The following is a 72089-nucleotide window of genomic DNA, read 5'->3' on the forward strand; positions in this document are numbered from 1 at the left end:
AGCCAAACTTCTTTATAAGTTGCCAAGTTGTCAAGTCTTTGGTATTCTGTTACAGCAGCAGAAAACAGACTAAAACAGTTGGATTTGAATGTATTTATTCCTGTATTTATTTATTTGTTTGTTCATTCATTCATTCATTCGTTCATTCATTTAGAGTTGGAGTCTCACTCTATTGCCCAGAGTGAGTACACTGGAATAATCATCGCTTACCACAACCTTGACTTCTCATGCAATTCTGCCTCCCAAGTAGCTGTAGGTGTGCACCACCATGCCCAGTTAATTTTTTAATATTTTTGTAAAGATGAAGTCTTGCTGTGTTGCCCAGGCTGGTCTTGAATTTCTGGGCTGAAGCCATTCTCCTGCCTCAGCCTCCCAAAGTGCTGGAATTACAGGTGTGAGCCACTATACCTGGCCTGAGTGTTGTTAATTCTATAGTCACCTTCAGTGTATCACTTTTCTTACAACAATAGGCTCCAGTGTCTTTGTGGTTATTATGGAGAATGGGTTGTCTAAAAGTTTTTAATCATTGTTTTCTCTGCTATTAGCTTTCAGCAATTTTTGTACTAATAGGTCACAAAAGGACTCTTTCTTTATGCTCTTTCTTCTCTCTTGTTACTCAGTTCTAGGCCAAGAGTGTGGGTGGGTATATTCTCAATTTTGCGAGACAGGCTTCAGCCTCAAGCAGCATTGTCTGTGTTATTGGTCTCTGAGGTTGGAGCTTTATCACTATCAGCATTTGTGACGCAACCTCCCATGGCCACTAAATTTTGTATCTATGGGCTGGATCTTAGGCAAGAAAAAGTTTCTGACTTCTCCATCAGTATTAGATCTCTACTGTGTATTGGTGTAAGCTCCTAGGACTATGTAGCATTTCTGCTGCCTCCTTCAGGGAAGGTGGTTTTTGCCTCTATCCCTCATCCAGGAAGAGTAGACATGAGGAAGTTTTTCTAACCCTTCCCCAAAGTTAAATAGGTTTCATTTTTACCCCTTGAGGAGAAACAATCTGAGGGCAAAAGACTTCCTTATTCTTTTCCATATGACTTAAGGCTTTTGCTTCATATGTGAGAAAGATCCAGGAAAGTGGGCCTGTTTTTATATCTATTCATTAATGACAGCCAATCCTCACTGGCCCAGCAAGGAGGGCTCGCTCTGCTTCTCCTGACTTGCCCCTGGTCTTTTTTATGAGCACTTGATGGAGGCCTGTGGTAAAGAGCTCACAAGTGAGGACAGGCTTCCCTTGTGTTAGAGACATTTCGTGTTTTCTAAGCTGTCTCGCTAACTATGCTCCGCCCTTAAGTTCATTAAATTTTGCCTAATTCTTATGTGCTTTAATGGCAGCCACTTCTCTTCTTTGCCAAAAACAAAATAGTGTATGTGTCTAATCTCTTCACAAAGAGGCCTATCACTTTTCAGAAACCAGCTTACTTGGTTGATTTGTTGCCTTCATTTGCTGATGAGCTCAGTTAAAGTTACGATTTGGCTTGTTCTTACTGTTAGACAGTAGTCATATTCTCTTATAGCTTTCTAAATCCTATGCAGAAGCAGAACTTGTTGAAACTTTGGAGATGTATATGTCTCTGTGTGTGTGTCTTCTGAGTCTAGATGTAAAAATGTATTTCTTTACATAGTTTAAGGTTAAAATTCTTAAAAAGCTAACTTTTTTAGGGGATGGTTGGCAACTGATTACTTTTTGTGTGTGTGTGTGATCCAAAATGATTTTCTTGTGAGTTTTATTGCCTTTCAGGATAGCTGCCTTTTTAGACTTCCTTTATTGTTCTTTTGGTTTATTGATGTGACTTTTCTTTAGAAAACACTTTAATGTTCTTACTTCCTAACAAAATTTCGTATATCAAGAAATGGATTGGTAGAAAGAGTATTAGGATTTATTAAACATCTGCTCTGAACAACTGTAATTTAAGGCATTACTGCAATAGTTAGTCTCTATAATCCCTATTAGCCCAAAGCAATTAATTACTTTCAGAAAGTTCTACTTGTAGAAAATAATTGATTTAGATAATTTGACTGAATATACTCAATTTTTCTAATACTTTTTATACCATTTACACTTTTATTTAGAGTTTTGGAGGCTGGAAAGGCAAGTGTTATTTTATCGAAAAGTTCACCAAATGGAATAACTCATATCATTGCCAGTAATGCAAGAATCAAGGCTGAGAAAGAGAAAGATAACTTTAAGGCTCCATTTTATCCAATTCAGTATCTAGGAGATTTTCTTTTAGAGGTAAGTGAAATAAACAGTAAAATGTGTGTTTTATAACCTAACAAATATAGTAAAATATATTTTTTAATTATGTTCCAAATTTTTTAAATATACTGATTGGAAATAATTATAACACATTTTAAAGGCTTTTTCCCTGAATTACTTAAATATTCAGGAATACTTCTTTTATAGATTTAAAAGAAACTTGCTAAGTTTAAAATTTATCTTATTCTCTACCTTTTTTTCAGTGCTTTAGTGACATACACCACAAAGTAATTTTAAGCATTTTAATGTCAGAATATAAATAAAAGAGTGAAATATATAATATTGAATAGTACTATATAAAATTTTGAGTTATTTTCCCTTTGGAAAAGAGAGGTCTATTTTTAAGGTTTTGGAAATAATTGTCTGTCCTGTTCCCCTAGATCACCCTCTCTACTTGGTGCAAATAGTGCTCCTTGAATTGTTTGAATAGGGATCAAACTCTAGAAGAAACCTTCCAGGAAATAAGGAAAGAAGATTTTATGAGACACTCGGGGTAGAAGAGAAACCTTAGTATGTCTAAGAACAACCTCCATCTAGGAAAAGTCATCTTCTTCAGTGCTTCTCATCTCAATAGATACCATTATATTTTATCTGATAATTTATGTCACAGATTTGGGAATCATCCTTGAAATTTTTCTTTCCCTTACAACACATCTAACAACTACCAAGTCCTATTGATTTTATCTCAAATAACTCTTTAGTCAAAATGCTTCTCTTCTTCTGTACTAACATTGAGTTTATCGTTTGTCCTCTTTGCTCCTGGATTAGACTCCTAATTACTCTTCCTGTTACTTTACCTTTTTACTCTTATTAATTTCCTAATTTACTCTTCCTTCTTCCTTTTCTAGTATATTTTAGTTTATTCAGAAGGAGCAGTCAAAATGCTCTTTCTAGAACAGTTCTGGGCCGGGCTCGGTGGCTCAGCATGTACTCCCAGTACTTTGGGAGGCCGAGGCTAGTGGATTGCTGAACCCGTGGGTTCGAGACCCACCCGGGCAACTTGGTGAGACTTCATCGCTACAATAAATCAAAAATTAAATGGGTGTGGTAGCGCACGCCTGTAAGGTCTGGCTTCTTGGAAGGCTGAGGCGGAAGGATCACCGGAACCCAGCAGGTTGAGGCTGTGGTGGCCAGGAGCGTGCCACTACACTCCAGTCTGGGCGACAGAGTGAGACTTTAACTCAAAAAAAGTAAAAAAATAAAACATCTCTGATCCCATCACTTTCCTGCATAAGGTCCTTCAGTGGCTTCCCATTGCCCTTTGAACAAAGTCCTAAATCTCTGATATGGCCTACAAGTTTCCAAGTTACTTTTACTCCTCCCTCTTCAACCGTATCCTGTTCCACCGTGCCATATCAAAACTGCCTTCCCCCAGTTTCTTAAACAAGCTTAGCTTCTTTGTACCTCAGTGTCTTTTCGAGATATTTTCTCTACCTGAAATGGTCTCCCCACTGTTCCTTCACCATCTGAGCCTTTCTGCCTTCTGCTCATCATTCAGGTGCCTCTTTAGTGTTGCTTTTCAAGAAAACCTCCCTGAGCCCCTTATTGGTGAAGTTCACCTATAATGTGTTCTCATAGCATTATTTTGCTTAATAGTACTCAGTGCAATTACAGTTAAATAATTGGCTGATTATTTGGTTAATGTCTGTTTCACCATCTAAACCAAAAGCTCTTTGTCATCAGAGATCATGTCTGTCTTTTCAATAGTTATAGCCCATTCACCTCACATAGAACCTGTTACATGGGTTCTCATACTTGTTAGACTAATCGAGAATTTATGAAATGCCTTTGAGTCTTCTAAAAGTAGATGTAACATATTATTATATAATTACCTTTCCCTAATGAGTAGCAGCACTATTGATTGGAAATTTGACCTTAGTTCAAAAAATGGATCTACTTGGACTATGGAGATTCATTTTCCCTGACAATGTTTGACTAGGAATGAACATGTGAACCAATCCTGATCAATGAGTCATGAAGAGAGATGTGTAAGAGTTTCTTGGAAGTTTTTCTCATTCTGAGAGCCCTTGGCAGGCTAACTCCTCCTAGATGTGAACATGGAAGTTTGTAACCTGAATTACTACTAGCAGCTGGTCTTCAACCATGAGAAGAACTAGCCTTAGGATGAGCCCAGCCATATAATGACAGCAGAGTGTAGAGACAGCATCTGGATCTTGCTGAGGACCCAGCTTGAGTTGCTGCATTAGCCAACCCTGAAACCTGTCCTAGCAGGGGAACACATTGCTGTTTTTTGAAGTAATACATTCTTGTGTTGTTTAAGTTAGTTTTCTGTTATTTGCAACCAAAAACACCCTATCCGATAGACCTCCCTGAACAGTTTAAATGTGGTATTAACTGTTAACAGAATAAAAATCATTCTTAACTAGGTTAGTAAAATCATTCCCTTTTTTTTGGAAAGAAATGGTTAATGTGGAACGTATAATAGGCATTATTCACATTTTTTTTTCTGAGTCAAAGTCATACTCTGTCACCGAGGCTGGAGTGTGGTAGTAGCTCTCATAGCCACTGCAGCCTCAAACTTCTGGGCTCAGGCAAGTCTTCTGCCTCAGCCTTCCAAGTAGCTAGAACTACAGGCGCGTGCCACCATGCCCAGCTAATTTTTTGATTTATTGTAGAGACAAGGTCTTGCCAAGTTATCCAAGCTGGTCTCGTACCCCTAGGCTCAGGCAGTCCTCTTGCCTTGACCTCCCAGAGTGCTAGGATTACAAGTGTGAGCCACCACCCCTGACCCATTATACACAGTCTTATTTTGCAGTAATCTAACAATATCATATTCAGCTTCAGCTGCTGAAAAAGTAGAAGGCAGCAATCTGTGTCAACCAAATAAAAAGATAATCTCTAACTTATATTTGGTTTTAGAATAAATTGTTTTAGAAGTTCTGGCTCAAACAGCTGGGAGTTCATAGCCAGTCCAAATAAGGAAAGCATATTGTGATGACTTCTGAAGAGAAATTAAAACATTAACTTTATTTCAGTGTCTTGCTTTTCTTCTATCACTTTGGTGTAGATCATATTATATTAGTCATTATATGGATTTTGAAGTATCATCTAAGAAGTATTACTATGACTGAGTTAAAAGTAACAATTAAACAATTATTTTTTAAAAATAGTGTTGTTTGGCTTGCTTATACTTTTTGAGTATCAGAATCAGGAATCTATTTTGTTCTGGTTTATAGATATTTATTGAAGACTTTTTGCTGTACTAAACATTATACAATGCACTAGGGATATGAAAATGAATAAGACCACATATCAAACTTTGAGGTTCTTACTATTTAGTGATTGGGAAAGAACATGGAAACAGTTACTCTTAGTTCAATGTGAATTGTGCGTTGATAAAACTATGTGCAAGGTAAAAGAATACAGAGGAACAAATGACTAACATATTTCAATTGTTTTTCCCAAAGAAAGCTTCACAAAAAAGGAGAAGATTCCTAGGAATATTTAAACTTTTTTTGACTACTTAAGAAAATAAAAAATAAAAAAACAGTCTTATGGGAATGTACAACGAATAACAGAAAAAGCATAGACTTTTGGAGTCAGGTCAACTAACTTGTTCCCCAGATTTATAATTTACTAATTCTGTGACCTTAGGCAAGTCATTTATCCTGTGCCTTAGTTTCTCCCTTTTTATATAGAACTTAATACTGTGTTGCTTTGGTTGTTATGAGAATTATTACAACTACTACCCTGAGCTAATATTGAGTGATTATGTGTCAGACACTATGCTAAGCATTTTACACACTTCATCTTATTTAAATCTTATATTCTTGCATGGCATGTGTTATGGCCTCATTTATTGTTGGTGATTTTGAGGTTAAATAACTTGCCCAAGATCCCACAGCTATCATGTGTCAGAGCAAAAATTTATAGCCAAGCACTCAATGAAATTTAAGGCTTCTTTCCTCAAATATTTCTTTCCTAGTCCTTTTTCTTCTCCCCATTTTAGGTATTAGATTTCCTTGATATTCACCTAGTCTCTTTCTAGGACATTAAAAAATACTTAATACTATAATCAATACCATGAACTAATAGTCACAGGATTATGAAATACTATTTAAGAATCAAGGTATAGGTATGAGTTAAGAACCAAGTAGCTCTTGGTTCTTTACTTGATTCTGGCTCCTCATCTTATGAATCCAGTCTTACGAATTCATTCAAGTTGTGTGACAAATGCCTTGGCTGAGTATTGGAATAAGACCTGAATATTAGAGCATATCAACTCTGCCTTGTATGAATCAAAAACCAACTCTTCATTGCCACAATTGTGCGGCCTTCTTCTAGATACAGAATGAATTGCTGATTAAATAAGCTTTTAGTCATCCTTTGATTAATACTATACTATATAAAATATACTAATCTTGGCCTTTTTTTCTTAGATTCCTATCTCCCAAGATAGACAAACACCTAACACAATGCCTAGTACACAGCTGGCACTAAAATATTTATAAAGTAAGGAATAAAAAATGAATATGTACAGTTAATAAGACAGTTTCTATATATCACATAAGAGTAGTCATTTAGAGAAACTATTAGAGACTTAGAGGAAAGTGTATGTTGATCATTTGTTTAGCTGTGTAGAAAATAGATTATTTTAAAAAGCCAGATGTGTATCAGATTATGGTTTTTAAATAGTTTACTTGTATAGGGCACTTGTATTATACATCCTAATTTAAACATTTGTATGTAGAATCTGAAATGGATACCTAAGTAAATATATTCAGGATTGAGAAATAGTATATTTCTTTCCGTATTACTAATGGTATGTTGTTAATGGTATGTTCCTTTACATTGCATATAACTAGAATTTATATGAGATTACATCATCCTGTATTTTAGACATTTTTTGAGGATTTGAGCCTATGGATTTATACTCCCATTGTCAACCATGTGAAATTTAAAGCCAGAAATGAACTTATTTTTCTCCTTGCAAGTTGTTCTTAACAGAAATTGTTGTTTGTACATTCAGAGTAATTCTTTCTTTGATGCTGGAAATAGGAAGGAAGAAAAGTCTTTCTTTTTCTTAGTTTTCAATTTCACTTTCTCAGTTGCTGAAAAAGAAATTCAATCAGCTGCTTTCAGGCTTGTTCTGTGGTTGCAGGATTACAGCCAGCTAAAAATGTCCTCATATTCACAGAGGAAGCCCAGTACAAGGGAAGGAGAACCAAGGATCAATCATAGACCTTACCACATTTTGGGTTTTATCATAGTTGTTTGCTAGGAATACTGTGATTCTCCAGTCTCTTAGGGTAAAGGTAATGAATCTTGAACACCCTTTCTTAAGTACATTGGGGAACTGTAATGAATGCACGTTTTTCCCAGCTCTTCATCTTACTAAACTATATGTACATATACAATAATTTTAAAATAATTATTGATAGGTCATTTATGAGTTCAGTTTGGATTTCTTGGCAAGAGAAATTTAATTGTTTGAAATAGAGTGAGATGAAGATAATTGTTTATTGCCTATTCAAGTAAAATAGGAGCTGTGAATTCATCTACTGCATAGCACATACTGTGTGTTTGGTATATATGCAAGTGAGAAGTCTTATTGGTAAAAAACTGCAAAACGACCTCTATAATCTGATTTTTTTAAATTTAGATTGGAACTTTAACTTGGGCAGGGACTAGATCAAATATCTTTGTTCTTGATTATCAATGAAAAGGATTCATTTGTTAGATCAACAAAGCATTAGCTTTTCTTGTACTACATAGAAATAACTTTATTATTCAGGATCTTTGCTGAAATGAATGTTTTCCTTGAAAGATTTTATCCCTGTTTAATAATTGTTGATTTAGAAGGGTACATTTTACCTGCTTATTTGACTAAGAATTATGCAATTATGGATAAAGGTGAATACCATAAGCAAATATACATGTTGAAATTGCTAGTTGATTGCCTAAACCATTTTACATGCATACAGAAAGAAATTCAGAATGATGAAGATTCCCAAACCCATTCTTTTTGGACCAAACATAGCAATCAAGAAGAAAAAAAAAAAGATTTTATGAAAGATATGGGATTTCTTGAAGTGAAAAATACTATAGGAGAGACCATGTATGGAACCCAGGTAAAATATATAGGCTGAAAGATGTGCATTTCTCATGTGTCTTATAGAATTGTTTGAGAAGCTATATATGATGAACATAGCATAGATTTGGGGATCAGAAAGCTGGTGTTTCAATCATAGTATTTGGTGTTTCAATCATAGATTTGGGGATCAGAAAGCTGGTGTTTCAATTATAGTCTCTGACTTGAGCATATTAAGAAATTGCGCTGCCTTTGCTTTGGGATTCTTGTTGAAGTAATGCATATGGAAACACACAGAGTTCCTAATACATAGTGTGTTCTCAACATGTGGTAATTACTTAAAATTCCTCTGTATGTTTAATGTAACATGTGTATCTCGTAAGGCATTTTTCTTAACTGTCAGATGTATATTCATAATTCATTATCCAAATTAAGTACTTAACTGCATGTAGAAAAAAATTCAAAAAATGCGTAACTCAGTTCTGTTTTGATTAACATGTAAAACAAAACACTGGAAGAAATTTGAAGTTGTAGCAATAAAATATACCTCAAGAAAGCATACATTTGACTGTAAAGTACAATTCTTCAAAAAGCACCAGCAACCAGAAAAGTACATTATTCTATTCTAAATGAGCTAATGTTCAATATGTTCAGTTTCAAATTGTGTTTTATAAAATAGTCTATTTGGTGAATTTATGAAATTATCATGAACTTAGTAATTATTATTAGTCTAGACTAAAATCTCTTTATGTGTAGGAAGAAATTAAAAATAAGTTGCGTTCATTGTATCTGTTAAGTATTTTTGAAAGAATTCTTGTCATTTAAAATTGCATAGTTTCTTAAGAAATTGTATATGACAAGATTAGCTAAAACTTTTTGTGCTTAAAATATTTTTGCATTTTTTCCTGTCTTTTCCAAAGTATGGTTGATATTTATGTGACTTATAATACTACTTTCTGTAGTTAACTACACGTGCATATTTTATTAAGAGGCTTTTCTGAGTTGATGCGCCTGTTGAAATATACATTGTAAACCACAGTATAAAGTATTTTTACATACAGAAAGAAAAGTATAGAGAGGAATGTAAAATAATAATGGAGTTAAATAAATTTAGTTTTGAGTAAACATGGGGAAAATAATAAAACAGATTTTATAAAAAATGAAAATTAATAAAATACATCTATAGTCACATGCAGTATAATGACACTTTTGTCAACAATGGGCCTCATATATGACAGCAGTCTCATAAGATGATAATACTGTGTTTTTACTGTACCTTTTCTATGTTTAGATATACAAATACTCAGCATTGTGTTGCAGTTGCCTACAGTATTTAGTACTGTAACATGCTGTAAAGGTTTGTAACCTAGGAGCAAAAACCTAGCCTGTATCATATAGCCTAGGTGTTTACTATGCTATACCATCTAGGTTTGTGTAAGTATATTCTATGATATTTGGATAATGATGAAGTTGCCTAATGATGTATTTCTCAGGATGAAGCCCCATCATTAAGCGATACATGACTGTGTATACATCCTATAGAGTTCCTTTTACAAGGAACTTAATGCTTTTTAGAACTCAGGAGTATATATCCATATAGAATATAGGTAGAGACTGGGCGTAATGACTCACACCTATAATCCCAGCACTTTGGGAGACAGAGGCGAGAAGATTGCCTAAGTGCAGGGGTTCGAGACCAGCCTGGGCAACTTGGCAGAACCTCGTGTCTACAATAAATCAAAAAAACAGCCGAGTGTGGTGGTGTGTGCTACTCAGAAGGCTGAGGTGGAAGGATCACCTGAGCCCAGGAGGTCAAGGCTGTAGTAGTGGTGATCATGCCACTGCACTCCAGCCTGGGCAGCAGCATGATACTCTGACCCAAAAAAGAAATTTTCCTTTTTTTGAAAGTAAATATTTTATTGTAATTAATAAATGATATGGTTTGTAATGCTACCTACTCTGAATAAAGCATATAGGTAAACTAAATTAAGCATATATATTTACATACTGTAAGTCTTATGAACTAAAAACATGTTCTTCTACTTTATCTTATATAGTTCACAATGTTCTTTACTATAGCTAACTTTGCATGTACATTTCACAAAACCTACATTCTTGGATAGGTTTTTCTTTTTGACTTACATTGGTTGTGTTGAGGCTATATTTAATCTACAATCTAACTTAAATTATTTTAACAAACATGCAGAAAGAAATGCAAAATCATGATGAAGATGTTAATGTTAGTTCTACTTTGACTGAACATCAAAAAAAAGAAAAATCCAGAGACTCCAGTAAAGATTTGGAATTTGTTGAAATGAGAAGTACCTCAGGAAGGCATATCTATGGAAATCAGGTAAAACTTTTCAAATCAAAAATAATGTATTTGTATTTTATAGCTCTTTTCTAACGTTACCAAATTTGTGATTTATGAAATACCTTCTGAAATACATATACAAAAGATTTTATAAAACATTTCTGAGCCGGGCTCAGTGGCTCAGCCTGTAATCCCGTGCCTTTGGGAGGCTGAGGTGAGTGGATTGCCCGAGCCTGCGGGTTTGAGACCTGTCTGGGCAGCGAGACCTCATCTCTACAGTAAATCAAAAAATCAGCCGGGCGTGGTAGTGCATGCCTGTAATTCCAGCTACTGGGAAGGCTGAGGCGGAAGGATCACCTGAGCCCAGCAGGTCGAGGCTGTGGTGGCCGGGAGCGGCCACTGCACTCCAGTCTGGGCGACAGAGTGAGACTCCAACTCAAAAAAAATAAATAAAAATAAAATAAAACATTTATGTACAGTTTTTTAAAACATATAAAAATGAGCCGAATGCAATGACTTGCGCCTATAATGCTAGCACTTTGGGAGGCAGAGGCAAGAGAATTGCCTGAGCTCAGGGATTCAAGATCAGCTTGAGCCACATGATGAGACCTTGTCTCTACGATAAATCATAAAATTAGCCAGGTGTGGTGCCACACACCTGTGGTTCCAGCTGCTTGGAAGGCTGAGATGGAAGGATCACCTGAGCTCAGCAGGTCGAGGCTGCGGTGGCCATGAGTGTGCCACTGCACTCCAGTCTGGGCAACAGAGTGAGAGTCCGACTCAAAAAAAAAAAAAAGAAAGACAGAGCATTACCGGTTTTTAAAGATCCAACTATGTCATTTTCTAACCCCATCTCCTTTTCTCTCTTATTCAGAAGTAACTTCCAAGAATTTGTGTTAATTATTTTCTTGTTATTGTAGTTTTAACAGCTATGTGTATCCCTAACTATATATTGTTTAGTTTTATCTGTTAATGAACCTTTTGTAGTTCATATTATTTATAGACTTTTTTTGCTGGTGTATAGGATGTTTCATTGACAATGCCTCTATTATCTCCTTTTTAAAAATTGGTTTAATTTTTATTTTAAAGATGTGGGGTACAATTCAGGATTAGGTATACAAATGGTCATCGTAGGTAAAGTTGGGGGCTCCCTTTGGTCCCCACTTTGCCTGGTTTGAGATCAGGTACCCTTAATAATGTTATATGCCCCCCTGTCCCCATCCTCTGGCAGATTCCAGCTACTGCCAATCCGTTTCTTATAGTATTATGGTAAATATTCAGGGTTTGCTTATGAGTGAGAACATATGATACTCAGTTCTTTGTGTCTGTGATAAATCACTGAGCATTGTAGACTCTAAATCCATCCAAGTTGTGAAGTTCGTATTTTTTTTCTTTGTATAGCTGTGTAATATTCCATTGTGTGAATGTACCACATTTTTTTTACCTAGCCCAGTTTCGATGGGCAGCACAGTTGGTTCCATGTTTTTGTGATTGTAAATAGTGCTGCAATGCACATGCATTTGCAGGTTTCTTTTTTGTAGAGTGATTTAAGTTCCTTCGGGTATATTCCTGGCCACTATTATCTCTTTTATCCATTTTGCTATTCACTATTTGAGTTTCTTTTGATTGGTTTGTGTGCTTGATTGATTGGTTTTCCAATTATGAACAATTCTGTCATGAACATTGTGAACTTTATCTTACAAAACTTTTGGTCTTTCTCTAGCTTGGGTAGTATTCCTAGGAGTGAAGTTGCTGGGTCTTAAGGCTGTGCATGTTTAGTTGTACTAGTAGTACCCATCTGTTTTTCAAAATGTTCTACTAATGTACATGTACTCCAATAGTGGATGAGATTTTCTGTCATATGTACCTCTTTGTTTTTTAATGTGATATATTTGTGTTATGAGTCACTCTTCTTGGAGTTACTTGGATTTTGTAACATATATCATTGATGCTTAGATTTGTTTAATTTTGGTCTAAATGAATGTAGAAGAAAATTAAGAAAAACGATGAAGATATTCAAAGGAGCTATACTTTGAGGAAAAAACGCAAAAAAGAAAAAGAACGTGCTTGCAAGAAAGACATTGACCATGACAAAATTAAAAGTACCTTAAGAAAGCATACATATTACAGAGATCAGGTAAGCTAAACTATAGCTTAAAATTTTTTTTGGTCTTCCCTATTATAATCTATAAATCTAATCTTATTTATATTACTCTTTGCTGTGTTAAACATAACCTGCATGTCTTTTGAAAAAATCTTGAGTCAGTCTGGTGTAATATTCATAGCTAATGTTACATTAACTCTGGTTCACAATAAAAGTATTTTTACATACATACACAAATTTGAGTTGATAGCCAAAATATTTAATGCGTTTTGTTTTGCCCAAATGTAACAAATAAGAAACTGAAAAGGAGGTTGTATTGCTTAGAATGGATAAAACTCTTAAAACTACATGTGCATGTAATTTGGGTAATTCATTCTAATGGTAAATTTTACTTTTTGCCTTGCTCTTCCCTGGTATAAGACAGACCGTTTTTTATTTTTGTTTTTTTAGAGACGAGGTTTCGCTATGTTGCTCAGGCTGGTCTCAAACTCCTGGGCTCAAACAGTCCTTTCACCTCAGTCTCACAAAGTGCTGAGATTAAAGGCATGAGCCTCTGTGCTCGGTAAGACAGACCATTTTTCTTAGGTAAATTTTTTCTAGAATTTAACTTTGTTTTGCAATAAAAACCAAAGCATGTTTATATGCATAAATTCAGAAGGACTTTCAGAAGAATGATAAAGGTAAGTAAGTAATGAATTTTATTTTGTGTGAACATGGGAACAACAAAAAAGAGGTTCCGGGAAAGATTTGGAACAGGTTAAAATGAAAAGTACCTTAAGAAAGTACATGTGTTAATATCAGTTAATGCTTTACAAACTGAAATGTGAGCCTTTTAAACTTCATTCATTGTGTAATCATAATATATGATTGTGAGGCTCTTCGGTGTGGTTAACAGTATATGAATATATTCTTGTATTTTGCTGTCCTTTGTGATATTGTCTGTGTTGACATGATCTTTAGTACCTTTTCTAAAGTTCTTTTACTTTGCTGTGTGCAGGAAGAAATGAAAAATTTTGATTTTGCTGATTATGCCAAAGAATCAAAAACTAAGGCTATCAGGACAGATGTGGATATTGTTGAAATTAAAAATGCCTTAAGGAAGCACATATATAGAGCTCAGGTAAAACATGACACTTAAAATTAGTATAATTTACTGTTCTTCTCTAGTGTGACCAAACCATAATTATGTGTGTGTATGTGTATGCACATATCCACACATAAATGATTTATTAGTGTGTTTAATGTCTTAAAATAATTAGTTTATTAGTATATTATGCATTAATGTATTTGGACGTTTGGTAAATATGCCAAATTCTGTACTATTTATACTTCAGTAATGCCACAGATAAACCATTTGTTTGAAGCCTTGGCCATAAAAACTTTGCCTAGAATAATTAATAGGGAAAGAAGTTTAGGTGTTTAATCCATTGAGTTCATTTTTTTATATGATGAGAGATAGCAGTCTACTTTCTTTTTTTTATTTTTTATTTTATTTTTTTTTGAGTTGGAGTCTCACTCTGTCGCCCAGACTGAAGTGCAGTGGCCGCTCCCAGCCACCTCAGCCTCGACCTGCCGGGCTCCGGCGATCCTCCCGCCTCAGCCTTCCAAGTAGCTGGAACTACAGACACGCGTTACCACACCCGGCTAATTTTTGATTTATTGTAGAGATGAGGTCTTGCCAAGTTGCCCATTCCTCTGCTTATGGTTACCTGGTTTTTCTAACACCATTTATTGAAGAGACTATCATTTCTCCACTGAGTACTCTTGGCACCTTGTAAAAAATCATTTAGTTTTAAATATGTGAACTTATTCTTGAATTCTCTATTATCTTCCACTGGTCTATACCAGTATCATCCTATTTTCATTACTAGAGCTTTACAGTATATTTTGAAGCCTGGTAGTATGATGCCTATGTAGCTTTGTTCTTTTTTTATTTTGTTCTGTTTTTTGAGTCAGGTTCTCACTCTGTCACTCAGACTGGAGTGCTTTGGCACAGTCACGGCTCACCACAGCCTCAAACTTCTAACATGCCCGACCTGTAGCTTTGTTCTTTTTGCCCAGGATTGCTTTATCTAGTTGTGGTTTTTTTGTGGTTCCATGTACATTTTAGGATTATTTTTTTCTATTTCTTAAAATAGAGTCATTGGAATTTTGATAGGGATACATTGAATCTTTAGATTGTTTTGGATAGTATGATCATGTTAACAATACTAATTCTTCCTATTTGTGAAAGTTGGATGTATTTCCATTTGTTTGTGTCCTCTTCAGTTTTTTTAATCAGTAGTTTGTATCTGTCCACGTACAGATCTTTTTACCTCCTTGTTAAATATAGTTCTAGGTATTTTATTTTGTATGGCTATTTTAAATAGGATTGCTTTCTTGATTTATTTACAGCTAGTTCATTATTGGTATGTAGAAACACAGCTGATTTTTGTGTGTTGATTTTGTATCTTGCAACTTTACAAAATTTGTTTATCAGTTTTAAGTGATTTGTGATAGAGTTTGTAGGTTTTTCTACACGTAGAATCATGTCATTTTCAAAGAGGGTCACTTAGATTTCTTCCTCTTTTTCAATTCCATGATGCCATTTTTCTCTTACCTGATTGCTCTGGCTAGGACAATTTTAGAAGAAAGGCTTTCAGGTTTTCCCCATTCCATATGAAGTAACTGTGGGTTTTTCAATAAAAGCAGTGGGCCTTTATTATGTTTCCTTGCCTTCTGCTCCCAATTTATTGAAAGTTTTTATCATGAAGCGTTGTTGGATTTTATTGTTTTTTCAGCTTCTCTTGAGATGATCACATGGTTTTTGTCCTTCACTTTGTTTTTATTACATTTATGGATTTGCATATGTTGACCCATATTTCCGTCCTTGAAATAAATCCCATTTAGTCATGGTGTTTTTATCTTTTTGATGTATTGTTGGATTCGTCACATTAATATTTGTGGAGGATTTTTAACATTTGTGTTCATCAGGGATATTGGTTTAGTTGTCTTTTTTGTTCGTAATAGTTTCTAGTTATCCTTTTTGTTTTTGTGGTATCAGTTTCAGTGTCTTTTTTTGCTGCTGATTTTATCTACTTGGGTCTTTCTCTCTTTCTCTCTCTCTCTCTCTCTCTCTCTTTCTTTCTCTCTCTCTCCCTCTCTCTCGTAGCTTGCAGTTTATTGATTTTTTTTAACCCTTTGCACTCAGATGTTGCTCTGAGGAGAAATTGTAAAACTAGCAGACCACTCAAGTGTCCCTTCTCAGGGTTCATAAAGAGATTGCTGGTGATTTTTTTTAACCCTTTGCACTCAGATGTTGCTCTGAGGGGAAATTGTAAAACTAGCAAACCATTCAGATGTCCCCTCTTAGGGGACATAAAGAGATTGCTGGTGATTACATAAGACAAACTTATACAAGCACACACTTTTAAGAAATGTATGTTTCCTTAAAGTTTTTCATTCACATTGTACAATAAAGCAAATAAAGAGATACACATGAAAAAATATCAACTGACATCAGGTAGTAAGAGAATGTGTGAAGTACTTTCACAGTGATGCAGATACTTCTTTGTAACAAAGATAGTGATAAATAGCATTTGTTTAAGAAAGGGAACTGCAGGTATACCCTTTGTATCATACGGCATTACTTGAAAAGATAGATAAGCAAGTTATCATAGCCTTAAAAGAAAGAAACTTTCAAAGTTGAAGGTAGATCATATTGAAGTAGAGCCTCACAGATTGAGTATATCTATCTGCACAAAGTCAGAAAAGTAAAATTGGAAAAGTAATATTCTTTTGATAAATTACATTTTGTGATTTTGTAATTTACAATTAGAAATTTTTTATCCATTTATTTAGTTTGTAGAACAATGGCAAAACGAAAAGACAACAAGTAGTGGCAAAGATGAATTAGATTTAGACTCATCTTCATGGTTTTGAGGTATCATGAGTGCATCCTTCTGCATCATCTTTGAACAACAGACAGGAGAATACGTGCCATATTATTAATGTGGGAGGAAGGAAATTAGACTGCACTGTCTGTTTGAATGGAAAAACACCAGGTGGAAGACGTCAAACAAATTACTATTACTCAACATGTATCAATGAACCTGCAATGCATGCGGTGTCTTTCACACATTATCACACGTTAGAAAAATATAAGATATAAATTTTTTATTTTTTGTCATAAATAAATTCCTCAATGTTTAAAATTCTATTATAAGCCACAAAAATAAATAATTGGTTTCAACATTATTTAATATGAAATGATTCGTATTATGAAGCAGTTTATTTTTCACTCTTTCATTAAAAAGTGTCGAGTTGCTGGTAGGTGATCCATAAGATGTCTCTGAGTGCAAAACGTTAAAACAACCAACTTATTTTGTTGATCCTTTGTATTGTTTCATTAGTCTCTATTTTATGTAACTCTGCTCTAGTCTTCATTATTTCTTTCCTTCACTAACTTTTAGGTTAGTGTGTCTTGCTGGTCAGTTTCCATGAGTTGCACTGTTACTTTGTTTATTTGAGATGTTTCTATTATCTTGATGTGGGTGTTTATTTCTATAAATTTTCCTTTTGACAGTGTTTTTGATGTTGAATGTTGTGTTTTCATTTTCATTTGTTTCAGTAAGCTTTTTATTTCATTCTTAATTTCTTCATCGACCTAGTGGTCATTCAAGAGCATATTATTTTCATGTATTTGTAGTTTCCAAAATTCTGTTGTTGATTTCTGTTCTTATTCCATTGTGATCTGAGAAGATAGATGATATGTCTTCAGATCTTTTTAAATTTCTTTAGCCTTGTTTTGTGGCCTAATGTATGGTCCATTCTGGAGAATGTACCATGTGTGATGAGAGGAATGAATTCTGCAGCTGTTAGGTCAAATGTTCTGTAAGTGTCTGTTAGCTCCATTTACTCTAAAGTGTAATTTGAATCCATATTTCTTTGTTAATTTTCTATCTAGATGATTTGTCCAGTGTTGAGAGTAGTGTTGAAGTACCCGACTATTATTATATTGGAGCATGTCTCTCCCTTAGATTTAATAAAAGTATGTTTTATCTGATATCAGTATAGCTACTCCTACTTGCTTTTGGTTTCTGGTTTTGTAGAATATCTTTTCCTTTTTTGAAAAGTTGGCATCTCACTCTTTTGCTCAGGCTGGAGTGCAGTGACATGATCATGGTTCACCACAGCCTTGACCTTCTGGGCTCAAGTTGATCCTCCTACCTCAGCCTCCCAAGTATCTGGGACTACAAGCACATGCCACCACACCCAGCTAATTTTTAAATTTTTTTGTAAAGATGATGTCTCACTGTGTTGCCCAGGCTGATCTCAAACTCCTGGTCTCAAGCGAATCTCCCACCTTGTCCTCCCACTGTGCTCGGCCCTGTTTTTTCATTCATTACTTGCAGTCTTTATTTGTCTTTACAGGTGAATTGAGTTTTTTTTAGATAGCATATTGTTTGATCACATTTTTTATTTTTGATGTAGCCTGTCTGTTTCTTTCTTTTTTTTTCCATAATCAATATTTTTTATCATGATATTGTGGGACATTTAAGGGTTAGGTATACAAATACGCTTTGTTCAGGAACCCTTGTTGATAAGAGGTGTCTCCCTGTACCCAGACAGATATTTACTACCATTAATCCCATCTCCCTTCCCTTCCCCCACCCAATAGTTTCCCACCACTGTCGGTCATTTTCTTATGGTATTACGTTGAATGATCAAGGTCCACTATATGAGTGATAACATGTGATACTCAGATCTTTGTTTCTGTGAGAGGTCACTCAGTATTATAGACTCTAGTTCCATGCAGGTTGCTGTGAAATTTCATGATTTTGTTCTTTTTTATGGCTGTGCAGTATTCCATCATGTATATGTACCACATTTTTTTAATCCAATCCTCTTTTGATGGACAGCATGGTTGCTTCCAGGTTCTTGCTGTTGTGAACAATGCTGCGATAAACATACGTGTGCAGGTATCTTTTTTATAGAGTGATTTGAGATCTTCAGGGTATATTCCCAGTAGTGGAATTCCAGGGTCATATGGGAGGTTGATATTTAGAGCATTTAGGAATCGCCACACTGCTTTCCACAGAGGTTGCACTAGTTTACGCTCCCACCAGCAGTGTAGAAGTGTTCTCTTTTCGCCAAACCCTCTCCAGCAACTGTTATTTTTTGAGTTATTGATAATGGCCATTCTGACTGGAGTTAGGTGGTATCTCAGTGTGGTTTTGATTTGCATCTCCCTGATGATTAGTGAGGTTGAACATTGCATGTGTCTGTTGGCTGCTCAGATGTCTTCCTTTGAGAAGTGTTTGTTCATATCTTTTGCCCATTTTATAATGGGGTTGTTTGTTTGAGTTCCTTGTAGATCCAAGATGTTAAGCCTCTGTCAGACCTGTAGATGGCAAATACTTTTTCCCGTCTGTAGGCGGTCTCCCTGCTCTCTTGATGGTTTCTTTGGCTTTGCAGAAGCTTATCAGTTTAGTGAGGTCCCACTTGTCTATCTTATCTCTTATGGCCTGTGGGATTCGGGTTTTGTTCAGAAATTGGATGCCAGTTCTAATTTCCATGAGGGTATGTCCTTCATTTTCTAAGGTTCTTATGGTTTGAGGTTTTGCATTTAGGTCTCTGATCCCTTTAGAGTTAACTTCTGTGTATGGGGTTAGATAGGGGTCCTGTTTCAATCTTCTGCATGTGGTCAGCCAGTTTTCCCAGCACCATTTACTGAATAGATTCTCCTCTCCCCATTGGTAGGTAGTGGAGGCTTTGTCGAAGATGAGTTGGTTGAGAAATTGAGGTTTTGCTTCTGGAATCTCAATTCTATTCCATTGGTCTATATGCCTGTCCCTATACCAATACCAAGCTGTTTTGATGATTGTAGCCTGGTAATGTGATACCACCTGCTTTTTTTTTTTTTTTTTTTTTTTTTCTCCTGAGAATTGTTCTGGCTATTCTTGGTCGTTTGTGTTTCTGTATGAATTCCTGTGTTGTTTTTTCTAGGTCTGAGAAGAATGTTGCTGGTAATTTGATGTGTATTGCATTAAATCTGTGGATTGCCTTAGGTAGGATGAACATCTTCACAATGTTGATTCTTCCAATCCATGAGCATGGGATATTTTTCCACTTGTTTGTGTCATCTTTGATTTCTTTGAGTAGTGTTTTGTAGTTTTCATTGTAAAGGTCTTTGTATTCTGTGGTCTTTGGATGGAGTGTTCTGTAGGTATCAATTAAGTCCATTTGTTCAAGAGTCACATTGAGGTTCCAGATCTCATTGCTGATTTTTTGTCCTGATGATCTGTCTAGGGTTGTGAGTGGGGTATTAAAGTCCCCAGTTATGATGGTGTTAGAGTCAATATCTTTCTTTCTTTTTCCTAGAAGCTGCTTTATGAAAGTTGGTGCTCCTATGTTGGGTGCATATATGTTTAGGATAGATATTCCTTGTTGATGAAGTGAACCTTTTATCATCATGTAGTGGCCCTCTGTATCTTTTTTAATTTTTGATAGCTTAAATGGTATTTTGTCTGAAATTAGGATCACAACTCCTCCTTTCTTTTATGTTCCATTCGCCTGAAAATTTCTTTCCCATCCTCTTACTTTGAGTCTGTGCGTGTCCTTTTTAGTGAGATGGGTCTCTTGAAGGCAGTATATTGTTGCCTGGTGATATTTTATCCATTTTGCCATTCTGTGTCTTTTCAGTGGTGCATTTAGTCCATTCATATTCAGGCTAATTATTGAAATGTGAGAGTTCGTCCCTATCATAGAGTTCTTACAGAGTTGTTGTTCTTCCACTTTGTTTTTTCTCTTTCTTTTGGTTTTGGGGTTGATTCATGTGTATTTATTCTTTTTCCTATACTCTTGTGAAAAACATTGTTCTTTTTTCCTTTTCTTCTGTGTTTAGTACTTTCTTAAGTGTTTCATGTAGAGGTGGTCTGGTGGCATTCTAAGTTCTTAGGGATTGGATATCTAGGAAAGATTTTAATTATCCCTCACTGATAAAGCTTAACTTGGCTGTGTAGGTTATTCTTGGTTGAAATTGTTTTTCTTTTAGAACTTTGAAGATAGAACGCTTTAGCTCTCCTAGCCCGCAGGGTTTCTGTAGATAAATCTGCTGCTATTCTAATTGGTCTTCCATGGTGGGTGATCTGGCCTTTTTCGCTTGCTGCCTTTAGGATTTTTTCTTTTATACCTACTTTGTTTAGGCGAATTATTATGTGTCTGGGAGTTGGTCTTCTCAGTTGTTGGCTTGCAGGGGTTCTCTGAATCTCTTGTGTTTGAATTTTTGCATCACTGATTAGATAAGGGAAGTTTTCTTGAATAATCTCGTGGAAAGTTTGTTCCAGTGTGATCTCTGTCTCTCTTTCTGCCTCAGGAATGCCAATTACTCTTAAGTTCGGTCTCTTGAAGTAATCGCTCATCTCTTGAAGGTTTTGTTCTGTCTTTTTAAGCTTGTTTTCTATGTTTTTAACAGTTTGGGTTAGTTCTATATTTTGGTTCTCAAAATATAGATTCTTTCTTCTGCTTGGCTACCTCTGCTTTCCATGCTTATCAGTTTGTTATTTATTTCATTTGCAGTATTCTTTATTACTGTTATCTCTGTTATTAGCTCCTTCCTAGTTTCTTCTTGTCTCTCCTCAATTCTTTTTAATCTTTCCATTAATGTCTTGATATCTAGGTTTGTAGTTTGAAACCTGGGGGATCTTCATTATTTACATTCCAAACTCAGTTTTCTCAGTGTCTGCCCTCCCAGGGGTCTGGGAGAGACCCATACTCTTCTTTGATTTTTCTTCATATGTGTAGATTTTTCTTTCTCTCCCCCTTTTGCTCCCCTTCTTTAATTCTGTTTTTCAGGGAAGGTGGGGTTGCTTTTGCTTCGCCTGTGCAAACTCCTGTTCTTCCTTATGAGGGTCTTCTGGCTTTGTTCAGTTTTGAGATTGGAGTGTGGGCTGCGGGGTGTACTTTTTGCAGTTTGAGGTTCAATTGAATGGGAAGCTGTGATTCAGAATCTATATGCTGATTCCAGCATCCACCAACAGGTGTATGAGCACACTGGAACCAATTTCCCACTGCCTTACAATCTGTCTGTGCAGCGGGATATAGGTTTGGTCCCTGGAACAAAAGGAGGTACAAAGGAGGAAAATAATGGAAGTGGGGGGGGGTCAATAGGAAGTTAGAGAGAAGAGTGAGAGGGAAAACAGACATACATACCAACTAACAGGTGAAAAAGAAACACAAGGCTGGAGAGAAGTGAAAAAAAAATGCAAGCAAAATTCCCTAAAGAATACTGGTAGCTACACAAAGACCAATAAAATCGCGACTTTTGATGTGTTTTCCCTAACACAAACAGATAGTAGAAGTCAAAAACAAACAAAAGTGAGCAAAACAAACAGTCAAAATGATAAAATCAAAAGCCAAAATAAGAAATCAGTCTAGCTCTGGAATCTTTCCTGAATATCTAAAGTCTCTTCAGCTCTGATCTCCAGCCTCTCCCCTTTGCTTTCATTACAGGCAGCTAGATTTACTCACAGCTTGGGTTTGTTCTTTTAGCCTGCCGCCTGGGAGCTCTGTGACTCTTAGTTGCCTGTGTCTGAATCTGCGTCTGGGGGGATTTGTCTCCTGTTTTGCGACGTTACCTTAGGAGCCGAGGTGGAGGCTGCTCATAGGTGGGCGGGGCCATGCATATCTCTGTCTTGAGAATGGCCACGGTGGTAGCTCCTTTTTCGCAGATCCTTTCTCTCTGTTCGTCTGGGTCCCTGGGCGATCCACTTGATGGGCTGTGGTGGCGTGCGAGGTGCCAGGGATCAGCTGCACAGCTGGGCGCTGGATCTGGGATGTCACCAGCAGGCTGGGGTGGAGGAGGTAGTTGGGAGTTCTCTCCTCTGGAACTGAGAGCCTCCGATCAGCACCTCCTTAAGATATGCTGTTCCCTTACACAAGCATGGGGTCGCATGCTGGGTGCCTCCGTCAGGGTGGCCCCAGAGCTCCAAAGCTCCAAAGGTCCGGCGATGAGCAGCGAGATTGGCCCTGGGCCTCTCACAGGGTACTTCAGCCAGAAATGAAACCAGTACAGAGCCTCCCTGGGTGACTGGCGACTTGGTGCTGGGTGCTGGGCGAGACTATGTAGCCACGGATGGAGTCGAGACCCAAGACTCCCACGCGGGCGGGGTCACGTATAGTGGAGAAGCAGCAGCCGGGACCACAATGTCTGGCCCTGTGTGGGAACAAGGGTCACCAGGCCTCGGACCGGTGTGGCTGGTGGTGGGCAGGGGGTTGGGGAAGAAAAATAAGAGTCTTTTTGGGAACTCAAGTTAGGAGAATCTCACAATTCCACCTATGCCATCGCCATCTTACCAGAACTCCCCTGTTTCTTTCATATGGAGAATTTAATCTATCTGCATTCAAAGTTATCTTTGTTGGTGCGGAATTATTCCTATCATTTTGTTGTTTTCTGCTTGTTTTGTATATCCTCTATGTCTTTCTTCTTAATGTTTATCATTATTGTTTGGTGGTTTTCTGTAGTAGCATTTAATTCTTTTGTCTTTGTCATTTATGGTTTTATTCTATGGTGAGTTCTGTGCTTTTTGTGTCTTCATGATGACAGTCATCATCTTTTAGCTTCTAGTTGCAGGACCTGCTTAAGCATTTCTTGTGTGGCTACTCTACTAGTAATGAGTTTTCTCAGTTTTTTCTTGTCTTTATTCTTTATTTTTAAAAGATAGCTTTGCTGGGTATAGTATTCTTGGCTACTGGCAAATTTTTTTCCCCAGCATTTTGAACATATCTTATTCTTACCTGGCCTGTGCAATTTCTGCTAAGAAATCTGTTGTTCTGTTAGAGATTTCCTTATATGTAACTTGACGCTTTTCTCTTGTTGTTTTTAGAGTTCTTTATGACTTTCACTTTTGATGGTTTGACTACAATGTGCCTTGGAGAAGACCATCTTGGAGTGAATCTATTTGGGAATATATCTTACAAGACTTGAAAGTTTTCAGCTATTGTTTTGTTAAATATATTTTCTGTCTTTGCTCATCTCCTCTCCATCTGGAACTCTCAAAATTTGAATATTTCATTGCTTTATAGTATCCATATGTCATGAAGGCTTTCTTCTTTTTGAGTGTTTGTTTCTGAGTTATTTCAAAAGATCTGTCTTCAAGTTTAGAAATTCTTTTCCTTGATCTAGTCTATTGTTGTAGCTCTTGGTTGTATTTTTTACTTTGTTCACTGAATTCTTCAGTTCCAGGATTTCTATTTGCTTCTTTTTTATGATCTCTCTATGTTGAATTTCTCATTGAGATCATGAATTGTACCGTTTATCTCACTGAATTTCTTTAATAATCTTTTAATGTTTTTTTAGGCATTTCATAGATTCCTTTTTGTTGGAATCTGTTGCTGGAGAATTATTGTGTTCCTCTACAGAGGTCATGTTTCCTTGCCTTTTCATCTTTCTTGTATTTTATTTTGATATCTGTGCACCTGGTATAACAGTCATTTGCAATTTATGGATTGGCTTTTGTATGGAAATACTTTTTCCTATAGGTGTTTCCATAGCACTTTCTTTGGATAGGGAGCTTTGGTTTGGATTCTATATAGGCACAGTAGTATAGTCTCTGTGTGTTTTCTTAGGATGTGGTCATCCTCAGTGTTGTCTTTGAGTTTGTCAGTGACTTAGGCTGTGGTTGTTAGAAGTGGGTATAGTGAGTGGTAGTAGTAGCAGCAGTGGGCCAAGTGGGTCCTCAGGTTCCAAGATGGCATGCATAGTGGTGACTGACCAGTCCTCAGACACCCAAGCAGCAAGTGTAGTTTTCAGTGGTGGCAGAAACAGGTCGGGCCAACCAGTTTCCATACGCCCCAGGTGGCACATGTGGATGACTACCAATGGTAGCAGTCTTGTTGTTACCCATTCTTAAGTCCCTCTGATAGTATGCATAGGCCCTGCTGATAGCTGGCAAGGCTAATCAGTTACCAGATCCCTGGATAGCATACTGGGGTACCAGGAACAGTGACAATGGGCCTGGTAGGCTATCCTGGACCCCTGTTTGGCATATCTGGATGCCTGGTTGGCGGGCAGATCAGGTTGACCTCTAGACTCCTAGATGATGGATGTAGATGGCACTGCTGGAGGCTGTGTATAGGGCAGTACTGTTCTTAATCCTCCAGTGATGGATGGGAGTGCTAATGGGTGTGAGTACCAGCTGCAGTGTATGAAACAGATCTATCTATGCAGCAGTGGGCAGAGAAGGCTTAATATCAGGCCTCCTAATTATGTCTGCAGTTACCAGCACTATTAGGTATGGATGGGTCAATGCCCATGCTCCCTATCTGTGTTCTTGGACGCTAGTAGCAGTGGTAGTAGTCACTGTAGGGCAAGCCTCTCCTCAGTCCCCTGGTGTTTATCCTGGACTCTGTCTGCCACAGACAAGGTAGGTCAATCCCCAAGTTCTCAGACAGTACATTTGCATGGTGGGAGGAGGTAGGGTAGGCCTGCCTTTTAGCCTTACAGATGGCATATGTGGGCATCAGTGGTAGACAGGGCAAATGTATCTTTAAGTCTGAGTACTGGTTGCTAGGCCTCCTGAAGGCACCTGTAGGTGCCTAATGTCCCTGCTGCTGAGTGGGGTGTGGTTGATGTCAGTGGCAGCAGCCCCAAGCATGTGACTTTCATGATCTGGGGAACTCACTCTTCAGCTCCCTTTTTCCCATGGGAAGCCTCCCTAGTGCTACTACACTGCCTGTTTTTCAGTGTGTAGGACACTATGTAGGTTGGAGTGTTGAGGACCTAATTGTATTATGGGTATTCCAGCTGGTATCATGATGCCACAGCTCTCTGGATGGACATGGGGGATGTCAGCAGAGATCTTGGGTTGTGCAGATGCAGGAACTGTTGGACCCTAGAACTGAATGCAGAGTGAGGACTGGGCTCTCAAAATGGTGCAGTGCTTCAACCACTTGGAGTTTGTGGGACCAAGAGTGAATTATCTCTGGAATTAAGCCAGCATATGGAATCCTGGCAGTTTTCTGAACTAGTCTCAGGAGTTCTGAGAACTGAGGGACTCTTCTGTAGCTAGTATAGCAGGAGTTCATAGTGAAATTGTAGACCTGTGAGGATCTCTCTTACCTTCCTTTTCCCCCCACACTAGGGAGTTTCTCCTGGCTCTTAACTGATCCTGTTTGGGCTGCTCCTTCATTTCTCTCTCCTTCCTTGCCTCATAGGTTCCCTGTCACTTCTGAATGCTGATGTTTCTCTCTTAGATGCTCTATTCAATGTGTGATTACCTACTCTGTTATCTTATTTGTGGAATTGGAATTGGCAGGTGCCTGTAGTCAGCCATCTTGGAGTTCCTTTCTTCCAGGATATTAGTTCTTGACTTTATTTGTCGCAGATATTTTTCCAATATATTTTTTTAAATATACAGTTATAAATATTTTAAATTAATAGAGGAAGATTTTACATATGATTATATCGAAAATATGACTGGCTTTTTTTCTCCAATGTACTCTTGTGCAAAATGTTCTCCCCATTTATATTTTTAATACTTAGAATACTAGGGATAGTGAATCTCTTCAGATCTTCAGTGAATATGACTTTATCTTTTAAGTTATTTTAATTTAGAAGGAGAAAAATAGAGAAGTGTTCCTACTCATGAGAGTACAACTACCCAAAAGTGATGGAAATCACTAGTTTGAGGCAACATGAGTGTCACATTAATTATAGCTGTTAATATGTTCTTGAATCACATGTGTTCTTGTGTTTTTTATGTTTTCCCAAGGTTTTAAAAGCTGAAGTGTATTTTTCGACATAAAAAAATGTTAAATTTTAATTATGTGGTTGCTGTTTTGCAGGCTGTCAGATACAACTGCATCAGAGTAGATAAACAACCATTATACAACATAGAGGTAAGAGGTTTAGAGAAGGGTGGTTAGGGGGCAAAAAAGAAATTTTGTTATCACTAGTAATTTTAATTTAAAAGAATGTGGTGATTGTACATCAAAGCTTCTTATCAAATATGAAATATAGTTTATCTAATCAGAAATGAAAATAAAAAATATTTTGAGGTCAGGTGCAGTGACGCATACCTATAATCCCAGCACTTTGGGAGACGCATACCTGTAATCCCAGACTTTGGTAGGATTGCTTGAGCCCAGGAGTTGAAGACCAGCATAAGCAGTATAGCAAGACCTTGTGTCTACAGAAATAAAAAAAATCCACCGAACATGGTGGCACATGCCTGTAGTCCCAGCTACTTGGGAGGCTGAGGTGGGAAGATTGCTTGAGACCAGGAGGTCAAGGCTGCAGTGAGCTGTAAGAGTGCCACTGCGCTTCAGCCTGGGCAACAGAATAAGACCCCAACTCAAAGAAAGAGAGAGCGAGAAAAGAAAGAAGGAAAGGAAGGAAGGAAGAAAATTTTTCAGTTAAAACTCCCTCAAAATTTTTTATACAGTAGTAAAAACTGGTCACAAATATTAAAAACCTTATGCTTATGGCGGATGAAATATGTATGCCTTTTCACACATTTCATAACTTTTATAATTACTACTTTCAGATTAAAGTTTTTGTTATAGCTGGGCTCAGTGGCTCAGCCTGTAATCCCGCGCCTTTGGGAGGCTGAGGTGAGTGGATTACCTGAGTCCGCGGGTTTGAGACCTGCCTGGGCAGCGAGACCTCATCTTTACAATAAATCCAAAAATCAGCCGGGCGTGGTAGCGCATGCCTATAATTCCAGCTACTTGGAAGGCTGAGGCGGAAAGGTCGCCGGAGCCCAGCAGGCGAGGCTGCGGTGGCCGGGAGTGGCCACTGCACTCCAGTCTGGGCGACAGAGTGAGACTCCAACTCAAAAAAAAAAAAAAAAAAAATTTTTTTATGATGCTTATAAAAGTGTATTCCTTTTATATTATTATTTTTTATAAAATGACATCTTCTTTGTTTTACTTACCTTAATTTTAGAACAAAATAAACAATAAAACCACAATATAAAACATCCAGTCCTGTTGTCAAATTAGGGAGGGAATGGGGCTGGAGGTCTTTGTTTCTTTATTCTTTCTTTTAAAATTACTTTTGTTACTATATGTAGTGTTTTAGAGTGCTTTTGACTCTCAAAGTTTTGACTTGTTCACAGTAGATATTATGGTTAAAAATAGTTTGACCAAGGGGATTGTATTTTGTGAAACTCTTAAGAGTTACATACAGGTGCATTCTCAGAGTGATTTTATGATTCTCTAACAATTGTCACGTTTTGCAAATATTGATTGTGCTTGATAATACCTTAACATATTTAGGATATCTATATAGACATAGTTTGTTTTAACTTTTAAAGAAAACCAAGAAAAATTCTGTACCCAAAGATACTGTTGTATCTTTCTGACTGGGATCCTCTCTTTATCAACCAAACTTTGCAAATTCCTTTTAAAGGTTTGCAGGTGGCTCAGCCTGTAATCCCGTGCCTTTGGGAGGCTGAGGTGAGTGGATTGCCTGAGCCCATGGGTTCGAGACCCGCCTGGGCAGCGAGACCTCATCTCTATAATAAATCAAAAAAAAAATCAGCCGGGCGTGGTAGCGCATGCCTGTAATTCCGGCTACTGGGAAGGCTGAGGCGGAAGGATCGCCGGAGCCCAGCAGGTCGAGGCTGCAGTGGCCGGGAGCAGCCACTGCACTCTAGTCTGGGCGACAGAGCAAGACTCCAACTCAAAAAACAAACAAAAAAAAACCTTTTAAAGGTTTTCTTTTGAGCCGGGCTCAGTGGCTCAGCGGCTCAGCCTGTAATCCCGCGCCTTTGGGAGGCTGAGGTGAGTGGATTGCCTGAGTCCGTGGGTTTGAGACTCGCCTGGGCAGCGAGACCTCATCTCTACAATAAATCAAAAAATCAGCCGGGCGTGGTAGCGCATGCCTGTAATTCCGGATACTGGGAAGGCTGAGGTGGAAGGATCGCCGGAGCCCAGGAGGTCAAGGCTGCGGTGGCCAGGAGCGGCCACTGCACTCCAGTCTGGGCGACAGAGTGAGATTCCAACTCAAAAATAAATAAATAAATAAATAAAGATTTTCTTTTGGAGATAGTATTTTCCCTTACTATAACAGTTAATAAAATACATTCATATACATCATTATTTTTATGCTATATAACATCCCTGTTAGATAACCAGGGTAGAAATTATCTTTATTTTCTAGATGAGGAAATAAAAACTCCTTACTAATTCAAGATTTATTTCCAGAATTTCACCTTTCTTTTCTTTGGGTCATAGAATCTTTCCTTTCCTAGGTTAAAACTGCTGAATTTCCCAGAGGTGTATTAAATTTAATTGAAAGCCTCATTGAAGGACAGTTTTTCAAAGAAGCAATTGAGGAACTTTCCTCTTTGCAAGCACATTATATCCCTCCTGTATGCCTTCTTCATGCCCTTCTAGAGAATGTTCTACAGGTAAGAACAGTTTTAAGGGTTTATAATCTTTTTTCAAGGAATGTTACAATATGAAATATTTCTCATTTTTTTCTATGCTTAGTTTATTTTCCTTTTTCTTTTTTCATTTTACTGACAAATGCAGTACCCATGTTACTGCTTCTTTTTAAATTAATATGTATTTTTATACAAATATGCTGTGTGGCAGGTGCTGTGGCTCATGCCTATAGTCCCAGCACTTTGGAAGGCAGAGGCGAGAGGATTTCCTGAGCCCAGGGGCGAGACCTCATCTTTACAAGAAATAAAAAAATTAGACCATGCTCCTTTCATACAAGCCTGCTGGGCTTCGGCGATCCTTCCACCTCAGCCTTCCAAGTAGCCGGAATTACAGGCATGCCCATGCCTGGCTGATTTTTTGATTTATTGTAGAGATGAGGTCTTGCTGCCCAGGTGGGTCTCGAACCCGCGGGCTTAGGCAGTCCACTCACCTCAGCCTCCCAAAGGCGCCAGATTACAGGCTGAGCCACTGAGCCCGGCTTCTCAGGATTTCTAAGATGATTTTATCTTGGGGGAAAAAATTACCAAATTTTTCTCATGGCAGCAAAATATCTAATATAAATTTCAGATTACAAAGATTTAGAATACTATTTGGTAAATTACTCCTTTAGCACATTGATAATTATCATTCCTATTTATAGTATACATAGAGAATGAACATATTCCTTAAACTTTAAAGCCCAATAGGCACAGCTATTCAAAGGGGCTTTCTAATCATGTTCTTCATCGAGGTACTAATTTGAAAACATTGCAAACATAGACTATGTCAGATTAATATTGGTGATCATTGACAATGTTTCTGACCTTTAATTCCTTTCAGATGACATTTGGCAAACTTAATCTCACTATAACCATGAAAAGAAAGACACTTCATATAAGCTAGTCCTAATAGAAGGGATTATAAAATGTGTAGATACAGTCATTCCTTGGTATCACAGGGTATTGATTTCAGGACCCCTGTAGATACTGAATTCTACACATAATTAAGTCCTACAGTTGGTTCTTTGAGCTTGCACCTATCAGAAAAGTCAGCCCTTTACATCCATAGGTTTTATATCTTGCAAATAGTGTATTTTCAATCTGTGTTTGGTTGCAGATGCAGAACCCACAGATATGAAGGGCCAACTGCATTTATTAAAAAAAAAAAGTCCACGTTTAAGTGGACCTATGCATTTCTGACCATGTTGTTCAAGAGTCAGCTGTACATATTTAGAGTGTGCTTCTCTCTCAGAAGTTGTGTTGAATTAGCAAAACATGATCACTGCATCTGATCTCCAGACATATATTTGGTAAAAATGTTAGGCCAGGATTATTGTTCTAGTTTTACTGAATTAGCAAGTGAAACTATACCTTTAGCTATAGTGTTTTATTTGTTTGTTTATTTTTAAATAATAGGATAACATAGATACGTTTTCTGGTCGATACTTTCATATATTGTCAGCTCTTCTTCACCTGCATCCTCCTTGGAAATCTCCAGCCATGTCAAGATATTACTTAGAGTTGTTTCAGTGTCCAACTTGTATGAAAGGAGCATGGTCTTTAGTAGAAGTGCTTATAAGGTAAGGAATTTCAAATTTAAGACACTACGTTTTATCTAGTAGTTATTTGTTTATATAGAGATGAAAGAAGTATTTTTCTACTTTTAGAAAAGTGTGTGCATCGTGTATTTGTGTATTGTAGCTATTGTAAAACGTATTAAAAAGGCAGATCTACATTGATTATGTTTGTCAATCTGTTAAAAAAAAGTTCAGTGAATACATGAAATGGACTCACTAGAAAGACATTATTTCCATTTTGTAAACAAAATTAAAAGTTTGCATATTTTTAAAATGAAGAAAGTTAATTTATTGAATACTCGTATCATGAGGTTTGGTCATCAAAAATATGAACATTTGTGACTGTGTACAAAGTCTGTCTTAGGTCTTTAGTTGTATTTTTCAGCTAGAAATTCAAATTTTGAAACAGAACTTAATTTTCTTAAATATGTCATCTCTTTCATTCCATTTCATATGCTATCATATGCCTAGACATCTCTTTGTCTTTCAGATGTTACTGTCTCCAGATATCCTTCCCATTTCTCCTTCTTTCTCCCTAATAGTACTAATGAATTTCCCCTGTCTACTCTGGTAACATCCTGTATCTAATAGGCCTTATTTGTTTAAGAAAATCTTTCTTTTTATTGCGTTGAGTTTTAGGAGGTAAAACTCATAATAGAGAGAGAGGACGCTTGAATAGCCAGGCAAAGACTAGACCTTTGGTTAGCTCTTTAAAGTAATAAAGATTCACATACCATCTTGGTTGTGATGTATTTGAAGCCGGCTAATCAGCTAGCTAGCATGCGTTTATTTATTCAGTCAACAAATATTTGAGTACATTTGTTGTAGTCAACAACAATGGGAGCTAGACACTGAACTGCATTTCAGGGATAAAAGTTAACTAAAATAACAGTTCCTGCATTTTGAAAGTGACCAAGATGTAAACACAATATCAATGCAACAGTACTAGCCCATCGTAAGTAAAGGATGTAATGTTTATGTGGCTGACATCCTAATTGTCAAATCTATTCCTTTCTTCCTTTATGTTTAAATTTTGTTAATATTAAGTAATTAAAAATTTAAGTTCTCAGATGCATAAGCCACATTTCAAGTGTTCAGAAGAACATATCCATCATCGCAGAAAGTTCTATTAGAGGACCACTACAGAAGATAGAAAGAAAATAAAATGCTGAATTTTTGAAACTCTACAAGAATAGCCCTAAATAGCCTTCATTTACTAAGTAATGAAAAATAAAATAATCTTGGATAAGCAAGAGAAGGATTGTAGCCAGTATTATAAATTGAGAGCTTTTTTTTTTGAGTTGGAGTCTCACTCTGTCACCCAGACTGGAGTGCAATGGCCGCTCCCAGCCACCGCAGCCTCGACCCGCTGGGCTCCAGCGATCCTTCTGCCTCAGTCGTCCAAGTAGCTGGAATTATAGGCATGCGCTACCACGCCCGGCTGATTTTTTGATTTATTGTAGAGATGAGGTCTCGCTGCCCAAGCAGGTCTCAAATCCATGGGCTCAGGCAATCCACTCACCTCAGCCTCCCAAAGGCGCGGGATTACAGGCGAGCTTAGCTTGTCATTTGGATCAAAAGTACTTAATGAAATCCACAATTCTTTGTTCTTATCAGTGAAATAACGAGTGCAAAGGGAGAATGCTCAGTAGTTGTTAAATATTACAATCATTGAAAAATAGAAGAATTAAATCTATATTTTTAAGAATTAAATAGTCATGAGACATTTGACATTGCTTAGTTTTTAAAGGAAGAAAATATTAATAAAATTTTGTACTTTATATTTTATTGAAGAAAATTTTATTAAAATTCCAACAATTTTAAAAAAAGAAAGAAATGCTTTGTTCACAAATTATTCAGTGGATTACTTGTATATTATAGATTGTTGATTTTATGTTTTTCAGGTCTTGTCTTTTCAATGAAAACTTTTGTCATCAAATTTCGGAAAATAATATTGGCTCTAAGCTGCTCCACCTGACATTGCTCAAATTTTTCTTTAATTTAATTGAAAGTGAAGTACAGTATCTGAGTCAAAAGTAAGTTTCAATCACAAAAACCACATTTTTCTATATTTCTGTTTTTCTGCACCATTTTAAAAATCATTCATATACATATATCTAGTCATCTTTTTTTCTGTTTTAAAGTAGATTTATTGTTAAAACATGACAGAGATGCCTTTTCAGTGGCAGTGAAAAGGCATCTTTTTATATGCCCTTTTTTTGTTTCCTCAAGTCACATTTTTATTTTTCACTGGTATTTTTACTATGTAAGAGTGGGTGGGTTTGTTTGTTTGTTTGTTTTGGGGAGTTTTTTTGAGTGGGAGTCTCACTCTGCACCTAGACTAGAGTGCAGTGAGCAGCAATGGCCACCACAGCCTCAACCTACTGGGGTCAGACAATCCTTCCACCTCAGCCTTCCAAGTAACTAGTACTACAGGTATGTGCCACTATGCTCAGCTAATTTTTTGATTTATTGTAAAGATGAGGTCTTAACAAGTTGCCCAGGCTGGTCTCAAACCACAAGCTCAGGCAATCCTCACGCCTCTGCCTCCCAAAATGTTGGGATTACAGGTGTAAGCCACCACACCTGGCCGAGTGTTTTCATTTTTTAAGACTTAGGTATGTTTTAATTCTTAAGTAATTAAATGCTTAAGTAAAAAACTACAACTAGTTTTAAAAATTGATTCTGTAATACCCATGATAAGTTTACTCTTACTCTAAAACTTGAAGATAAATGTCTGTTGTATACATTGTCAGTGGTCTTATTGAAACGAGGTCATTTTTTATATTTTATCCATTATTAAAGCTATGTTATGATCTTTATATGTTATGACCTTTCTGTATTCAAAATTGCTAGAATGGTTTTTAACAAAAGAGATGTCTATTACTGTCTTGCAAGTTGACATAATTTTTGTTCATATTTTTCATTAGGTTGTATGACTGGTCAGATTCTCAAAGTCTGAAAATGACAGGAAAGGCAGTTGTTCTTGAAATCTTTTGGTCAGGAAGTGAAACTTCTGGCCTTTTGACCAAACCAGTAAATACACTTTTGGCATGGACTATATATTCTCACAAGGAAAAATGCAAGTCTAATGATGTAAGTAGGATTAATTCACAGATGAGTAATAGTCTGTGGAAAAAGCACTTTGAATTACACATCTTTTCTTTTTTCCTTGTTCACTGAATTATATTAATACACACACATACACACACACACACACACACACACACACATACACCCAAATATATTGTTTTCTCTTTAGTTTGTCTAGTTGTGAGGTAAAAGTTCCTTGGAGAGTGGTTCTTGCACCACTCATTTCACATGTGATTATAATAGCTATAGGTAATTATTTGATCATTGTAGCTAAGAAGTCTCTAGTTACTTATAGATATTTTACTTTTGTGTATTTTGATTCATGAACAATTTATGATTTAAAAAATTAAGTCAACCTATAGTTTTGAAGAATGCTACAAATAAAGTTCACTTGTTTTTAAGGCTACCCTTCTAGGTATTGCATTATTTTCTGAAATATTTCTGTGTAAGAAGATTTTGTCTGTCATTAGAAATTTAATATAGAGTGCTTTTTGTGTATTATCTTTGTGAAGAGTAATAGTGCATAGCAACATACTGTGGCACGTTTTGGGTGCACAATAAATATTAGTGACCTATTTTCTTTTCAAAATGATCTGCCTTTGGGGCTTTCTTGTCTACTTTGTTGTGTTATATGATGAACTTCTGTTCTTTTAAATTCTTTTTTTTTTTAAACATTCTCTTACATCTTCTTGAATGTTTGAATCTTTATTCTTCTTAGTCTTTATTTCTAATACATGTACTTTCTATAAATTACCTTTGGAGTGCAACTTGCAATTCATTCCACAGTTTTGATACTTTATTCGAAGGTGCTCTTACTGTTTTCTTCAAAATGTTTTGTCATCTTTGATATTCCCTTTGACTCAAGAAATATTTTTAAAGAATGTTTTAAAATTTCTAAATGGTGGATAGGTATTTGCTATTGTTAATGGGTTTTATTTGATTGGCTGTGCTTTTTTTGTTGATTTCTAAAAGTAAATAGTTAAAGATTGCACCCTACGTGACTTCTGCTTTCTGAAATTTACTGAACTTTTCTTTTTGTCCCCATGTAAGACTGGAAGCCACAATGTGTTATTTTCTGTTATTTATAGTGTTCTTTATTATCTACTAAATTAAACTCAGTAATTCTTTTAATCTGTTCTTTTGAGTCTATTTTGTAGATTTGTCCATTTATTTTTAACAGTTTCTGCTTATGTGTGCTGATGCCATCATATTCATAACTAACTACTAGACATGATGCTATAACTTAGGTAACATTTTCTTCTAAGGTAGTAAGCATTGTAGTTAGGGTGCAGAGCTCTGGTTTCAAACTATTATAAGATCTAATCTGTCTTAGTGTATGTTCTTACAGTTTTTTAGATATTTCCTCAGATCTATTATCTCTTGTCTGCATTTTTTAAAATTTGTAATTTTTATTTAATTTGATTTTCTTTTTTGAGTCAGAGTCTCACTCTGTCACCCAGGCTGTATGTAGTGCAGTGGCACAATCACAGGTCACCACAACCCCAAACTCATGGACTCAAGCAATCCTCCCACCTTAGCCTCCCAGGTAGTTGGGACCATAGGTTCATGCCACCATGCCCAGCTAATCTTTTCTTTTTTGTAGTGACGAGGTCTCTCTATGTTGCCTAGCTTGGTCTCAAATTCCTGAGCTCAAGCAGTCCTTCCTCCTTGTCCTCCCAATATGTTGAGATTACAGGCATGAGCTAGTGCCCAGCCTCTTCTCTACTTTTTAAATTGCAATTAAACTTATGTTACATTCTCTTTTGATATTATCTGGTTTTTACTCTCTCATCTGTATGTATATATTTTTTTCTCTACTTGAAGCATTCCAGACAGTCTTTTCATTCGATTTTTAGCTCACTAGTTCTTGTCTTCAGCCATGTCCAATATATTGTTTAAAATGGCCATTGATTTTAAATTTTTGTATCTTTTCCTGTTCTAGACTTTTTTACTTTTAAACTACTGAGACTTGTTTTTATGGTTCAGTGTTTTCATTTGCCTTTGAATGGGGTAGTAATATTGTATACTCAATTCCTAATTATTCCATATACTCTATTTCTAATTATTCCATATCTGACGTCTTTGTGGTCTATTTCTATTGTTTCTGCTTTTCCTTCTCTTGTGTTTTTCATTTTCTCTTGCAAGCCAATTATTATTCACTATATGGTGTATATTGCATTTGAAAAATTATTTATAGAATCAATATTTGGCAAAGACCAGAATATCTTCCTCCAGAGAAAATTTCTGCTTAACTTCTGCCAAGTGTCTGGGTATACTACAAGTCAAGAACTACCTTAATGCAATGTTTATGCTTGAGAGACCCTAGATAGCCCAAGTGTAGGAAAGGACTACATAAGACATATAGTTTTGCTCTGATTCACTCTTCCTCTGAAAGTGAAGCCTTTCAGGATCTCAGCCTATTAAGGATCAGGCCTTGGGCCATGAATTTGTTTTTTAACCTCTTTTACCCTAGACTCTAAAAAAACCCACAATTCTGTGTCTCAGTTCTTGATCATCAGCAAAAGTTCTCAAGACAAAGTCAGCTAATTCTAGTACCTCACCTTCTAGATCGTGACCTAGCAGTTCCTTATAGTTTACTGTCACTTTTTCAGAAGATGTTTTGCATATTTCATTTAGCATTTTTAGTTTTAGTTTTCTTCTATAAATTAGTTCATCTGAATTACATAGGCCTTTATTGCCAGAAACAGAAGTCCTTTCTTGTTTTAAAAAATCCTATTTAGGTGTTATCTGAGGCATGCTTCAAAACAATTCTTTTGAAGGTGTTATTTTTTTTCTAAATCAGCATTATAAAAGGAAGATTGCCCCAAGTATTCTTTGTGATCAAGCAATTGTATTATATAATAATAGCCAGGTGAACAGGTACTTTCATATATATATCTGATTCAAAAAGTACGATTGTGCAAATGTATAGAAATACCAGCTATACCTCATTGCCAAATGAGTATAATACTTCTAAGCTAAAAGTGATAGCGTCCTTATAAATTACCATGTCTTTTTATTTTTATACAATAAAATAATTAAGAATAGAAACCGTTTCTTTATTATAGAGCGTTTCTTTTTTCATCCATTTGAGTATATAAATGAAATTGCTCATTTATAACTGAAAACAATAAAACTGATGTTTTCACAGTTTTACTGAATCTCCAAAGGGCTACCACATATAAGAAATTACTCAAGGAACACTGATGTAAATAGTAACAGATTTATACATATTTAACTTGGATTTTTGTTCAAACTTATAAATAAAAGTAACATTTGTGAAAGCAGTCTGCAGTAAATTGTAGCATCAGTGGTAATATGGGAGCGGGTTATACAAATTAATATTTTATTTAACATTTGCTTTTAAATTTACATAAAACTACTTTTTAAAAAAATTGTATTACCTCTCTGTTAGAATCCATTCTTGTACTTAATTAAATCTTTTTGGCAGTTTCCAGTTTCAAGAATTCCATGCATGTTCACAGACATCATTTTCTGTACTGTAAAGCATTTGTTTCTTGATTTGCTGAGTTGAAGCATTCAATTTAAGTCATTAGCTAAACAGAAGTCCTCAGTTTATGCTAATATTGTTTTGTCATAATGTCAATCAGCAAGTATTGCAGAGTGACACAATGGCAGTGAATTTCATTGTCATTAATCTGAGAAAGCTTTGGGCTTTCCTTGGCAAAGAGCAGAGGTGGGCTGTGTCAAGGTTATGGAGGAGGTACAAATTTTATTAGTCCCACTTTTCTTTGAGATGTCCTTAAGTGCTATTTAAGGATAACCCTACAATATAGGTAGAAATGTAAGGTAGTTTATATTTAAAGATAAGAAAATTGAGGCTAAAGAGTTTAATAACTTATTCAAGGTGTCACAGCTAGTTAGGGCAAAGCATTGACTAGAGGCCAAGTCTCCACTGCAACACACTTTCTTATGTTTCAAATGTCAGTGTTTAAAACAGGAAGAGGCACAGTATATGCATTATGTTTGCATCTTTCCAGCAGAGTAGTTTGTCATGTATTGCAGTGAAATATTGAGGAAATCCCTAACCTGGGAGTCAGAAGGCCAAGTTGCTAGTTTGTTCTACATTACAGATTAGTCAATTTTTGGAAGATGGCCAAGTTTGTAAACTGGAGGTTACCTGTACTGGTAGATAATAGAGAACTGTATTGACAGAATGTCTGGTAACTGAATTTAACATATTAAAAAGGAATTCTAAGGTAACTGCTTGTCATATATGCAAATTTTATCTATCTTTTGTATCCTTGTTAATTCTTAGGTTATTTATGTTCTGTTCTTTCAGCTTTAATAAGTATTTCAGTATTCCAAAAAGCTGTTTTCTTTAGATGGTTTATTTGCCATTTTCTTACTAATCCAATAATCCATTTCTGAAGTGTATCTATCCACTGTACTAGAAATAACAGCATTGTTTGTACCCATAGCACAGTGTCTTGGCCCTATGATTATAGTGAGTGTGATAGTTGAAAATATAATATAAAAGGATCCAATTTGGAAGTATATTTTTATACAAAAACTTAAAATTGTATATGTGGTAGTGTGCATGTTTGGCTAATGACACACAAATAAGAATAACTTTGGCAGAATCTTTCTTAACATGATGAAGATGTTAGTTATTCCTCAAATTCACTGCAAGACCTACCCCTCTCTAACTGTAATAGCATTAATATCAAGGTAAATTTAATATTAAGCAGTATCAATATTCATTTGTGATTGCAGGTATATGTATACTTCTGTTTGTGTAAGGAAAGAGGGAAAGTCCGAACGGGTTGATTTTATGTTGTTTTTACTTTGATTTTTTTGAGTTGGAGTCTCACTCTCAGGCTAGAGTGCAGTGGCACAATCACAGCTCATTGCAGCCTCAAGCTTTTGAGCTTAGGCAGTCTTTCCTCCTCAACCTCTTGAGTGGCTGGGACTGCAGGCACAGACCACCATGCCTGGCTATTTTTTTTTTCCAATTTTCTTGTAGAAACAAGGTCTTACTATGTTCTCTAGGCTGTTCTCAAACTCCTGGGCTCAAGCAGTCCTCCCACCTTGGACTCCCAAAGTTCTGGGATTACAGGCGTGAGCCACCATACCCTGCATGATTTTATGTTATTTTTAATTGATGGTATGATGAATTATGTTTTTTATATGAGGATTGCTCTGTGGGCTAATGTCCTTCTTTTCTTCCAGAGTCTTAGAACCAGGGAGTCTCAGGTGATCCTGATTTACTATACCCTCGAGATGAGAAACACTTTCAGAAATCAAAATTTGTCAATCTTTTGTTTTCTTCCTGAGTACTGTCACTGCTGATATTCAGATATACATTAAGCTGGAACATTTTGTGATATGCATATGGACATAATCAGTTTGCCAGTTTAAATATATATTTTCACTGTTCTGTGTTCTCTTGATAACTTAAACATTGAGAAATCAGGATTAACTTAACTTGCCCAGAGTGATCATCTACAAGTCAGCTTTACAAAGAATGGAGTTGATTTCCTGCAGATTTCTTTGGAGACTGGAGCTGGACCGTAGCCCTCAGGTCATACCAGGGGAAGTACTATGCTGCTGATGGTCCTACTGCTAGTTTCCCATGCTATACTTGCAACTGCAGGGCTTAAAGTCAGCCCTTTGATCAAGTTGGAAGAGGTGGTGGTGTTGATACCCATTCATGAATCCTGACCTGTCAGGATCTGACTGTCTATCTTGGTCCCCAATCATATCAGAAGGACAGTGCTTCCCTAATTATACATCTTAAAAACCCCCTCAGCCTCATTCTTCAGTGTCTCTCCTAGATTCTAATGTCCAGCTCTGCCAGAATGCAGTATGCTACCCCTGAGTATAATAGCACAACAGAGGACTTGGTGCTCACCTAACTCTGTGGGTTTTCCTTCAGTAAACACTGTATTGATAAGCCAAATTGTGTCCCTCTTAATCCTTTGCCTGTGTTTGCTCAACAAATCAGGAATAGAACTTTCATTTTGAAATCATGTATGTAATAGCTAAAGAATGATGTCCTAATAAAATACTTTATATACTTATCAGAAACTTACTTTCTGAGGGCAGGAGGAACCAATCTATTAATCACTGAAGGTTCAGAGTTGCTAGGGATTTCTTTCTTACGAATCCCATATTAGGCATAGTATGATAGCACAATTTTTAGCAGTTAATCTCTGTCTGGATACCAGAACATTTATTAAAACCTCTTCTACACAACTGTTAATTTAGTTATTTTTTCATGTATCCAACATGCCTAGACAACAAATAAGAACATAGGAATTTAATCTAATTTTACTGTTGTTTTGAAAAATATTAATGTTTAAATCAAAAGTGTATTTAAAATATTATTTGCACACTCTGTCTTCATAATTTATACTGAATTTTGTGGATTAGAAAAACATTTTTAAACACTAGTAATGTATACTTATAGTAAGTGAGATTTGTATGCTTTATTATACTTCTCATAGGAATTTTAAAATATTTATTATAGAAGTAGAAATATAAAACAATATTCGTGTTTTTACAACTGATGTCCACATATCTAAATTAGGTAATGAGTATTTGATGTAATTTAATTATTAAATTTGAATCAATTAATTTTTTATAACAGATGGACAGTTCTGTTTGCTAAAGTGTTTCTCAAGTCTTTCTCTAGGAAATACCATTTAGAGAAATGTAAAGGGTAATTCTATATATAAACAGTAGAGGGTGGCCAAATCTTCTATCTTCTTTTATAGTCATATATTCTGGTTACCAAAAATCCACAGAAGCCAGGTATTTTCTCATTTCCTTATTTCAGTGTTATTATTGCCTAACCAAAGTACTTGACAGCATTGGATAAAATTATTTTAAAAGTTTATCCTAAGTTATTAATATATAAGTTCCTGGAAAATGTATTTTATTAACTCGTGTGTGTGTGTGTGTGTGTGTGTGTGTGTGTGTGTGTGTGTGTGTAGAAATAAAGGTGAATGGAGAGAGATTTGGAGAGGGAGTTAGCGTACTGGAGTTTTTAAGAATAGTTTTTTTAGTATTAGCATACTGTGTCTTTTTAAATGGCCAAGTTTTGCCTGTCAACAACTATCCAAAATAAACACTGATAGAAACTTTATATTTTAATATATTATAGCAGTTTTTTTCATCTTAATGTTAGGTCTTCAAACATGAACTAGCTTACTTGCTGACTGGAATTCTTGGAGCAGCAATAGATTATTGGATCTTCCTTGGTCTGAAGATGGGTAGAAATGTGATGCGACATATGTCTGATGACTTAGGAAGTTATATTTCTCTTTCATGTGATGGTAAGTGTGTCTATGTTATGTTTTTTTAGATCCATTTTAGAAATTAGTTTTGAATTTCTTTTAAGCAGTCTGTAATCTTTTACATATGTTCATATGAAACTTTCCCCAAAATAGTTACAGATATGTAGACACACAGATACACATAATAAACAATATAAAGAGGAAAATAAGAATTACCCATAATGCACTACATTTAACTTTTTAATATCTTCCTGGTATTTCTAAGCCTTTTTATATAGTTGAGATCATACTATATGTAATTTTGTATTCATATTTTCTCTAAGTACCTGGTATTAAATTTATATATATTACTCATTTTTTTTTAGTCCTACAACTAAAAATTTTAAGTTAATAGATTACCCTATGCAAGTAAATATTTAACTAGACATATTTAAAGAGATTCACTTTTTTATATATGGTCTTCAAGAGTCTCACACATTAAGAACTATCTTCAGTACCTTTGACACTTCTTTTTTTTCTTTTTTGAGTTGGAGTCTTGCTCTGTCGCCCAGATTGGAGTGCAGTGGCTGCTCCTGGCCACCGCAGCCTTGACCTGCTGGGCTCTGGCGATCCTTCCGCCTCAGCCGTCCAAGTAGCTGGAACTACAGGTGTGTGCTACCACGCTTGGCTAGTTTTTGATTTATTGTAGAGATGAGGTCTCGCCAAGTTGCCCAGGTGGGTCTCGAACCCGCGGGCTCAGGCAATCCACTCACCTCAGCCTCCCAAGGCGCGGGGTTACCAAGCCCAGCCACCTTTGACACTTCTAATCATTCAAGCTGTGTAGGAATTATTATCAGTCTCTGATCTTATCAGTGCCATATGAACAATTCCCAGGTCTTTTCCTGTATGAACACTTAATAGTATTAAAAAATGAAATTCGCTGAATCAGAATACTTACCTATGTTATATAGCCATTTGTATTAATTTGTGTTACGTTACTGGTTAAAACATTTTGCCTGTGTACCTGTTGCTATATAATTTTTCTTATTATAACATAAAAAGCTGCAACTATTTTTTCCCCCATTGAGTCTGGTGCTCTACATGAAATGAGCATAGATGAAGCAAACACAAGTATTTTACACACGTAATTTTCTCACTCTCCTTCTCCCCTATTATCTACAATATGATGACAGCTCTTTTTCTCGGTGTTCACTTTATGAAAAATTCTACCCAACTCTTTTATGTCTCTTGACTGAGGGAGGCTACTTCCATAAGACCTTATGCACATGCCCACACTTCCGGAGCCAGTTTAGGAAGTCTGTCTGCCTCCCTCGCTTTCTTCCTTTCTTCCTTTGCATCTTTATTTCTGTAATCCTTAATTTCTAAAATGAATACATTTTAAACCAAGTGAGCTTTTTGTGGTCCTCAAATTTTTATATACTTGTCAGTATTTTAAACTGTCAGATAGGTATTCAATTTTTTATCCATATGTTTCAGTACATCTTGATTTTATATAAAGAAAAAGTTCTTAGCTGGGCTCGGTGGCTCAGTCTGTAATCTCGCGCCTTGGGAGGCTGAGGTGAGTGGATTGCCTGAGCCCGCAGGTTCGAGACCTGCCTGGGCAACTTGGCGAGACCTCATCTCTACAATAAATCGAACAATTAGCCGGCCGTGGTAGCGCACACCTGTAGTTCCAGCTACTTGGAAGGCTGAGGTGGAAGGATTGCTGGAGCCCAGTAGGTCGAGGCTGCGGTGGCCGGGAGCGGCCACTGCACTCCAGTCTGGGTGACAGAGTAAGACTCCAACTCAAAAAAAAAAAAAAAAAAAGTTCTTGAGTATGCTAACAATCACTAATACTTTTAAGAGAGATTCCAGAATGAGTTATTCCAGGTAATAACTGGATTCAGGATTTTTCAGTGAAACCCTCTGCAAAGAGACGTCTCTTTTTGTTTTTCCAAAGTTAGAAGATTTTTTATCTAAAGCATTTTATATCCTTTTTTCTGATTTATTTTGATTGAACTGAGGGAACGGTTGCTGTTCCTTTTGTGGAATAGCTATCCTTTGTTGCATGACTTCTTAACGTTTCTTACCTCAAGTTTGTTCTTCCTTCAAAACCCTTTCTACCATTCTTACCAAGGTAGTTTAGTATTTTTTTAATCCTTTCCAGAAACAGCAGAATTCTGGTATCATTTACTAGAATGAGAATTAACATTTGGCTAGCAGAATATCCTGTTTTAATTTCGTAATGATTTTTTTTTAAGTTTGGGGACTAGTACAGGATTAGCAGTGGTTTTAGAGACTGTCAGTATAGTTATATATCTTTTTTCTAATACATAGTGTTTATCTTTAGGGAAATATAAGTTATCTTACAGTTTAGCCAAATGCATGAAATAATGAGCCTTGTATTAAAAAGGTCTCTGCCACATTACACATCAGCCTCAGTGCTTTATTTACTCTTTTTTTTTTGATTCAGGGTCTTACTCTGTTGCCCAGGTCGGAGTACAGAGGTACAATCACAGCTCACCACAACCTCCACCTCCCCGGCTCTGGCAATCTTTCTGCTTCAGCCTCCTAAGTAACTGGGACTACAGGCACATGCTACCATGCCCAGCTATTTTTTTTATTTTTTGTAGAGGTGAGGTCTCACAGTGTTGCCTAGGCTGGTCTCAAATTCCTAGATTAGAACAATCCTTCTGCCTCAGCCTCCCAAAGTACTGGGATTAAAGGCATGAGCTATCACACTCAGCCTCTTTACTCATATTTTGAATTTCCCTTTGCTTTAAAACAGGGTATGCTTATCCAGTGTTATCCCCAGCTTTTACATGAGTAGTCAAAACCTTAAACATTTGAGCCTATGACTGGCTTGAGCTAAAACTTAACCTTAATGTTTCTGTTACATTCCTGTAGATAGGTTGATTACTTTGCTCCCAAGGATCTATGCTTGATCACCAACATTCAAAACATTAGGTGAAGCCAGGTGTGGTGGCTCATGCCTATAATCCCAGCACTTTGGGAGGTGGAGGCGAGAGAATTGCTTGAGCCCAGGGGTTTGAGACCAACCTGGGCAACTTGGCAGGACCTTGTCTCTTCAATAAATCAAAAAGTTAGCCAGGTGTGGTGGTGCCCCCGCTGTGGTTCCAGCTACTTGGAAGGATCACCTGAGCCCAGCAGGTCGAGGCTGTGGTGGCCTTGAGCATGCCACTGCACTCCAGCCTGGGCAACAGAATGAGACTCTTACTCAAAACAAAACAAAACAAAACAAATTAGATGAAATTTAAATTATGTCACCATAGTAAAGCATGTATTAAGCCTTTTCTTACCCCTCTCAAAATATGCACACCCACAGGCACACACACAATTGCTTCCTTATGTTCCAAATTAGGCTATAAATAGGCAATTGAAATTTTTTAACATAAATTTCTAAAAACGGTTCAAATTAATATCCTTCTAAATTTCTGTTAGTATACCTGTTTAGCCTTTGTTGAGATGCAGAAATCAAGTAACATTTATTCTTAAGAAAGCAGTATTTTTCTGTAGCTTGTATGCAAAATTAAAGTGTTTATTAGGGAGTTTTAGAACAGCATAGTTTTCTCTACATGTTAATCAGGTGTGGTAAATAATGTCTGTTTGTCCACATTTTGATGAAATTTGAAAATCATTATTTGCCACCTCTTGTTTTCTCATTTATTTTTCACTGTGAATATGGTCTCCTTTTTTTTCTTTGACATTTATTTGTATTACTTTTCAACTCAGTTACTGTTTTTTGCTTTTCCAAAGAAATTGGTAAAAATATTATAATTTTGTTGTTATATAACTTCCAGTTGAAGTTGTTGGTCCATCTTTCTCATTTACGGTAAACTAGATGTTTTGGTTTTCTATCTTGAAAGTACAAAATTCTTACTGTGACACTACTCATGTTCTATCATTAATTTTAGCTTAATATAATTGTTTATCATTGTTTTGTCAAGAATTGAGGCAACAGGTATTTTAAAACATAATAAAATTTATTCTGTTCATCGGGTCTCATGTTTGTCAGTTCCACATAAATGCCATCCTCTTGTTTTTAACACTGAACAGAAAGAATTTCCTTAGTATAATTTAAGGTCAAACTATCTGAAGTTTTTTTAATGCCTAATTCAAATTCCTTATTTATTGATTTAAGCTATGGAATAACAAACATTTTTTAAATGTAAAGTACCAGATAGTACATATTTTTGCCTTTTTGGGTCCTACAGTCTCTTTCCCTGTTACTCAGCTCTACAATCTAAATAAGAAAGCAGCCACACACAATACATAAACAAACAAGCATGGGTGTGTTCCAGTAAAACTTTATTTACAAAATCAGTCAGGAAACTATAGTTTACCAATCCTGACTTAAACTTGTTTTTTCTCTTGTTGTTTCCAAGAGGAAGAAAACATGTCATCAAATTTTGCTATAATATTTCCGAACTTTAAGGAACTTTAAGAAAGCTTCCTTGCCTGAGCCCGCGGGTTTGAGACCCGCCTGGGCAACTTGGCGAGACCTCATCTCTACAATAAATCAAAAATTAACCGGGCGTGGTAGCATGCGCCTATAGTTCCAACTACTTGGAAGGCTGAGGCTGAAGGATCGCCAGAGCCCAGCAGGTCGAGGCTGCGGTGGCTGGGAGCGGCCACTGCACTCCAGTCTGGGCGACAGAGTGAGACTCCAACTCAAAAAAAAAAGAAAGCTTCCTTTGCCTTTCATCATCTTTTCCTGATGCTTTCTTCAAACCTTTATTCACTTTTGCTTTTTTAAAATCTCTATTCTAATCTCTTACCATGCTTCAGACCTCTTCCATAAATATGAATTTTTATATTAGTACTAATTCTTAGTCAAAATGTTTCTCTTCTCTTTGTTTATTCCACAAATTTTTTGTTGACATTCTTCCAGGCATTGAGCTAAACACATTTATATACAGAAGAGGAGGGAAACAAAACATAGTCCTGCTGGGCATGGTAGCTCATGCCTGTCATCCCAGTGCTTTGGTAGTACTGCTTGAGGCCAGGGGTTTTATACTATCTGGGCAATATAGCGAGACCCCCATCTCTTTAGAAAAAAAATACTTAGCTGGGCTTGATGGCTTACCTGTAGTCCCAGCTTCTCAGGGATTGAGACCGCAGTGAGCTATTATTGTGCTGCTGCACTTCCACCTGGGTGACAGAGCAAACCTGGTCTCCAAAAAATAAAAATGAAAGAGACAACAGCAAAATTTTTCTCTTTTTTTTGTAACGTTCAGTAGGAGAGGAACATTGTACATTGAGTTAATATAAATGCATCATTTTAAAGTGATAAGTGCACTGAACTGGAAAAACTAGATGTTGAGATTGATGAACTTAATACTCTGGTGATCTGGGAATGTAGAACCTGAAGGGCAAGTACAGACTTGGCAGAGTCAGAGCAAAGCATTTTAGTCAGAACAACACTTATCAGAACTTTGACTTAGGAAAGAGCTGGGCTTCTTCGAGGCCTTTTGGTGCTTGACTGATTGTAAAGAGTGACCAGAATAAGGCCAAAAAAAGGGGAAGGGAAGTTTGTGTAGGCACTTGTAAGCCATGTTGAAGGGTTAGATCATGCCTCTCCCTTATTAAAATAGGTTCTGATTAACTGTATCTAAAAACATTATCTTGGCTTGGCTCACGTTAGGTAAGAGGATGCTATGGGCATCTGGTGGTCAAAAGCCAGGGATGCTACTAAATATGCAATGCACAGTACAGCCCCCAACAACAAATAATTATCCATTCCAAAACATAATCAGTGCCCAGGCTGAGAAATCCTGTCTTGACCGAAGAGACCCTGGGCTCTTGCCTTGTGACAGAATGCCATAAGGGAGTCTTTAAACCTTTAGATAAATGATTCTAGTCAGATGTTACCAAGATACATCTACCCCCACACAGACATATGACTGCTGAATTCAGACAATCACTTCCAAAGTGACATCAACAGATACAATTTTTACAAGTTGGAAAGGAGAATGGAGAAAGGAGTTATTTGCAACCCTTTTTCTTGCTACTCTACTACTATGGAGAGTGGTGGATAACTTTAAATGATGAAACAAAAAACACCACTAAACCTCAGTGTTCTTCTATCCAAAAACCTCAAGTGCTCCAATAAGATGGAAATGCATAAACATACACATGAACTGAGGGAAATAAAGGAGTAGAGTGAAGAAAAAAAAAAGAGTAGAGTGACTATGTCCCATGTAATCTAATTAATGTTATAAAGTTCCTATTAATACTCTATTAAGTAACAGAATGGAAGACAACAAAATGATAATTAAAAAATAAAAGACCAACCAAAAGGATACTAAAAGAGCCAAAATTAAACAAACACTATAAAAAAGTTGTGATGTTATTCAAGACAGATAACTACATACACTAGAAGAATAAAGATTAAGAAAAAGTCAATAAAATTAGCAAAATAAACATAATATATAAGCAGCATAATATAAAAGAAGAATTAAAATGATAATCATTAAGTAAAAATGCATTTTTTTAATTGGGCAGAATGATAAACTTTTAATAGCAATATAAAGCACATAAAACCTGACCTCTCTTATCAGGGCTAGAGTTCCCTTAGACTGAGAAGACTGCAGACACATGGTGAACGTCTTGCTCAGATTTCTTTGCAAAAGGCTGGAGCTCTAATGTCTTTGTAGTCCTCAACTCTTGGCTCAGTGATTTTCAATGGCGGATGATAGGAGAAGTCAAGGGACAGTTTTGCTCCAACATAATGTGTGGCTATTTCTGGTTGTCACACTGGGGGAGGGGATGGTAAACTTCTAAAGAACTCTTTTTTTTTTTACATTTTACTTTTTCTGTAACTTGTGCCTTTGCTCCTTTTCTGCAGTGATAAGATACGTGGGTGTTATCAGGGTAAACAGTCTACTTTCTTCCTCATAGCTTAAGGCTAATTATTGCAAATTAAGTACATGTATACTCACTTAAATACTGATTTTCCAAAGGAACAACCCTATGGTGGAAAGAGGATGCTAATATTAATTGGAAACTATAGTGATAAATAAAATTCCATGTCTACCTATATCTTCATGTTATTTCTGTATTCCTGTGTATATGTAATTTCAAGACTTGTATTTGAAATAATCAAAGCTAATGATTGTTCTTCAAATAATCAAAACTAATGGTTGTTCTTCAAATGTGAGAACATGTGCCATTAAAAATTTTTTCAAGGCCAGGCTTGGTGGCCCAGCCTGTAATCCCAGCACTTTGTGAGACCAAGGCGAGTGGATTGCCTGAGCCCGGTGGTTTAAGACCCACCCAGGCAACGTAGCAAGACCTCATCTCTACAATAAATCAAAAATTAGCCGGGCATGGTAGTGCACACCTATAGTTCCAACTACTTGGAACGCTGAGGTGGAAAGGTTGCCGGAGCCCAGCAGGTCGAGGCTGTGGTGGCCAGGAGCGGGCCACTACACTCCAGTCTGGGCGACCAAGCGTGAGACTCCAACTCAAATAAACAAAAAAATTTCATGAAAGACAAGGAACACGAATGTTATCCTTTTTTGTGCTTTAAAATCATATGGATGAGGCTGGGCACAGTGGCTCAAGCCTGTAATTCTAAGCACTTTGGGAGGCCAAGGTGAGAGGATTACCTGAACCTAGGGGTTCGAGATCAGCCTGAGGAACTTGTCACGATCTTGCTTCTACAAATAAATCAAAAAATTAGCTGGGCATGGTGACATATGCCTGTGGTTCCAGCTACTTGGAAGGCTGAGGCAGAAAGATTGCCTGAGCTCAGCAGGTCGAGGCTGTGGTGGCCATGAGTGTGCCACTGTACTCCAGCCTGGCAACAGAGTGAGATTCCGACTCAAAAAAAAAAGAAGAAAAAAAAAGCCATGTGGGTAAATCTTACTCATGTAGGAGCTGAAAAACTCAATGAAGAAATAATCTATAGAAAAGGTTTTATAGGTTAATTTTACAGGATATAGAAAAGAGTTGTGTAAGATTAGTGAATAGAAATAACTATATTTACTTGTTTTCTACAGACTTTTCTTCACAGGAAATAGAGATTTTCATTTGCTCCTTTTCCTCCTCCTGGCTTCAAATGTTTATTGCAGAGGCAGTCTTTAAAAAGTTGTGTTTACAGAGCTCCAGCAATATTTCTTCTGAGCCACTCTCTCTTCAGAAAATGGTAAGCACCACTCTATCCTTGTTCTTATTTTCAAAAAGTGAGTTTGTATATTCAATTTTTAAATATTCTTATTTCTAATAAGTGGACAGAACATGTTAATTCATAAATCTTTCAAATCTATGTAAGAGCTGGTATTTTTCTACCACAAAAATAGAGTAATTAAAGCCAGGCACAATAATGTATACCAGTATCCTTGGCTACTCTGGAGCCTGAGACAGAAGATGATCAGTAGAACCCAGGAATTCAGAACTTATAGTGAGCTACTATCGCACCACTGCACTCCAGGCTGGTCAACATAGCGAGACCCCTTCTGTTAAAAAAGAGTAATTAACGAATAGAAATTTGAATTACTTTTGAACATAATTAAGAGTTGATAACAGAAAAATAAGATAAGAATCTTTGTTTCCCAATCACGTGTACTATGGTACATAAGATTATTTTGGAAAGAACCAGATCCAACAAAATTCTACATAGTTCTAAGTGGTATTTAAAAAGCAAAATACTTTATACATATAAGCTGCATTTTATCCAGGGTTTTCCAGTTTCATCTTGGCTATCTTTAGATATTATTAATATCTAATATTTCTGGCAGTTTCTTCAATAATTGAGAAAAGCATTTGTATTTTGGTCAAATTGGGCAGATTCTGTTTTATGGCAATCTTTGCCTTTAAGGACACATTCACTCCTTTTTTTTGTTTATTGCCAACTCATTTTCTGTTGAAGAAAAAGCATTATCAAAATGAAAATGACAAAATACCAGTTGTACATAAATCATACATGTAAAAATATGCAGATGAATCATACAAGTTGGGCATAAGACTAATCAAAAGAACTTTCCTAAATGAGCATCAAAATTAAATGAGAAAAAAATTATTTTCAAGAAAGTATTTTTCTTCTTATCTACATAGTATTAACTTAATGATGTGGAGCTAGGTTTCTTAATATTTTATCATGTTTAAACAGGATAGGGTGACAACCGTAGTGATGAAACCAAGAAAATATAACCAAATTTAATGATAAAATTAATCAAATAACTTATTTTTACTGCCTTCTTTGTGGTTGAGAAAGCAATACAATATTATTTTGCAACAGGTATGTTCCTATTTGCCAGCTTTGGGGAAAACTGGTGTGTTTGGGACTGGAAAGATTCAGATAACAAAGAAAATAGGACAGCGGCCTTGTTTTGAATCCCAGAGAGCCTTACTAATGCTGAATGGTGCTAAACAGAAACAAGTTGAAGGACTGCCAGAGTTACCGTAAGTGATGCTGATGTCCCAATTGTGCTTTGTTTTGGAGTACAGCTCTTTTTTCGACACTTTTTAAAAAAGATTTTATGGTTATCTGTGGTACTGTCTAAATTATATTGATTAGAAGAAAACTTGGTTTTAGACCTGTAGTTACACATGATCAGCGTTTTCTCTTTCTGTAATTCAAGGTACATGCTTTCTTTCTATTAAGTGACTCCCAAAAGAAATAAAACTTCATCAAATAATTTTTACACAATTTTTGCCCTATGATTTAAATTGCTGCTTTTTTATAATATAGATGGGGTTTCAGAGGCATGGTTATGTGAGATACCCTAAATTGTTACAGTACCTTCCTCAAATGAGAAATTTCTTCTAAAAAGTATGCTGCATAAGACCCAAAAAGCCTGAAATGCTCTCTGAGAAGAATAGAATCCGAATATGAAAATAAGAATAAGGAGCAGAGGCCTGCTTTCTACTTTATTCTCTCTGCCAAATATAGTTTGCTCGATCTTTTTCTCTTCACTCAACATTCTGTATTCATAAACTTAGTGGGTAGTTGAAGGTGTAAGGCTAATATGAGAAAATTAGTGCATTAAAATTTGTTGTATATATCTTCAGTAAATTTTAAAGTTAGAAAACAGTAAAGATTTAGTGAGTAAGGAGCTTAAATTAAAAAGAGGCTAGACTTTTTAAAAAATGCTCACTACCTAATGTTGCTGGCATGCCTTGCTGCAAAACAAGCCTTCGTTATTTCTTACTTTTTCTTTCAGAGACCTGAACCTAGCTAAATGTTCTTCATCATTAAAAAAATTGAAAAAGAAGTCAGAAGGAGAATTGTCATGTTCCAAGGAGAATTGCCCCTCTTTAGTTACAAAGATGAATTTTCACAAGACTAATCTAAAAGGTATTCCAAGTATCGAAATTAATTGATGCTAAGAACTTTTCATATTATAGTCAGTACTTGCAAGTTTCACACACTTGCCCTGATGAATACTTGAACTTAAATATTGGACTAGGTCCAGGAAATACCTTCCTGGATAGCATATTATTTTCTTGAACTGTCATTTACACAAAGAAAGTGATGGTTTAATACCTGGTTTAATAGAGTATTTCTCCCTTTCTTTTCTCCCCCTGCCTTTCCAGAAACACAGTGCAGCACTCGCTGAGTTCATTCCAGACTTGCCCGCCTTACTTTTCTATTCCTCCTCAACCTGTACTGCATAGGATCAGTGTCTTCAGGGCTGATTTTAAAGTATAATTCCGTCCTCATCTCTTTCAGCCCTAGACATTTTGTGAACAAAGAATGAAGAGTAGGCTATGTTGCATAGCTGTGTTAAGCATATGGGCTCTTTTCTTCCAGGCATTCAGCCCAGACTATGAAATGTGTTTGGCTTTTGGTTCTAACTATACTGGAACCTAAGTACCTAAAGGATGAAATAACAAGAATAGTGTTGTAATAATTCACTCTGGCACTTCCTTTACTTAGACACCTCTTAACTTGCAGATTTATCTTCCAAAAGTCTATACCTGGCCAAAGTAAATTGCTGAGTCTTTTTTGTTTATGAGCTATATCAAGTTTTTTTAATATGAATATAACATCATGATGCCTATGGAAGTAGTGACAGTGAAGCTCTCATAATATTTCAACATGATATCAGTTCATAATTGCATATCACAAATTCAAAACAACTGCCCATTTTGCTCAGAATATGAAAAATGTATTAGATGAGAATGCAGATATTAATTTCACAAATCAGTGTTCTTTCCCTTTGTTTTATTGTTTCAAAAAGTAAATGAATATGAATGACTTTAGATGGAACAGCAGAAGGAACTGGGAAAGAGGAAGAGAATTGAGAAATAGTAGAGAAAAACTTAAAAAGCTTTTTATGCATGTAAAAATGTTTCAGAAGAAGTCACAGAGATAATCTGTAAAACTGAGTATTGTAAAAATGTTCTATTTAATATTTTATAGTGAGAACAAATCTGATTCGTTATTTCAATTTATTTCCTAAGCAACCACTTATAATAAGTTTTTTAGAAATTTCTCTTCAATCAAATAATCACTTATATCTTATTAATCTTGACCATAGCAGAGATGAATGTAGATTAATTTTAGCCAGAAGGCACTAATTGCATTCCTCCTAAAGAAAAACCTTGCCATTCTATTTGTTACTCTTATTCAGCTTTAAGTGGTACTAGGGATTTTTTTCCCCCTGCGTGTGTGTGTGTGTGTGTGTGTGTGTGTGTGTGTGTGTGTGTGTGTGTGTGTGTGTGTGGTGTGTTTATATTAAGATTCCTCCATTTCTCCCTCTCTGTGCTGCTGTAGCCAAGCCAGACAGCCTATTGAGAAGCAGCAAACCATCTGTTAATGGATTTGAAGTTCTGAATTATACTTGAGTGTGTAGAGGCACTCGTGCTTAGCCAGAAACATTCATTTGAATTAAGCTATAAATGCAGTATAAAAAAAAGCCATACATTTAACGTAGGTTCATGAATAAATTTAAGAGAGGGCAATTGCACTCTAAACTTTTATTGCTGCAAATCCCAGTATTTTTGGTGTTCTCTGATCATTTGGGGGTTTTATCATGGGATTGAAGCTTTAAACCTTGAACTAGGGGGAGACAATACTTGTGTTAAACCTTTTGCCGTAGACTCTCATTGCTCAATTGCCGATAGAACAGAAGCTCTGTGGATTGGTGGGGTTCCCTCCCTTCCCCACCTTTTTTAATGCAAGAGATGTTTAAACCAATCAAAAAGAAAACTCAGTAAATAATTTTCTGGCATGGGGCCAGATCTTCTAGTTCATGCCCTTTGATTATTTTCTTTAGTTGATATCTTGTCTTCTCTGGAATAATCTATTAATTTTTTATGGCAGGAGAAACAGTCCTGCATAGAGCTTGCATAAATAACCAAGTGGAGAAATTGATTCTTCTTCTGTCTCTGCCAGGAATAGACATCAATGTTAAAGGTAAGTTTTAAATCTTTGTGGTCTAATCCAGCTTCTTAATATTTGTGATAATAAATAGTTTATGTCACATTAAGAAAAATTATTTAACTAAGTTTACCTAAGATATTTTTTAAATATTACCATTAGCAAAAGCCAAAAATTCATTATGTATTGATTTATAGCTGATGGTATAAAATCATTTTCTGATGTCTCAAATTTTTAGAATTATTTTCATTTATATCTTAAGTATAAATATTATACCTTAGTCATTTTAATCAAAGCATATTTTGTGTATATGAAGCACCTAGAAAGCCAAATTGATGAGAGAAGTAAAACATCAATACTTTACTACCCAAAGTCCTACTTCTGCTGTTTTAAAACTTGCCTTGATTTCTAATTTAGACAATGCTGGCTGGACGCCTTTGCATGAAGCCTGTAACTATGGCAACACAGTGTGTGTCCAGGAAATTTTGCAACGTTGTCCAGAGGTAGATCTGCTCACTGAAGTGGACGGGGTGACTCCTTTGCATGATGCACTGTCAAACGGACATGTAGAAATTGGCAAGCTGCTACTACAGCATGGGGGTGAGTGCATTTATGCTAAACGGGTTTTGATAAATTATCCAGTTTTTTTATGAATCCTGTGGAGGTAGACAGCATTTTATATTTAAAATCTGTAAGGAAAGATGCCTTTATTTCATATTAATGACAAAGTAAAGATTAAAAATTTTCCTAGAATGTAAACACCTTTTATTAGGAGGGACAAAAAGCCTTTTAATAATATTTATTTATTTATTTAGCCTGTTTAGGTTTGTTTATGAGAGTATATTTTTAAACTGGGTGTGTTAAATATTAATCTTTTTACTTCAAGTGTGTAATGTCTTTGTAAACCAGTCATTTCTGAAAGCTTATTGATAAATGGATGTAAATGTTCAATTGTGATTACTTGGAGTTTTTCATTCTTGTTTCATTTCTTGTATATAGCTGCTAACTTGATTAACCTTATTTTTATGAGTCATTTTTTTACAGACTATAAAAACAATATCCTAGAATATTTTTCTTCATTCACATTTTGTAGTCAATTAAGTTAAAGTAGGAGGATTTTCAAATGGTGATAACTGTTGTACAGAGGTTTTGTGAAGGAGGTAGCTTGAGCTGAGTATTCATCTGCTTTTTCTGCTGATCTTTTTATCTTTGCTTTCAGCAAGCCTCCTCCTTGTTTCAGTATCATCTTATATCTGAACTATTCAAAGAACATAAATTTTACATCAAAATATTTAAAACTGATATGTGTTTTAAAGAGAAAAACAGAAGAAAACTGGTAACTAGCCTATACTACAGAAACAAAGATTTATAGAAATTACTTGTTGCTTTTATTTGTATTAATTTAAACTTGAAATTTAACATGATCTTAATCCTGATAATTAAAGCATTTGATTCTGTATAAAAACAAAAAGCACGTTTTCTTTAGATGCCTTTTTCCTATATATATATGCATCTAAGAAAGACTGTATATAGCATGGTAGTTTAAGCCATTTGGTTATATATAGTCTTCTTCTGCCCCCTAAAGGCCTTAGTGTGTCTGTTTTACTGTCATTATTTCGTTGTCAATATGTTTTTCAGTTCTTCTTTCTTATTTTTTAGTATTGTATGTTTCTGCCACTTAAGTATATTATTTTTCTACTCAACCATGTATCTGACATTCAAGCTAATATTTGGTCTTGGTTCAAATGGCCTAAGTGATGTGGAAACCATTATTGTATTAAGTCCAGCTCTTCAGTAGAGTATGGCATTATACCAACCAATGTGAAGTTTTTTAAGGCCCTTGGTAGAGAATAGTAAATGGATAAGTTTCTCATCCTAGAAGAGGGTCTACTTGTATTTGTCAAGATCCTCTGGCAGTCTTACAGACTTATTTTTGCCTTAGTTATACTATGGGTTTGATTTATCATGATTTGATACTTTTATTATAGTAACTGTGTTACCTATTAATTCTGAGTCACTCAGTTTTGAGAGCAATAATTTTAAGATTTTATTTGTTTCTAAAACGTGTGTTTCCTTTTGGTATCCTGTCTCCATAATTTTGCCTTTTTTTTTTTGACAGGAGTAACTTGGAGCAGTTTTGTTTTTGTTTTTTTGAGATAGTCAACACAATGAAAAGAAGCCTAATTTTTATTTAGAATTTTTTTGTACAAATCATACATTAATCTTATATTATTGATTGATCTTTTATATTAAATATGTTTTATATGTCGGCCACTATATATCTGATCAGAGTTATCATTAAGAGTTTCAGCAGTTATAATCTGTCCCCTCTCTGACTATATGATCTGTGTTATAATGTAGGACCTTCTGATTATATCTGCTAGTACTAAAACCTTTATATCCCCTGTAACATTTTTATGGCCAGGTGCATAAATAATTACAAGACTTGACTGGTGAAGGCACACAGTACTCCTGTACTTTGCTATGTGACAAAATACTGAGTTGTGCTTTGCCCCTCTCACATTATCTGTTATTGCCTGGGGAATAGACTCTATCTTCAGTCCTTTCTAAGTAGGTAGGTAGATGGGTTTAGCTAGGATAGATGGATGAGATCTGTTATTGATCTAGAAAAATTAACATGTAAATTTTGTGATTCAGTTGCCTGTACTTAAAGTTGAACATAAGCAAGGGTAAAATGAAAAATGTGCTTTCTATCTGTGCAAGGTTTTATGGTCTTCGCACTGCTAGAACTGTTTATCACCAGTGAGAGGGCCACTGCTTTTTCCTCTCGGTGATAATTATGAATACTCTTAAGACTCTTATATAGAATTTTAGGTGAATATATTTGGTTAATTTCTTCCAGAAAGACTGAACTTCTTATTTTAAAATGACAATTGATAACATTTTATAAAAGCTTTTTTATTTTTAGTTATACATATTATTTATTTAATTAAGGCAAACCTCATAGCCAGTTAATTATGTCAACATGAATCAGTACAAAATATGAGTGTAAACAGAGGCCTGGATGCTTTGGGAGAAAAGAGAGAGAAAACAGCTTCTAACCTTCCAAAATAAAAATGTTGTACTCTTAACATTGCATTTTCTTTTTCACAGGCCCAGTACTTTTACAACAGAGGAACTCTAACGGGGAATTGCCCTTGGATTATGTGGTATCACCTCAAATCAAGGAAGAACTATTTGCTATTACAAAAATAGAAGATACAGTAGAGAACTTCCATGCACAAGCAGAGAAACATTTTCATCACCAGCAACTTGAATTTGGTTCATTTTTACTTAGTAGGATGTTGCTAAATTTTTGTTCCATTTTTGATTTATCTTCAGAGTTCCTCCTAGCTTTCAAAGGGTTAACTCAACTAAATGAGCTGCTTATGGCTTGTAAAAGTTATAGAGAAACCACCAGTGCTCATACTGATTGGTTATTGGATCTTTATGCTAGAAATATAAAGACATTGCAGAAACTCCCAAATATTCTTAAGGAACTGCCTGAGAATGTGAAAGTGTGTCCTGGAATACACACTGAGGCCTTACTGGTGACATTGGAAATGATGTGTCGTTCAGTCACAGAGTTTTCATGATGATGTTAAAAAGTATGAGTCAACTTTCTAAACCTCCTCAACTTGAATTGTCATTTATTGTGGACTTAATAGCTTATTGACTAATGTTAACTTGATTTATTTATTGACTGATTTCGCAGTTTTGCTGAATTTTAAAGGCACTTTTTAAAGAACTTCTGTAAAACTATAATACAGGCTTCTGACTTTTTCCAGTATGTAGAATTTGACTCAAAAGTAAAAATAGTTTTGCTTTGATATACAATAGTTTCATTAATCTTTTTCTTTTTGTTCTGAAAGTGATGTTATTTGTTTATATTGTACATGTAAAAATAATTTAAATATTCTTCCAAATCAAACTTTAATGTCCTCTAGGTGTTCTAAGTCTTAGAATCATGGCAAGGATAGTCATACAAATGTGCATCTATAACGTATAGCTCCTTATTTCTTCTCTATATGCTGTTGGACAAAAATACACATTTTAGTTTTGTGTGTTTCTAAAATAAATATTTCTAGAATTTACAATAATAATGGTCTTTGCTTTTAAAATGCATTAACTACGCAGAGTCTGACAATTCAGACTCTTGATCTGTTTTATTTTAGCAGTTCATGTACAAAGTGTATCACTCCTCCATGTAACCAATATTCTGTAAGTGAAAACATTCTGCAACATAATAAGTTTTATTAAATATTACAATTGCAAGTGGCATCTAAGTAATAGATTTGAGATTATTTAAAATCTTAATGCACAGTATGAATTTACAGAGTAGTAATATTTCAATTTGCAGTTTTTCCTAATAGCAGTTTATGGTAAAACTAAAAGAAAGGGTGTGGATAATAACTACTTTTGAAAATGGAGTTGCTTTACTAGTGGGAATAAGTTACATTGTGATACAGCTAAAAAAGAAACATTAAAACTTCTGTTTGGCTTTTATGTAACCAAAGTAATGATTTTACAGCAATTAATTTGCTAAGGAAGCACACTTTGGTTTTATATTAGAAATAGATCTTTTAACAAGATGAAAATGCTCAGTATCTTATTACTGGCTTTATAATCTAAATTGAAAACTGCCACATCAGTATGAAAAAATATTTTAAATAGCTAATTTTTTCCATATACTATAAGAAATGTTAGTTTTGGGGCTTTTGGGGATTTGTTTGGTTTTTTTGAGTAAGGGTCTCACTCTGTTGCCCAGTCTAAGGTGCAGTGGCACAATTACGGCTCACAACAGCCTCCAACTCCTAGGACCAAGGAATCCTTCCTCCTCAGCCTCCCAAGTCCTTTGGTACCACAGGCGCTCATCATCACCTGGCTAATTTTTTGACTTTTTTTTTGTTGTTGGTGGTGGAGACATGGTCTCACTATGTTGCCCAGGCTGGTCTCAAACTCCTGGGCTCAAGTGATCTTTGCACCTTGGCCTCCCAAAGTGCTGGGCTTACAGGCTTTAGCTACCACACCTGGCCACAGTATTCATTGTTTCTATTTAGCCTTCAAATTTAAATCATACAAATTCTTTTTTATTACTTACTTAATCTGCCAAAGTATCAGAGAAAGCATGACATAGCAGAGACTATCTAAGAGATGTTTAAATACTTCTAGGATGTAAAGTGCTTCCCAGATGATGAATATGGACATTTTTATTCAAGGAGTATTACTTTACTTCACTTGTGAAGGCATCTGGGATACTGTTTGCTTGGTAAACTAATATAAACTTATAAACAAAGACTTTGACATCAGACAGGATTTCAAATTCTTGGCTAGTTTCTTAATAACTAAATTGCAAGGCAAATTATTTTCTGAGCTTTGATTTTCTTACCAGATGTCCCTGTCATGATAGTATTAAGTTACCCTATCATGTTATATGATAGTTAATATTACTTCCTTTCTAATTTTTACATCCTCTTGGTTATATTCAGTCAGGTATGCAAACGACAAGATAGTAATTGCTTAAGTTGGTAGTAATTCTGTGGTCATTAAGTAATCAACATGAGTTAGGGTTTTGCACTGTTAAGAAAAATAAGTTTTCTAAATTAGATATTCATTAGATATATTTGTTTAGTTATAGTTAGCATTTGTATTTCATAATTGACTATCTGTCTGCCAACTTCTATAAGCCATGATGACATGAAGAGTGAAACACTCAAATGCCACTGAGGTTTCTGCCTTTAAGAATGTGTTGTGGCTCAGCCTGTAATCCCATGCCTTGGGAGGCTGAGGTGAGTGGATTGCCTGAGCCCACGGGTTTGAGATCTGCTTGGGCAACTTGCTGAGACCTCATCTCTACAATAAATCAAAAAATTAGCCGGGTGTGGTAGTGCGTGCCTGTAGTTCCAGCTACTTGGAAGGCTGAGGCGGAAGGATCGCTGGAGTCCAGCAGATCGAGGTTGCAGTGGCCAAGAGCGGCCACTGCACTCCAGTCTGGGCAACAGAGTGAGACTCCAACTCAAAAAAAAAAAAAAAAAAAAGAATGTGTTGTAAGGTTCCCCTCCCACTGTTGGAGCTTTTCTGTCTTCTCAATAGATCTTGCTTTCTTTTAAAAAAAAAAATTTTTTGTACTTTTGCACTTCCTCAAAAGTCCAGTGTGGCAACCATAGGTTTCTGTGGTATGTGCCCTGGTTAACAATACCACTATATGAGTATAATTTTAAGTTGGCAATGAAAAACTTCATTTCCAATGTTTATTATATTTTGTTTTAGAAAACATAAGTCTATCTTAGAGGTATGTAAAGAAGAAATTCTAACTAAATAAAATACAGCTGTTCTTCATTGTATTCTGCCAGGTTTCATATTGTAATTCTATGGAATTGTAAAAAAAAAAAAAAATCTGTAAGAGCCCTTATTATAATATAAATAAAGTGTGGAAGGAAGTTTCTGAGCAATTAATATTCAGATTTTTCCCATGCAGTATTTACTGGCAGTTTCTCAGAAAGGATCTCTTTGAAGTTCGAGAAGTTAGGCCGTTAATTTTAAATTTCACTATGCAGAATAAAGTCCAAGTGTATATATACATTTTCTGTCATTATACTAATTCTGAGATGACCGGGAAAGCATTTATCCTCGTAAAAGTCTAATGTAAAGTTAATCATTGCTTTGAATTTAATAATTTTTGAACACCTACTATGAACCTGGCAATGTTCTTGAAACAGGCTGACTATACAGAAAGAGGGGAGGCTCACAGTCAAAGAAAGTGAGTGAGGCTTAAGTATTGTAAGTTTTATTGTCTTCTATACGTGTTGTTAAAAAATCAATTTCAGTTTTGTATGTTTCTAAAATTTTCAGTAATAATTGGTGTTCTGTTCTGGTTTTTAAACATGAATATTCAAGAGTCTGGTTAATCTTTTGCTCAATACTATTTTAACAATTTTATTTGAGAGTGGATAGGATGTGGGGTGTGCTTTTGCAATCTTAGTGAACTAATACTCATTTTCAGGCAAACACAAATGCATTAACACTAGGACACTTAATAAACTCCTGAAAATGCCACTTTTGTTTATGCTGTTATATAAAGTTAAATTAAATTAAAACCTTCACATGAGAAAAAATGGTAGAATGTGCTGTCCTTATGCTTTTGTACACCTTTCCAGTTAAGTGATGAACTTGATGAGAGCCTGTCACTATTGCTCCTTCATCAGTAGGAAGGGGTCATCTTTGAGTGACATGAGGCACTTTTTCCCTCAGGCATTTGTCACGTAGCTTTCACGCCAGTCACACCTCCTGCTGACGTGGAGCTTGCAAAACTCGGAATGATAATTGTTTTTATAACAAATGTGGATTGAGTTAGAAAGGTCAACAATAGCATTATTGGAATTAGGCTGTGCGCGATTATGTCAAAACAGGAGACACAGAATAACTAACTATTCCTTGTAAATCAAATTATGTTACCAAAAAATTAACCTTGTAGGTTAAAATGAATTGTGGTGGCAGGATTTACTTTGGTTGTTATTTGCTTTGCTATAGATTTAAAGATTATTAGGCTATGCATTAATTATAGTATTGTTTTACTTGGTTCTGAGCATACATTTTCACTCAAGAAGACCTTTTCAGAGGAAACAAACATAAGATATTTTTAGCATCATGAATCATTAGAGGTTTAAAAAGAGTTTACCCTTTTATAGAAAATGCTAATCTTACAGAGCATCTAAAATATATTCATGCTTCTCTATTTATTAAAACACCAAGCAACACAGATAGACCCATACTTATCTTTGTTTCATGAGACACATGAATTTTGTGAATTGTTCAAGGGGCAAAATACTTCAATTAACTTTTTTGAAAAGGAGGCTTGTTAGTTTTACCAAATCTAAATGATAGGCGTTTTTCACAGAAGAATCTGCTGTTTGGGAGTACTTTTGTGTGATAAGCTATTTCTAATATTTTATATGTTTGAATTTATTACCATAGGCCTCTTTTTTTAGTGTAATTATATAGTTTTGATTATAATACACTCAGAACTACTTTTTAAGCTTGAAATCAATCCTTAACAGTAGATAAACATGCTTCTTTTTAGAATGTTGTCTTTCTGCTGTTGAAGAGATATATCTGTAATCCATACCCCTTTTTTAAAACAGAAGTATAGTGAACTCTTCTGAGTTTTGTAACTGAATTAAGATCCAATAATATTAAGTCAACAGAGTGTCTAGTGATCAGTTATTTAAAAATATTCCTAATAAAATCAGCATAGCGTTTACATATATGTAATATTGCAACATGAATATAATATTGCCCTTAAGGTAGAACCAAAAGCCCTTATCATAATTGTCTGCAATTGGAATTAAAACATTTCCTCCAAATTATTTATTTTTGTATCATGGCCCCCAAATATTTTTAGAATGTTAAACCTGAATTAGGTAGATCTAATCTTCCTTTCCAAAGTATCTAAGTGGGTCAAGTGAACATTAGTGCAAAATGAATGTTAAACTTTAAAAGTGAGTGACTTACTACTTTGAAACGTGATTTAGTTCTACCGAAGAATGGAAGTTTGAAAAAAAGTTTAGCACTTCCAGAAGGTAAGTTGCACTGAACTGAAAATCTGGACTCCAGCTTTGAATTTACACCTATCATACTATCATTTATCTTGATAGTAGATGAACTAAAATTACCACTCCTTCTCTATTTTTCTGTCCCAAAGTGAAATAAATAGTCATGTTGAAAAAATCATTACTCTTAAAGTGGCGACAGATAAAAAGAACTTAGTTTGTTGTCAGTGACTTCTCAACTTAAAGGTTAGGTCAGGAATGGTTTATGTCACGACTTTTGATAAATTTCTCTAATAACCACAATAGTTTGATTTATAATGGTTTGTTTTTGTTTTAAGGAATAGATATCTTTGGTTTCTTTCTTTGTTCTAAAGATGCATTTTTCTACATTGCATTGTTTTTCTTTTACATTGTAGAGATGAAATTACAAAGCAATAGGTAAAATGTGTGTTTTAAAGAACTTTCTATGAAAATATAAAAGCAGAGTTAAAAAGGTGAAAACTGATCGGGGAGATAAGGGGGTAAAGGTTAAGAATTGTTCTGACTTAAAGGAATCAAAAGCTCAAAGATTTTTACATTTCATAAATTGAAGTTAGTGAAGGTATAAAATTAAGACAGAAGGCACATAGACAAATCTTTAATTTTAGGACTAGACTGCATCTTTGAAAAGTTTGAATAAAAGTCAATAAACTAAACCAGAAGCCCAGATAATTATTTTGTGGAAGATTCTTTTAGTTGAAATTCAGTCAAAAATAAAGAATAAAATTTCAGTTTTAATGGTGTTAATCAGAAACAGGCTTTTTTTTTATTTTCTAAAAAAAAAAAAAACAGTAATTATATGTTTATGGGGTACAGTGTGATGTTTCAATGCATGTATCCATTGTTTATAATGATCAAATCTGGGCAGTAAGCATGTTTATTACCTCAAACCTTTATCATTTCTTTGTGATGGTAACTTTGAAGATGCTCTCTTCTAGCTATCTTGAAATATACAGTAATACATTAGCTATAGTCACCCCACTGTGTGATAGAACATCAGAACTTATTCCTCCTATCTAACTTTGGACTGGTTGACCAACCTCCCCCATTTTCCTTCCCTCCTTTCCTCAGCCCTTGGTAACCACCATTCTACTCTCTACTTCTATGAGATCAACTTTCCTAGATTTCATATATAAGTGAGCTTATGTGGTATCTGTCTATGAGAAACAGGACTAATGATACTCAGTGTTTTCTACAAACTTGGACAAATATAGATGTCTTATTTCTTTTCCTATCATTTCAGTACTTTTACACTCCCGAAATACTGTTAAGTTCATACCTAGTCGTGTTATTGGAGGAAATGGACTTAAGCAGAGTTTGTGAGCCATTTATTGAAAGTGGTTGGACCTGTTCCCTCAGTACCATTTTGTTGATCAATTTAGTTCTTTTTTTAAGAAATAGAAACAATTTAAATGTTATTAAAAATTATTTTCTCCACCAGGTTTGGTGGCGCCTGTAGTTCCAGCTACTCAGGAGGCTGAGGCAGGAGGATCTCTTGAACCCAGAAATTTGAGGCTAACCTGGGCAACATAGCAAGATCCCATCTCTCAAATATATATATTAAACATTTATTTATTTACTTAGAGTCAGGATGTCACTCTGTCACCCAGGTTGAAGTACAGTGATTTGATCACAGCTCACCACAACCTTGACTTCCTAGGTGCTGGATATCCTTCTGCCTCAGCCTCCTGAGTAGCTGGGGCTATAGGCACGCACCACCACCACACCTAAATAATTTTTAAATTTTACTTTTTGTAGATACGAGGTCTTGCTATGTTGCCCAGGCTGGTCTCGAACACCTGGGCTCCCAAAGTGCTGAATTTACAAGTGTGACCCACCACACCCAGCTGTATTTATTAAGATATATATCTAAAATAAATTTCATAGGGGAAAAGATTGTAAGTAAATACGTTACTTATCATGGTTGTGTTTATGTGACAAAATTTTGAATATTTCTTTTTCACTTCTTTAAGTTTCTAATGATTTACATTTGTTTATAATACCAATGACCAATTTATTTTGAAAGTAATGCTCCTGATCTAAGTAGGAATCAGTCTTGAATTTTTTCTAAAGCTCTTACTTAAACTGACATCTATTGGATTTTTAAAAGATAACCTACAGTTTTAATAAGTGCCATTTTTAAAATATTAGATATAATTAGTAATACAATTAGTGCCATCTAATACACATCTCAAATAATACACTATACTATATGCCCCTTATTTGAAAGTGAATCTGATTTATCATTTTACTTATGTGCTGCTTCCCTGGTCTTCATTTTAAGCCTTTTCAAAGTGGAGCGTTAACCATGTTGAGGTGGGGATTGATAGACATTACTCCTTAGTAAGTATTCTTAAATTACTAAAGCTTAAGCTTTTTCACATGGGTACCATGTGGAGTCCTGATAACATACCTTTACTTTCTGATTTTAGAAGTATTCATGGAACCTGAAGAATTACTTGTTCTCAAATGGGTTTTTCCCAATTCTATACAGAAAAGCAGGGAGAAACTGGTAAGATTAAATGATAGCTACATTTAGCAAAGATGGTATTTTAAATACCTTTGAAGGAAGTTTACCACTGTTAATAATTTTTTCCCAGCTGGCCGTGGTGGCTGACCCCTGTAATTCCAGACCATCCTAGGCAACACAGCAAAACCTCATCTCTACAATAAATAAAAAAATTAGCTGGGTGTGGTGGCGCACGCCTGTAGTTCCAGCTACTTGTAAGGCTGAGGCAGAAGGATCGCCTGAGCCCAGTAGGTCAAAGCTGCGGTTCCTGTGAGCGTGCCACTGTACTCCAGCCTGGGTGACAGTGAGACTCCGACTCAAAAAAAAAAAAATTAGCTGGGTGATGGATGGCATGGGCCTGTGACCTCAGCTACTAGGGAGGCTGAGGAAGGAGGACTACCTGAGCTCAAGAGTTCAAGGCTGTGGTGAGCCATGATTGTGCCACTGTACTCCAGCCTGGGCAACAGTGAGACCCTGACTCAAAAAAAAATTTTTTTTGTTTCCTATCATTGATTATTTTGCACTTCTGCAAAGGCCAGGAAAGCAGCTTCTTGTACTGTTATAAGTAGTACAACCATATTTTTATTTATAATTGTTTTATATAAATATGCTGGATACCTACAGTGTAACTGTAGCACAACAATCGATTAGTTCTTTGGGCGGAGGATTTTTCACCTGCTCTTCAGTGCTATTGTCATAGTCACTGGCGATTGAGTACATATGCATTCTTTATATTAGCATCACAGTGCACAAGAATGGATGGTGGAATACCTGATACCCCACCCATAGGGTCAGTGTGATTGACTCTTCATTAAATTACCAAGTGCAGGATGTTTTGTGATTTAAAAAAAAAGTTTTTCTCTTGTTTCTGAAAATGAAGTTTTTAAAATGTATATCCTAGAGCAGGGGTGCCCGACCTTCAGGCCACAGACTGGTATTGGTCCGTGGCCTGTTAGGAACTGGGGGGCACAGCAGGTGAGTGAGCAAAGCTTCATCTCTATTTACAGCAGTTCCTCATCGCTGTCATTACCACATGGACTCTTTTGTCAGATTGGCAGCAGCATTAGATTCTCATAGGAGCGTGAACCCTATTGTAAACAGTGCGTGCAAGGGATCTAGGCTGCACACTCATGAGAATGTAATGCCTGATAATCTGAGGTAGAGCTGAGGCAGTGATGCTAGCACCGTCTCCCATCACTCCCAGATGGGACTGTCTAGTTGCAGGAAAACAAACTCAGGGCTCCCACTGATTCTGCATTATGGTGAGTTGTATAATTATTTCATCATATATTGCAATGTAATAATAATAGAAGTAAAGTGCACAATAAATGTAGTGAGCCTGAATCATCCTTACCATTCCCCCACCCCCAGTTCATGGAAAATTGTCTTCCATGACACTGATCCCTGATGCCAAAAAGTTTGGGAACTACTGTCCTAGAGGGAATGTTTTAAAGTAATGTTCAACAAATAAAATGGAACACTATATCGGTCTATTTAAAAACTACTTCAAATGTGCATAGTATTTGACTTTTTTGGGTGGCTTCCCATGTGCTTCAAACACCCTACTATAGTTTGCTAGGTCTCTGTTAATGGAGACTGAGGTTTGTAAGATTAGTAGGACAAAGGTAAGAGGTAGGTAAATTATTGTATAAGGTTGGTCAGAAATTGATATTAGCTGCTTCCCTTATTATATATCAAAGACAACAAAATAGCAAACATACTCCTCCCTGTATAATAAGAAGTAAGACACATCTTTGTAAATTTTTCTGAGTGTTTATTAGTTTTTGACACGAATAATTGTTTTTCAAGGTTGTGGTATTACAAGTTACACACAGATTTAGACTTGTAATTGTCGTAATCACTACTGTATAAAAAGACTTTTATGGGGAATGTACTTAAAAGGTTTCAGTTCTCTAATAACTTTATAAAAGGGATCTCTGAACTTGGGACAAATATTGGCATTTCCTTCCCCTCACCACTCTTCAGTGGTCCAACTTTCTCTATAATAATACTTGGCTGTTGTCACAGGTGTCTCCAGGAGTGCAAAAGACCACTAAGAGTGGTGGGAGCCAGGTATGCTCCTTTAGCATTTCCTCCAAACCTGGCACTGTTTGAATTCTGGCAAAATAAAATCTCTCAAGTTGACGTAAGACATTTTGAAGCTGATCTTTGACCAGAAAATGAAACTAAGTCTATTTTATCATCTTTTCTCACTAGTAGAAGAGAAACTCTACTCAGCATTGAAAGATCTCTTTCAATGCATTCTTCTGGAGAAAAAAAGGTGGTTTTTCAGGGTCACTCACTGACTCAGGTTGGCCACTCCTTTACTCTCTGGAAAGGGCACTGAAGAACCTATAGCATGGTAGAATTACACTGCAATTTTAATTTTGCTACATATTGAAAACACTTTGGCACAGCTACTTACCTAAACCGTTTCTGTTTTCCCTGAAAACAGGTTTCTGTCTAATATAGAAAAAAGGTTTCTGTCTAATACAGTAACACTATTTATTGACTAAAGCAGAACAGCAGTGCTGTTTGGTTATTTCTTTTTAAATGAAGCCATTTTTCAGTGACATTTGGAGGCAAAGAACTATCATATAAATTTAAAAACCTGTCTTTACAAAAATATTGCTTGTTCATGTAATAGAACACTTTTCCAGTTTGGGATTTTTCCTTTTTTTTTTTTTTTTTTTAAGTTTAGAATATGAAGGAAAGTGGATCCCACCAAATTGAAACTCATTTGTGACCAGTTACATATTTGCTTGTCTTGTTTTTGTTTTTATTTATTTATTGGTTCTTAACCCAGATCCCCCCTTGGCAAAGCACAGATAGAATCATTAAATTCCAGGCCAGTTGCAGTGGTTCATGCCTATAATCCTAGCACTTTGGGCAGCCAAGGCAGGCAGATTGCTTGAGCCCAGGGGTTCAAGATCAGCCTGGACAACATTGCAAGGCCACATCTCTATCAAAAAAAGAATCATTACATTCCAAAAAACCTTTCATGGTGGTTAGGTTCTATATTATGTAAATACTTTGGACATTTAATGGTTTTTATTTGCATAATATTCTTATGAAATGAGAGACTTTCCTTGGTATTTCTGAAATCCCGGGATTCAACTGAAATAAGTCTTATGAATGTGATTGCCACCGTATAAATGTAGAAACTAAGGTGTAAGAGAGTAACATTTTCATTAAAAAAAAGATGTTTGTGTTTTTTTTCTTTCAGTGAGTTACACCAATCATCCCAGAAAAGAGAGTTATAATTGAAAGGCATTACACTATTGTAAGAATTCATTACATTATTTTTTATGTGGTTTTAATTCATACTTGACTGAGCAATTAGAAAAGGCTGATTCTAGATACTTTAATCAAAGCAGTGAATAAGCATCTGTACACACACGCACACTAGACAGTTAAAGCCCCAGAATTTAAGCAGATATTAAGTTAGTAATAGCTGAGGCTTTTTCAGTCAGTAGAGTGGTGGCTCTTTTTACTTGTATTTCTGGAACATCATCTTAAATATACATATATATATTTGCTTTTATTGCTTAGCACAAAACTCAGAAGCATTATAAACATTTAGGCCCATTTAACAAGTTAATTAACTGAAATTAACCTTTGAATGGGACTTGTTAATACAAGTAAAAAGAGCATTTGTACTTGTTAATACAAATGTAGACTACTTACAGCATTGGCAACCTTTAGCTATTGATATCAAAGTGGAAAGAAGTTCCTGTGGTCCCTTAATAAAAGAGCTTACTACTGAATTTGTCTTCACTTTCAAATGCAGAATAAAAATCTTGATGTGTTTCAGAAACACATCAGTTAAGCTTGTCTCCCACCATACTTCATCTCCAGATTTGATTTTAATATACTATCATTGGTTTGACTATTGCCTGTGAGAGGGTCATACAATCGGTGTGCAATAAATATATCACAAAGCAAAATAAAGAGTCTCCCAACTCAGATTATCCTAGTGCGTAGAATGATTCAAAAATTGAATCCCTACAGAACTTATAATTTTGAGTCTGAAACAGTACCAGAATGAGCAATAGGTACTGTGTTCTTTTTATGGGTTAAAAAAAAAAAAAGTTAAAATAAGCACAAAAATGCATTTCCTGTGAATTATCACAATTAATGGCAATAATAGTTTGGAAAATGAACAAATAATGACTTTTTAGAGAAAAGATGCTTAGGAAAATATTTAGTAATTCACAATATATGATATTTGGCAATCCAAGTAGGTGTTAGAGTAAAATTCAAACTCAAGATGTCCTGAAATATTTACATCACAAATCTCACAAAACCAAGACAAGTCAGGCAGGTCTCAAAACAAAACTGCACCTATACGAGAAGGGGAAAGAAATAGTTCATATTTTTCTAGACATAGCATCTATTGTCAACCTGTGAGTATATTTCTAAAAGCAGTGAAGACCCCTGAATCACATTCCCTGAATCACATTCATGTCTCAAGCTAGTTCTTACCCCTCTATCAGTTCATTGGATACTCACCCCTCCAAAGGCATTGAGTTTCATACAACAGTCAAGAATTTCAGGAAAAGCCTTGTTTCATCAAACCAAATTGGTATTTCTCCAAGTAATGCAGCATTTATAAAATAATGCACACAATCCCCCATCACTCCTGTCTCAACCACCAAAAGATAAAAAGAAGACGAGAGTAAGGATCATACGTTGAAAAGATTATTTTCTTTGTATTTAATGCAATGAATGTTTAGTCAACATTACCATTGAACTAAACAGCTGAAATTTGACACAATGAAACAAACAGAAATCAGTCATCTTGTAATGGTTACTTTCTACTAGATACATCTGAGGTTGTAGAATATCAGGTTTATAGACATCTGAGTAGACATTGTCAGAAGAGAACATAAATCACATAAGTATAGAAAGTTATTTTAAACAAACTACCAAACAATTCTGTAGTAACATCAACATCATGGAGTACTATGTTTTAGCAACAAACAGTGATGGTATGCAGATATAAGCATGTCATTTTAAACATGATGCGCTAAATAGAGCATATTGAGGTCAAAGCCTTTCTGTCGAAAGGGAATTTAATTGACATTCTTTCAAGCATAGTGTATAAACATCAAAATAGTTCTATTATAAGAAATAGTATTTAACAACATATCTCTAAAATAAAAATACTTTAAAAATCAGCTTCAAATAAGATTAATTTTAAAGAATCTTCCTTTAGAATGAAATATATATTTCTTGCTTTCAGCTTTTCTACATTTTTCCAACATAACCCCCCCATCACCCTATCCCAGTCTATTATTAATAAAGTAGTGCAAAACATTGTCTGCAGCAATTTCAATTGAGTTTAATCCCCTACCAAGTCAGGGAAGTAAGACATTCTCACCAACCAAATTATTTTTCTCCATCGGTATGCTCCCTCAATAAACTAGGGAGTTAGATACAAAAACTACCTTAAGAGTCTTGGGAATGCAGTTTTTAAGTATAGATTTTATGGTAAGTAGTGAAACATTTTTAAAGGCAACACCCCCCGCCCCAAGCAGTTATTTTACAAAACAGGTTTTCATGCATTATCAAGAATGATTTTTTTTTTATAAATGAAACACTGGCATATCACTTAGCACACTGCATTCTCCTTTACATTAAAATTCACACTAATAACAAAAATCATAGTATGCGTTAAAGCATTTCAGTAACCTCATGAGAAAGCAGATTTTTTTTCCTGTGAGAACACTTGAGTATTAAAATATTTTTAGATGCACAAAGGTATAATCTGACACAAAAGCAATCTGGATATAGTTTGCTAGTGCTTTTGACAACTGAACTGGGTTCCTAATTTGCTAACAGTATAAATTAAAGTAGTGGTAGATATAAAAATTCAGATAGGCAATCATTTATAAACCTGGCAGTATTTATGTTGTGTAGTCCTGCTGAGATTTTAAGGTTTTAGATGGAATGGTAGAAGGTTTGAAAGTTTCCTATACAGGATTTCAGAGTGTTGAAGATTATATTAAGGAGGTGAAAGTGCCTTCACTCTTTAGCTTAAAATCAGCCTAGTCATACCTAAGTAATTTGCACAGGAGTGAATGTCAGGATCTAAAGCCAGAATCTATGCTAGATTGAAATGCTTCCATTCCATTATTCAGGCTTTGGGATTTTCCTCTCTTTTGAAATGTATAAAACATAGAAAACTGTAATGGATTACTTTTCAGATAAAAAATAGTCACATTAAAAAAAAACTTTAAAATCAAATTGACATTTACAATTTATGTAGATTTAATCAAAGCACAGTTGAGTATTTAATCTAATATTCTGGTTCTTCCACTTGTAATTAGAGAAGTGTGTATCTTCCAGTGTTATTATTCTTACATTTGTTCTTTCAGTGTGTTATATTATTATCCACAGCTAACAAGGCTTTCACACAGCGGTAGCTAAACCTTTATCAAGTTGAGTCTGTACAATAGAAGTATATTTTCAAAGACATATGCCTTTGTACACTATTTACAAATTCTCTCAATCATGATAAAAAGGCAAAATAAATAAAAAGCAGAAAGAAAGGAAATGCTGCTGAGGCTGAAGGCTTTTTCTTTTATCTTCCCAAACAGATGCTGGTCTCCTTAGTGCTGGGAGCTGGCTAGCCAAGATTGTTTTTCTTCCTTTTATATGGGCTATGAGAAGGATCTGGTTTCAGTTCTTGGTATTGCACCTGTTTAAACATAGTTCAGAGAAAGACTGGTCAGGTGGCCACTTTCTGGCAAAGAAAGGAAAAGCAAAGGAATGAGAGACTGTGCTTGGGGGAAAGAGTGGCTCACTCTAGAAGCGGGATGGGATCTGCAGCTGGGATGCTGAAAACAATAGAATGATAGAGCAGGAATCACGAGGGAAAACCTGCCAGAAACACCATGGAGCCCTGATGTGAACTTTGGTAATGGACTGGGGGCTTTACTGTCCATAACACGTTACATGAAAAGCAAAATCTTTTTTTGGTCTGTTTTGAAGGATTGGATAATGGTTCTTAAATTTATTGTTTGTTTATTTACTACAGTCTTTATCTCCATCAAGTCCACTGTCATATCACATGAAAAAGTCAACTGAAAGAAAGGAAAAAGGTATTACTGCAGCCCAGCCTCAAGATTTCAATTAAAAACCTTTCTTATTTTACTCCGAAGATAGTGATGGTTAATGAACTTTAACCTTGAAGGATTTCTGAGATGTGTGCCCCAGTCTTCAAAAAGCAATCGGCTTTCCTCCCCTCAGTGATCTCTAAAATATGTCCGAGCTTCTTTAAAACTTACTTCATTCATGCAAATTCTGGTAATAAGTGTTTTTCTCTTAAATGTCCACTGGCACATTTTGCTTTCATTACCTAATATTCCCATGAACTCCGCTCAGGTCATGGTGACTTCCCTCCACAAACTCTAGCTGCTCACTTAGAGAATATTCCTCCCTGACAGCCCGGGTAAGTCCTTTATGCAGCCTGCTCCCATTCTCTCATTCTTCTCTCTAAGTTCTTGGATAACACCCCAAGTGGGCTATATTTATGATTGGTAAAAAATCTGCTATAGGCTCCTTACCCAGCTCTTCTAAAACCTT

At 35.7% G+C, this 72089-nt stretch overlaps 2 protein-coding genes across 5 annotated transcripts in view; one reads left to right on the forward strand and one right to left on the reverse strand.

Annotated features, from left to right (window-relative positions):
* Nucleotides 1-2076: 2076 nt before the first annotated feature.
* SLF1 (SMC5-SMC6 complex localization factor 1) lies at nucleotides 2077-57345 on the forward strand (the record flags this gene model as incomplete). The annotated part of the gene is made up of 17 exons (XM_008059523.1): nucleotides 2077-2239; nucleotides 8209-8355; nucleotides 10522-10668; nucleotides 12617-12766; nucleotides 13731-13853; nucleotides 26558-26611; nucleotides 28969-29127; nucleotides 30559-30722; nucleotides 32624-32755; nucleotides 33650-33815; nucleotides 40966-41113; nucleotides 49078-49223; nucleotides 50316-50479; nucleotides 51241-51374; nucleotides 53346-53438; nucleotides 53820-54002; nucleotides 56517-57345. Coding segments are annotated over 17 exons (2755 nt in total), but the record flags the coding sequence as incomplete, so codon positions are not given.
* Nucleotides 57346-69187: 11842 nt separating this feature from the next.
* MCTP1 (multiple C2 and transmembrane domain containing 1) overlaps nucleotides 69188-72089 on the reverse strand; it is a 334728-nt gene continuing 331826 nt past the window's right edge. For all 4 annotated transcript variants that reach the window (XM_008059220.2, XM_021712485.1, XM_008059178.2 and 1 more), the window contains one exon: nucleotides 69188-71202. In XM_008059220.2, coding sequence (XP_008057411.1) covers nucleotides 71131-71202 — 72 coding nt within the window. In that variant the 3' untranslated portion in view covers nucleotides 69188-71130. The remainder of the gene's footprint in view (nucleotides 71203-72089) is intronic.

This window comes from Carlito syrichta, unplaced genomic scaffold, assembly GCF_000164805.1.
Source record: "Carlito syrichta isolate Samal-C Ts95f unplaced genomic scaffold, Tarsius_syrichta-2.0.1 Scaffold16673, whole genome shotgun sequence".
Lineage (NCBI taxonomy): Eukaryota > Metazoa > Chordata > Mammalia > Primates > Tarsiidae > Carlito > Carlito syrichta.